The sequence below is a fragment of the Barbus barbus genome (assembly GCF_936440315.1).
Source record: "Barbus barbus genome assembly, chromosome: 8".
Lineage (NCBI taxonomy): Eukaryota > Metazoa > Chordata > Actinopteri > Cypriniformes > Cyprinidae > Barbus > Barbus barbus.
In genome coordinates this window covers 35,652,501-35,707,500 of record NC_136736.1, presented here as the reverse complement: position 1 = coordinate 35,707,500, position 55,000 = coordinate 35,652,501, and the positions used below count along the sequence as shown (strand labels likewise).

Genomic DNA, 55,000 nt, shown 5'->3' with positions numbered 1-55,000 from the left:
GTAACTATTTAAATTACTTTATTAATGTAACTGATTACAATTGATTACTTTTATACATTTCTAATGTTTTCAACTGTTAATCATTGTCAAACATGTAAAGCAGGCAGGGCTAATCTTACAGAACTCAACACTGATCACTTTCAAAATCCTTCATCACTTGAATTTAGGTTATAATAATTTCATTTTAAAGCACAGCCACCACAAAATCAGAATTACTTTAGGATCATTCTGAGGTTGAATACAGATTTAAAACCATAACAATAAATAGTTTTTTTTACAATCATTTTATCACCAATTTCAGAACCTTGATGTGATTTTTCAAAACTCTAGACACAAAACTCCAAACAGTTATTATTTGTAACACAGGCTGTCTAATGTTCGAAACTTTGCATATTGCGTTCATATCTTTAAAGAAGCCTTGCATTTGCAGAACCATTGGTTAAAAAAACTCATTTATTATGAAATATCATAGGAACATTACTTTGGATCACCCACACACAAGATACTCATAGTTTCGCCATGTAGTTGTTAGTACAATCTAGAGGTGTGCGATATGACGATTTCTGATCGTGGACGATAAAAATGTCTCCACGATCTGCTTTTGAAGAAATATGGTAGTATCGTGCTGCAGCACACATTATATCAAATACAGTTCTGGTCTCTGTCTCTATATACTGTACAACACCACATACAGCAGTAGAGTTACTCTGACAGGACACTGCACTTATTCGCGATCGCAAAAGTACATTATTTGCACACAAGCCTTGCTGGTTAAATGTTTAATTCCCGCGCTGGTCTGACGTGCGCTTGTTCTGAGCGCATACACCTGAAGCACGCGCACTAAAACGCCTGTCTAACAGCGATTCATTACTCAACTAACTTATCTTTTGCGCTAATACTGTCAAAACACACAAGGTTTATATACAGACTCAGTTGGTTATCTCTAAAATGAAAGTAAATAGTTAAGAGAGAAACAGATGCGTGCCTGTATATTAGATGGGAGCAGCTCTTAAAGGGACAGGACACTAAACATGCTGTCGACTGTCATTAAAGGGATAGTTCACCCTAAAATTTAATTTCTGTCATTATTTACTCACTCACATGTTGTCCCAAACCTCTATTAATTTCTTGTGCTGAACCCAAAAGAAGATATTTTGAAGAAGGTGGGAAACCAAACAGTTGCTGGTCTACATTGACTTTGATAGGAAAGAACAATCCTATGGAAGTCACTGAGGACCAGCAACTGATTGGTTTCCCACCTTCTTCAAAATAGCATTTATGTTCAGCAGAAGAAAGAAACCCATTCAGGATTAAAACAACTTTTGAGTAAATGATGGTATAAAAATAAAACATTATGACAGAATTGACAGACAGATGACTATTTAGTTTTTGGGGGAACTATTCATTTAATGTTAACAAAACAACAAAACACAGAGAAAAATCCCTCACTATTCTTGACTGAAAAACTTTAATACAGTTGCTTTAGGAATCAGTCTATCTAGTGTTTTATTTGTATATTTGTTCATTCAATTTCATTGAATGCTCTGCTAAATACTCCTATTGTACCTGAAAATAAAGCACCGTTTGTTTTATTTGTATATTATGTGTATTTGTAATGTGTATCTTTGTTCTTATTTTTTAATAAGAAAGATAAAATAATGACAAAGATTTTTTATCTTCGCCCACTTTGGCCTAAATATCTGCCGTGCATCTTTGTCTTTCTAGTTTGGCTGTAATGCTCAGACAACTGGTAAAACCAAAATAGTAAAACTAATATGACAAAGAATCGTTATAAAATCGTGAATCGTGATATTTCTAAAAAAAAAATTGTGATATGATATTTTTCCCATATCGCCCACCCCTAGTACAATCATTAAATATAGTTGTTCAAAACACACGATGCAGCTTTCATTATGGCTCTACACATTCATGCATTACTGTAATAGACTAGAGAGAAAAGTACAGACACTGGAATCATTAAACATTGGAAAATTATTGATTAAATAATCAACTCACAACAGATTTAAAAAAAAAACTTTAAATAAGAACAAATTAGAGTAAAAACTACAGTAGGCATACAGTAAAATGTCAACTGGAGTGTTCCTCACTGCACTTCTGTGTTTTTATCAACCCTGTCTTGTGGGCTTTCATGTTTTCATCAGCTCTATCACCCTCTAAAAAGACATTTACAGTAGGAAAAACAAATACTGATAACTATTATATAGAATTTGTTTTCTCCCAACAACAGGCATCTTGAAACTGATCACACCTGAACATACTCAGTCCTCTGTTGCTTCACTTTCATTTAATATTGTATCATTTCCATAAAAACTATGCTTCAAGAGTAATTCAACAGTTACGCAGCACTTTGAGCAGTTGTATCAATTGATCATTGTAATGAAATTAATAGACACTCAATTCATATGTAATGAGTGAGCTGTATTTTGAAATAGTAATACTTTGATGTTAAGTTGTGTCATTTTGAACCGGTGATTTTAGTTGATCTTTGGCTCATGTGTATTGTTGTCACGACGCTGCGAGGGTGCCGTGGAAATGACAGAGTCTGGGTCCAAGTGCAGGTAAGGATCTCCTTTTAATCAACAAAAAGGCCAAAACAGCAAAAAACAAAACAATATAGGAACGGGATACACCAAAAGGCAACTATCATTACCTGTATCCCCTGAGTAGAATAAACACTAACATAATTACACTTAATTCATCCAGACAGAGCAGCGGGAGTGTGGTGTATAGTCATGATAATGGGGCACAGCTGGGAGTGTGAAGTGTTTACAGGTGTGTGTAATGTGACAGGTGTATGTGGTTACGGGAGATGAGTCCGGGAGGACGGGAGATGGCGGACTCATGACAATTGTATCCAAGCATTTGGAAAAAGTGTTGTGTTTTGAAAAATGTGCATTTTGATCTTCAGTTCTGAATTATGTGTCTAGAGTTTTGAAAAATGACACGAAGGTTCTGTTATTAGTGCAAAAATGATTGTAAAAAAACTATAATAGCTATGATACTGTTTTTTGAAATCAAATCTTTGTATAGCTATGACAGGAAACACTGGCATCTAACAATGGCTTGGAAAAAAGAGTTAATCTCTTAAAAAAATAAAGCATATACTGTACATAAACCCAAATAGGAAATAAAACAGTTATCGAATAAACGTGTCCTAAACTCCTGAAACATTGGTGTCTCATATTTTAGAGCAGTCACTGCAATTTATTCAAGAAATCAATTAAATCTGTATGTGGGTGTGTGTAAAGAAAAAGAAAAAAAAAATCAGGGGCTGTATGTATAAAGCCACTCAGAGTAAAATTTTAGTCCTAAGTATGTCAAAATTCTAAGAGTGACATAATTTGACTCTTATTCCTAGACTTAAGAATAAGAGTGATTCATAAAGTTTCCTAAGTGTTAAGACCAGGTCTCATCTCCTAAATGATTTAAGAGAGCTGGAGAGGTCTCCTAGCCTAGTTAGGAATAACAAGATTGCAGCAAAGAGGAGGAGACACACACTTTCCAGCTAAAATATGACATATTGGACTCATATGATAATATGGAGTTGATAAAACAATGCAAACGTTATTGTCAAAAACAAAAAGTATTTTCTTTGGTTTTTTTTGGTAACTGACAAAGAAAGAAATTTAATAACATCTTCCACACAACAAGTCAATGCTCTAACTGCAGAAATGAAAGCAGTAATTGCATTTTTTTGGTTGGAAAATTAGAAAAATGCAGCAATACACCAGTGATGAGACTGTAAGCAGGGTCTTACATATTGTGGCACTTGCTAGGCTTTTGTATAAAAGTCTCTAAAGGGGTGAGGAAGTCACTAAATCTAGTGACAAAATCGCTAAATTGGCAACATTGGCACATTGACTACAACATAAGTTATTAACATTTCATTGGTCCTCTTTTGTTTTGCATGTGTTCACAATTTCTTTGTATGACAGCATGGCCAAAAATCATGGCCGCACAATTTGGCATGTTTCATTGCATTATCATCACACATAAAACAACTGACTCTAAGCAACTATGCAATATGCTTACAAAATCTTGCACATTTTCTTTTTTTTTAATTCAGGGTCAAATTTCCTTCAAAAAGGGCGGACATCACATTGGCCACTACTATATGGCAGTTTATTGACTTTCCAACTGACCACCAAACCATATTGCAAAAACAAGCCACTTTTATGAGGATTGTGGGCTTTCCTGGAGTTGTTGGAGCCATTGATGAAACTCATGTTCACATCATTGCTCCAACTGTAAACGAGGAGACGTACCAATACAAAACGAAGCATCAATAATAATTTATGATAATTTGCACAATGCAAAGCATAAAAAAAAATACATTTAAATATTCAAATATTTCAGTGTCTTAATTAAATGATTTTATTGTAGTGACATTAAATGATTGGTGTTGCGCTGCTGTGACTTCACATGAGCAGGTTCACTATTGGCTGATTCAGAGGTCGAGGTCAGCCATTCTGTGTTGACACCATTGTAGTCCTTAGTTCACTACGCTTAAGTATCACCTCAGTCAACACTTAAGAATCAGTCTTATACTTCACTGAAAGTTGCTTTCAGCTTCTTTATAAAAGTCTCCTAGTCTTAGAAAAGTCATACTTTTTACTAAGAATTTTTTGACACTTAAGTCAAAGCTTAAGTCTTGGACACAACTATCTTCACGTGTTTTCTGGACATTTAAGAGCATCAGTAGAAGACATGAAGAAACTAACTCGAGAACAAAGGTGGCAGTGAACAGCTCAAAACCACACCATAGAGTTAACTAAACAAACCCACAGAGTGCTGATGACAAGAACATCTCATTCATGGCACAGATGATGGCTTTCATATCAAACATTCAAGTGGATCTGATCCAGTGTAAACACATACAAGAACTGACATGAGACGGGCAGAAACATACGTATGAGCGTCTAGATTCATTCTGTAGTTCAGATGAGGTCAATGTTCATCAGCAGGTAAAACTCATTTCTTACAGTTTCCAAGAAATAATTCAGCCTGTTTGACTGAAGTAAAATCCTACTTTATGAACTCTTGGAAAACTTTCATCCATAAATCAGATCTCTTGAGTGTTATGGCACATGAAACTAATAGTTATTTTAATAAAGTAATATACAGTAGGGTATTACAGTCTGTCAGATCTAATGTCATCACCTCATTTGAGACGCTAACACAGATCATTTTTCATTTAAAGACACTCATTTTTGTATTATTTTGAATTTATAATAAAAACATGACCAGTTATATATGATTCTATAGTCATAATTTGGTGCAGGATATTTATTTCAGGAACAACTTTTCTTCCATCAAAGTGCTCACCGTTCATCGCTCTGTATTTAAAGAGGATAAAGCAAAAGCTTGTGAACACTATGAAGGACCGTCATGAGAAACACTTGTATTTGAGATGGAAACACAAACACTGTGACGCCACAGACTTCCACATTCGGCTCGCAAACAATCAGAGGAAGAAACAGTTCACACACGATCTGCTGGGGTGCAAATGAAAACACACATGATGAGAAAGTGCAAAATAATGTGGGAAAAACAACATTCCAGGCCTGTTTCCCTCACACACTGAATTAGAACTGAATAGTTGATGAGGAAGGCATCGAGTGACTTTGAGTGGCTCTGATTCACACGCTCAGAACTCAGCTACGCTCTCTTTGCAAATTTAAAGTGAGTAAGTTATCTTAATCTGGGCTTTATAAAGACTTTAGAGTTCAGCGTAACGTGAGAAGCACAAACAGCTGGAAAACCCGGCAGAACAGGAACAGGAAAAGTCACATGACAGGAAGCGGCATCCAGATCCTGCCGCTTTAAATGCCCTCTGTCATGGTCACTTCCTCATCTGTGCAGCGGTCAGACACAAAAACTCCTGCCAAACCACAAACACACTGACAACAAACGAGTTTAAACATGCAGACAATCTCCTAAATGATCATATTGTGTGTGTGTGTGTGTGTGAGAGAGTGTGTGTGTTTGTATGTCTGTGTAGTGTGTGTGTAACTTCACGGACACATGAACTGAGTGACCAGTTCATCACATTACAATCTCTCCTCACAAAACAAGAAATATCTGCACAATCAATCAATCAATCAATCAATCAATCGATTGATCAATCAATCAGTGGATCATCAGTGTGAGTCAGCGCTGCTGGAATCTCTGAGGAAGGGAGCAGTATTTCTCTGACTCATCTCAGCCTCCCATCCCGCCTACACCCAACATTCCCTTTGATGGGAACACGGGAACGCTGTGTGCTTCCAAACAAACCCAGAGCAGGGAAACGCTGTGGATTCACTGCAGAAGCTGAGTGTGCATCTGACCTCAAATAATTCCTCAGAGAATCATGAATAGCAGGATGTGAATGTGTTTTATTTGCAGTGACGTCAGAGATGAAGGAATCTGTGCAGGATCTCTCTGTAAACTCACTTGTGTCTATATTTAATTCAGTGACAGTCGACAGCCTGATCTGCTCAGAAATGAACATTAAACATGATTATTAAAGTAAAATAGTGATTACAAGCATTAATTCCACATTTTCACAAACAGAGCCCTTAAAATGATAAATCACTCACATTACGCATCCGTCTAGCTTCATTGTGCTCATGCAAACATCTCTGTTTTTTTCTGCAGATGTCAATGATCAGGTTTTGATCTGTTTTAATGACGTTTGGCTGAAGTATTCTGGTTCTGATCCTGTATAAAGTAAGAATGTAGTGTAAAAGAGAGTCAGGTCACTGAAGATCATCAGCATTATTATCAGGGATCATGAGAAAGCTGAACGTCAGAAACACTGTCTGTTCAAACCACAAGTAGGTCCGCTTAATAAAAAGAACTTTTCATTTTACAACCCATACAGTCTTCAGAGTAATACTGGACTCCAGACTTATTGCTGAACAGTGTGCTTCATGTTGGCTGCTCGATCCGTGAGTGTTTGTGCTTCAGATCTCTGATGAATCATCGACGCCGCACCCAGCACCAGCTCACACTCGCTTCTCTTTCAGCTAAACTCAGTCACGTTTCTCAGGTGCTGCATCTGTGTTCATGTCAAGCGTCTGACAATCCACTTCAAACAACATGAGCGGTTTGTCAAAGAGTGCTGACTATACGTTCACCTGAAACAGAAACACGGAGCTTCATCCAGCAGCAATAAGACTAACTATGTTGTGCGTTTTGATCTAATTATGTGAGATTTGATTTCATGTCCTCGTGACCAGTGAGGAAAACAGTCCCTTAATGCTGTCGAGGATCTAAACACCACAGCAATAAGAGAAAACACATTCTGACTTTTCCTGAGGAACATGTGATTAGTGTTTGTAACAGCACAACAACGGTGCTAAAGCCTTCTTTAAACACTGGTATCCTACCACCCCCAATACATCTTGAGAACAGATTTGAAGCATTAATGAATGTGGGTGAGGAATCCGCAAATGTGCCTAAACACGGATCGAATCAGCCAACAGCTAACATCGCTACTAACAGGCGCTCAAGGTCGAGCAGACAGCGGCTTTCAGCTCAGAGCGCAGCCGAGCCCAGGACTCTGATAGTGGGTGACGCTATTATCAGAAACATCAGTTGCAGGACTACAACTACATGCTGCTTTCCTCAAGCAACTGTCTCTGATGTGAACAAGGAACTTCAGAACATTCTGATGAAGCACAAGACTGCAAATCGAGTCATCATCCATGTGGGGAAGAATGATATTCGGAAGGAGCAGTCAGAACTCCTTAAGAAGGATTTCAGTGAACTCTTTGAAAAGCTTCAAAGTCTTGAAGTTCAGTCGTTCATCAGTGGACCACTCCCAGCAAGGGGAACTAACATGTTTTCACGGTTGCTTGGGCTAAATACATGGCTACAAAGAACCTGCAGTATAAAAGGAGTCAACTTCATTGACAACTTCAATCTTTTCTGGGGCCACAGACAACTGCTTAAACTGGATGGCCTCCACCTAAACAGACTCGGTGCAAGAGTGCTAAAAGACAATATCTATTTCTCCCTCTGTCATCCTTCAGTGGTGTGTGCCAATCTACTCGGCCTGAATGGCACACACACACCTGGACAGTATATGAGTGACCACAGGACTTCATGTCAGCTTCTGAGTCAACATGATAACACCACACAGCCACAACAAGCACTGCTCATGGACATCCCAGCTGAGCCCTGCCCACAGAGCTCATCACATGCAGACTGTGACGTACTACAACAGCTCCAAGACTCAGCACCCAAGGACGACTTTCTGGAAAACAGCCAGGGAAGACAGGATAACATCTCACAGCATCCGGAAACACCAGAGCCAAAGCCCATCTCACCAGACACATTATCCCTCTCTCCAGCATCTCCACTTCTAAGCTTCTCACAGAAAATGGAGGAACTGGTGTATGCTGGGACCAAACTCTCCCACTCTTTCGCTGCAAGCCCCCAGATATCAACTAAAAAACGGCGGGCCCCACAACCACCAAAGACTGCAGGTCCAGCTCACCCTACTCCTCCTGCGAGAGCTCTCCGGCCGCTGCCACAACGTCAGGGCCCAAACCCCTCTCCATCTGGTGTAGGTGAACCAAAAACAACTGATAACAGCTCTCAGTGATATGTGTCGGGTCCCCGCTATATTAGCAGCAACATTCACAAATGTTTACAGAACAAGCGGGAACCCAGTGTGCCTGTAGCCTCCTCTATTTCTGTTTTATTAAGCGATAGAAAGTCTAAGGCCTTCTCAAGCCGTACGGCTGACCCATCTAACCTGCGGCCTATAATGCATCAATCCAAGACTGCTGTAGAGACAAAATGTAATTCCATCAAGTTAGCATTTTTAAACATTCGCTCACTTAAAAATAAATAATTTCTGATCAACGATTTAATAACCACAAACAACCTGGATTTTATGTTTCTAAATGAAACATGGTTAGAAGACGGCTGCAGTGCAACAGTCCTCACTGAAACAGCCCCTCCTAACTTTAATTTTATAAGTGTCTGCAGGACTGTTAGGAGAGGTGGAGGTGTAGCTGCTCTGTTTAAAGATGTTTATCAGTGCAAGCAAATGTCATTTAGTCAGTATTCATCTTTTGAACACCTAGGTATTGTGCTGAAAGGTGCTCCACGCACCCTGTTTATCATTATTTACAGGCCTCCAAAATATTCTCCAGCCTTTGTTGATGAGTTCACTGAACTGTTATCAATGATTTCCTCAGAGTTTGACTGTTTTGCTATTGCAGGGGATTTTAATATTCACATAGATAATGCAGAAATCAAAAGAAATTATAACTGTTTTAAACACTTTTGACCTGAGTCAGCATGTGCACGGACCCACACACAATCGTGGACACACTCTAGATTTACTCATCAGCAGAGGTCTAAACATCTCATCCATTGTAATCAAGGATGTAGCACTATCTGATCACTTCTGTATTTTCTTTGATATATTGATCTCGGTCACCACTGAATCTAGATCTGTCTCTATCAGAAAGAGATGCATTAACGAGAACACTAGTGCGCTATTTATGAAGGCAATGTCATTAACACCAAGCATTTCTGCAGACTCTGTTGATCTTCTCCTGGAGTCATTTAACTCAAAAATTAAGATTGTTATTGATGATATTGCTCCGATAAAGGTCAGCAAGAAGACGGGGAAACAGAAATCAATTTGGAGAAAATCAACAGCAGTTCAGAGCATGAAAAGACAATGCAGAAAAGCTGAGCGGATGTGGCGGAAGACGAAACTCGAAAACCACTATAGCATCTATAAAGACAGCCTTCATGCTTTCAATGTGGAACTAGCCACAGCTAGACAGACTTTCTTTTCAAACCTTATAAACAGTAACTTAAACAACACTTGCACTCTTTTTGCGACTGTTGAGAGACTGACAAACCCCCCAAGTCAGATTCCCAGTGAAATGCTCTCCGACAGCAAATGCAATGAGTTTGCTTCCTTCTTTTCTGAGAAGATCAATAATATCAGAAAGGAGATTGGCACATCCTCAAGTTATGCAGAGGTCACACAGATTCGACCGCAATTTCAAAAAGAAGTGACTATGTGTGTTTTTAAAAAAATTGATAACAAAATTTTGGAAGAAATAGTACAGCACCTTAAATCTTCAACCTGCTATCTTGACACACTTCCCACATCCTTTTTCAAAAATGTGCTTAACTGTTTAGAAGCTGATCTCTTAGAAGTGGTGAACGCCTCACTTCTTTCTGGGACTTTTCCAAACTCCCTTAAAACTGCAGTTGTTAAGCCCCTTCTGAAAAAGCGCAATCTTGATCACACCATGTTGAGCAACTATAGACCCATATCAAATCTTCCTTTCATAGGTAAGATTATTGAAAAGGTAGTTTCTAATCAGCTGAACAACTACTTAAAGTCAAATGGATACCTGGACAATTTTCAATCTGGTTTCCGAGCACATCACAGCACAGAGACAGCACTCATTAAGATAATAAATGATATTCACCTCAATTCTGATTCTGGCAAAATATCAGTGCTGGTACTACTAGATCTTAGTGCTGCGTTTGACACTGTCGATCATAACATACTTTTAGAGAGACTGGAAAACTGGGTCGGGCTTTCTGGGATGGCACTCAAATGGTTCAGGTCATATTTAGAAGGGAGAGGTTATTATGTGAGTATAGGAGAGCATAAGTCTAAGTGGACGGCCATGACATGTGGAGTCCCACAAGGCTCAATTCTTGCACCGCTCTTTTTTAGCCTGTATATGCTCCCACTAAGTCAGATAATGATGAAGAACCAAATTGCCTATCACAGCTATGCTGATGATACCCAGATTTACCTAGCCTTATCTCCAAATGACTACAGCCCCATTGACTCCCTCTGCCAATGCACTGATGAAATTAACAGTTGGATGTAACAGAACTTTCTTCAGTTAAATAAGGAGAAAACTCAAGTGCAAGTCATTGCATTTGGAAACAAAGATGAAGTTCTCAAGGTGAATGCATACCTTGACTCTAGGGGTCAAACAACTAAAAATCAAGTCAGAAATCTTGGGGTGATTCTGGAGACAGACCTTAGTTTCAGTAGTCATGTCAAAGCAGTAACTAAATCAGCATACTATCATCTCAAAAACATTGCAAGAATTAGATGTTTTGTTTCCAGTCAAGACTTGGAGAAACTTGTTCATGCCTTTATCACCAGCAGGGTGGATTACTGTAATGGTCTCCTCACCGGCCTTCCCAAGAAGACCATTAGACAACTGCAGCTCATCCAGAACACTGCTGCCAGGATTCTGACTAGAACCAGAAAATCTGAGCATATCACACCAGTCCTCAGGTCCTTACACTGGCTTCCAGTTACATTTAGGATTGATTTTAAAGTACTTTTACTTGTTTATAAATCACTCAATGGCCTAGGACCTAAATATATTGGTGATATGCTCACTGAATATAAACCGAACAGACCACTCAGATCATTAGGATCGAGTCAGTTAGAAATACCAAGGGTTCACACAAAACAAGGGGAGTCTGCTTTTAGCTATTATGCGGCCTGCAGTTGGAACCAGCTTCCAGAAGAGATCAGATGTGCTAAAACATTAGCCACATTTAAATCAAGACTCAAAACTCATCTGTTTAACTGTGCATTTGAATGAGCACTTGTCCGAACTGACTGCAATGAATTTTATGTATAATCATTTTCTTTAAATTCATTTTAAATCAATTTCTATATCATTTTAAAATTCCTTGTTTTTATTATTTTTATTTCCATGTTTTTATTGATTTTCTATTTCACTTTCTTTTATGTAAAGCACTTTGAATTACCACTGTGTATGAAATGTGCTATATAAATAAACTTGCCTTGCCTTCTTGATGTATTCATCAAGTTGCTTTGGAGAAAAGTGATTGACAAACGTACCATGAATCAAGCTCTGGTCTGTAGATGTGTTCAGTGTGTGTCTGTGGGGTTTCGAGCGGTCTCTGATCCAGCAGAATCAATGCAGCAGCACATTCTCCTCAACAACACACATGATCTGAGGAACACCACACACACACACACACACACACACACTCTCTCTCACTCACACACACACACACACAGACAGTGCTAGAGGATTCAGCACAATACTAGCAGCTTCAGAACTAGTGATTAGTAGTTAACACCTCTAATTTATCATAATATGATCGATGTAACAGAAACTATGGACTCTCTCTTTTCTAGCACTTTAGATGCGGTTGCTCCTTTAAGCTTTAAGCTAAAACTAGAGGTATTTCGTATTGCTTGGAGGGAAAGTACCCTATCCTACAGAAAAGCATTAAAAACTGCTAGATAGGCTTACTTTTCGTCTTGTGACGAGTCGGCTGCCTCCCCCCTTCATCATCACCACCCCGTCCCGTATTCGCCGCCCTTCACCAGGCTCCCGACGGGAGTGGGTGTGTGAGAGAGGAGGGGCGCTGAAACAGCCAGGGCTGGCGGCGTGTGATGAGGCGCACCTGATGTGAATAGAGCCTCATCACCGCCGCCATTTAAATGCCGAGCGCGCCTCTCCTCGGGAGACCGGTCTCTTCCCCGTGCATGCACGCTGGTGTCCTCGCGGGTCCAGGAAGGGAGCGTCGAGAAAGGAGACTGCCGCACCCGTTACGGCTGACGGGCCAGGATGCCGGGCCGTTTAATCCCCCAGAAGCTCCGGGGGCCAAGGAGTAGGACGAAGCCGCTGGAAGAAGCCGCCGCCACTCGCTCCCGGACCCGAGAGGGGAGCGCGTGCAGCCACCGGACTCCGCCCCTTCCCTGGACCCTTCCTTCCCGAACACTGCCCTCCTTCATGCAGTGAGAGTGTGTTGATGCCATTTAAATAAAGATTACTCCTTTTGTTTATTTCTTCATCGAGCGCCTTATTTACTACAACCACCAGACGCATAACAGAAGAACGGACCCACACAGAATATGGACTGTGCCTACCTGCCTCCCGAAGAAAGACTCCTCCAGATCGCACAAGAGGGCCGCTCCATAGAAGAGTATTTGGAAGATTTCCTCCAGCTCGCCCACCGCGTGCAATGGAACGATGTCCTGGAACGATGAGTTAATAATATTGAGAAGCGGTTCTTCTGCTACAGGTAACAACCCTTTCAGTAGTTTAGTGGGTGCAGGATCTAATAAACATGTTGTTGGTTTAGATGCACTGATAAGTTTAATTAGCTCTTCCTGTCCTATAGTTGTAAAGCACTGCAGTTTTTCTTTGGGTGCGATGAATGAAGCTGAAATACTAGACGCAGTAGAATCTACATTTGTTATTGTATTTCTGATGTTATCTATTTTATCAGTAAAGAAATTCATAAAGTCATTACTATTAAACTGTGAGGGAATATTTAGATCGGGCGGTGTCTGTTTAGCCACTGTGCTAAATAAGAACCTTGGACTGTTTTGGTTATTATCTATGAGTTTGCGGATATGCTCTGCCCTGGCAGCTTTTAGAGCCTGTCTATAGCTGGACATACTGTTTTTCCACGCAATTCTAAAAACTTCTAAGTTAGTTTTTCTCCATTTGCACTCAAGATTTTTTCACAGACAAAACTAGAACAATCAGTAACCAGTTCTCAACTCCACAGGACCTCCAATCAATCACATCCACTGCTCTAACTCCCATCTTCTCCTTCTGTCCCCTCACCGAGGCAGAAGTATCCAAACTTCTCCTCTCCAGTCATCCTACAACATATCCTCTCGACCCGATCCCCTCACACCTTCTCCAAACAATCTCTCCGGCACTCGCACACATTATCAACACATCTCTCCTCACAGGCATCTTCCCCACAGCATTCAAGCAGGCTCGGGTAACCCCACTGATCAAAAAACCTACATTAAACACTTTTCTTTTAGAAAACTACAGACCTGTCTCTCTCCTTCCATTCTTAGGGAAAACACTCGAACGAGTTGTCTTCAACCAGCTCTCACAGTTTCTTTCACAGAACAATAAACTGGATGCTAAACAGTCAGGTTTCAGGAGTGGCCATTCAACAGAGACTGCGCTACTCTCAGTTTCCAAATCCTCAGTCCTCATTCTGCTGGATCTTTCTGCTGCTTTTGACACTGTCAATCATCAGATTCTCCTGTCTACCCTCTCATCACTGGGCATTACTGGGATTTCACTTCGCTGGTTTGAATCCTATCTCACCGGTAGATCTTTTAGGGTGGCCTGGGGAGGTATCCAAACCACATCAATTGGTCACTGGAGTTCCTCAGGGATCGGTTCTTGGACCCCTCCTCTTCTACACATACACTACAGCGCTGGGTCCCATCATACATGCACATGGCTTCTCCAATCAGTGCTACGCTGATGACACACAGCTCTATCTCTCTTTTCAACTAGATGACCCAACGGTAGCTGCACGGATCTCAGGCTGCCTGGCGGACATCTCGGCACGGATAAAAGAACATCACCTACAGCTCAACCTGGCAAAGACGGAACTTCTTGTCTTCCCTGCCACTCCGACTCTACAGCACGACTTCACGATTCAGTTAGGCTCATCAATGATTACCCCATCAACTTCGGTCAGAAATCTTGGTGTAATCTTTGATGACCAGCTGACCTTCAAAGAGCACATTGCAAAGACTGCTCGATCCTGCAGGTTTGCACTACACAACATCAGAAAGATCAGGCCCTTTCTGACAAAGCATGCTGCACAACTTCTTGTCCAGGCCCTGGTTGTTTCTAGACTGGACTACTGCAATGCTCTTCTGGCTGGTCTGCCATCAAACACAATCAAACCTCTACAAATGATTCAGAATGCAGCGGCACGACTGATCTTCAACAAGCCCAAAGGAGCGCATGTTACACCTCTCTTCATCTCCTTGCACTGGCTACCAGTGGCAGCTCGCATCCAGTTCAAGACACTGATGCTTGCGTACAGAACTACCACGGGCTCAGAACCCTCCTACTTCCACTCACTATTACGAACCTACATCCCCTCCAGAAGTCTGGACGAAGATATCTGCTTCTTCACATATTTTGAATGCAGTGCTTCATTTTTGCAAGACATGTGAGGCATTTTGCATTTTGTGTGCAATTCTTGGATTTGTGTGTAAAGTTTTGAAAAAAGAGGCAAAGTTTTGAAAATGTGTGTAAAGCAGCTGAAAAAACTGTACCACCTCTAATTCATCATAACATAATAAACCGTGCATCGAAATACAGCTGAAAAACATTAGCAACAATAATCCTTGCATGGTTGTTCTATGGAGAGGGACACAAAAATATTATTTTGTTCTGGATATTAATCTTGAATTTGAAATAAAGACATAAATCAGAATTGTGGATGCGACACTGTTGGATGAACCAGAAAAACACTGGAGCAACAATCTGTTCTTCTCCCGAGCAACAAACGCTGTTTCATGCAAAGAAACAGATTTTCATATCAAACTCCTGAGTTGTACATCAAAGTCCAGATTCATCCACATTCCCTGAAATAAAACCTCAGGTGTGATTTTAATAAACTTGCTTTACTGCTTTCATCAAGAACTTCAAAAGCACTGTGAGTCTCCACTATTTTAACAATCGCTGTACAGCAGGGCATCAAATCACATACACACACTAAAGTCACAAATCTCTGACGTGCCAAACTGCTTTAGAAAATCCCAAACCCTGAACAAGCCTCTCAAGTCATCAGAGACTTACTCATCGACCTTGGAAATAATGGGAAATGCCCCATGAGGAGTTTAACTCAACCAAACCTGTTTGAGTTGTTTCTAACCATATACTGTATAAGCAAACAAGTTCTCAATCAATAAGCATGATGCTTTCGGGAAATGCAGCCCTGGACTGTTACGACTGTTAATTACAAAAATCAAATACAGATGAAAAATCTAATGTTGGATGAGAAATGTGAAAGAGTAGATGGGCATGTTCTGCTGAGGATGATGATGATGGACTGGCAGGAGACGCTGTAGAGCTGCTGTTGGCAGAAACACAAATCCCTGTGGAATTTGCTAGGAGAACATCTGAATGAGTGACACTCTTTGCTTTGACTTGGACAGGCTTGTTGTTCAGTGTTCAGTCCAGCGTATGCTCAGTTTGGACCGGCTCACGAATGACTCACGTGGGAATCGCGTGGGGTTTTTGGGGTTCTGTAACTACATCACCTGCTCTAAACTCGTCAGCTGATGCACGGTTCCCTTACTAATGACCTCATGTTTATATGGTCAAAAGCCAGATTTTTTTTTTTCTTACTAAATTAACAGCTCTTTTATTTGAGACACACAAGGAGAGGAATTTTGTTTATGTACGGTAGTTTATCATTCTGTGGGGAAAACTGCTTCATGAGGCGGTTTATATTGAGTTGGCAAACATCAGGTGTCTTAACCATTTTCTCATCGACTCCACACGACTCTTACATCTCGAACACAGATGTTTCACCTCCTCGCTTCAGCTTCACGCCAGAGGAGTGATTTAATGTGACTCCAGCACAATCACAATCGTACCGTGTTTCTACCAATGAGAATCAGTGGAGTTCCCAGATGTTGGCACATTTACTTCTGAATGTTTTTGGAGAAAATCTGCCAAAATGCATGAAAAATTTGGCTTTAAATAAACAGCCGTACTGCTTTGCAAAAGCATATTGCATAATAGGTATAATTCACCCAGATTTACATTTTCTCATCATTTACTTACTCTTATGTTATTTCAAACCAGCATGGCTTGCTTTCTATCTGTAGTACACAAAAGGAGAGTTTTTTTTTTCTTTCTCTCAAACATTTCTTCATGGTCACAGTAAGTATCTTCACATGGGTAAGCTGCATGGGGCCAACATGGAACCTGTGGACAAACCCAAGTCAAGTCACCTTTATTTATATAGCGCTTTTAACAATACAGATTGTGTCAAAGCACTTAACAGTATCAAATTGGAGCATAGAGTGTCAGTAATGTATAATAATAATATTAAACACTCAATTTTCAGTTACAGGCATTTCATTATTGAATTCAGTGATGTCATTGTCTATTTCAGTTTAGTTTAAATAGTATCTGTGAAATCAAATTGATGATAATCGCTAGAACCCACTTAAAACCCATACAGTGGCATGCGAAAGTTTAGGAACCCCCAAAAAGTGAATAATTTTAACAAAATAAGACAGATCATACAAAACACATGTCATTATTTATTTAGTACTGTCCTGAGTAAGATATTTAACATAAAATATGTTTATACATAGTCCACAAGACAAAAACATAGCTGAAATTATTAAATAACCTCTTTCAAAAGTTTCCTGGGAGACAAATTAAGTACAATTTACCTTGATCTTCAAATTCAAAAGGCTCTTAATGCATTGTGTTTCCTTCTGGAGCATCAGTGACTGTTTGAACCTTCTGTAATAGTTAGCATATGAGTTCCTCAGTTGTCCTCAGTGTGAAAAGATGGTTCTCAAAATCATACAGTCTGGAAAGGGTTAAAATATGCAAAAGATGCTGGAAAACTGAAGAATCTGCAGGACTTTTTCTGAAGAACAGAGCTCAGTTTAACTGTTCAGAAAAAACAAGGGATTCATGAACAACCATAACAAAACAAAAAAACAGCCCTAGATCATCAAGGTAACCACCCACAGTATTAAGAACCATAATAAAGTTATTTTAATAATTTCAGCTATTTCTTTTTATCTTGTGGACTATACGTAAACATCTTTTATGTAAAATATCTTACTCAGGACAGTACTAAATAAAAATAACATGCATTTTGTATGCTCTTGTATGAATTATTCACATTTTCACAGATTCTGCAAGGGGTTCCCAAACGTTCGCATGCCACTGTGTTTCAGCCCATGTAGTAACCTTGTAGTACCCACATAACACCTAAAGCTGGGGCCAAGATGGGTCTTGTGCATGCAGCCCAGTTGGGGCTCACCTGGTGGCAAGTGCAATCCCACACGAAATCCATGTGAGCAATTGGCATGGGGCCATTATGGACCCCGTGGACAATCCCATTTTGGGCCCATCTTTTCAGCCCATGTCTCAAATGCATATGGTCCCCACATAGAAATGTTGGCTGGGTTCTGTAAGTGAAAATGTGGTTAGTCTCCCAAATTAAAGCTGATAAACTCCAAACCAAGCATTAAAAGATGACAGATGTTGTTCTGCAGTGACCCGGGGCCAGTGTCTCTACGAATTCCAGAAGAATGTTGTGGACGGGACTCAGCAGACATGTCTTGAGAGTCTTGAGAGAGACAGACGACTCTTTCATCTGACAACGGACTCGCCCACCACTGCGCTGTGGTTAATGTCAGCGTCCTCCAGCAGTGGAGCATGTGATCGAAGGGAACACTGGTGCACTGCACACTACAGCATTAGAGACACAGTCTGGAGTATGCAATGATTAACAGTAGTATGCTACAAGACCTCGCTGCATTGCACGTTTAGCTCAGCGAGTGCTGTCCAGTTATCATCTGGAAATAAGAGTAGTTATTTTGCATAATGTTACTTATTGTTCACTCATCGCACTAGACATGGAAGATCAAGCCATGTGCATTGCATTATGGGATACAGTCTCCCACACATTGTGCATGTAGATGAAACCAAGAAACAACAAAAAAACAAGCACAATTTTGGTAACTTTATTTTGGTGGTCTCTTTTCAGCATTCTGTTGACAATAAGTAACTTTGCACCTACATATGAACTAACTCTCATTAGAGTATTAGTAGACTGTCTGCTTAATATCTGCAAACTCTTTATGATGTTTGTCTCCCAAAAGACATTGTATTAACTATAAGTAACTTTGCAAGTACATGTCAACTTACTCTAACCCTAACCCTACCAGTCTACTAATACTCTACTAGCACTCTAAAGTGAAACTAAACTTTTTAACAGAATATAACAGCAGTATTGGGTATTAATCCCTAAACTGTGTGAACACTGGAAATAAAGTAGAGCTGTACCAGCCACAGAGAGGGCTATTCTTACTCATTCCAGAAGGATCTGATGCTCACTATACAAACTAACTTAAACAGGCATAAAACTGCAACACTGAGCTACTAGACCGAGGCTTTTCACGCGCTCTGAAGAGGCTTTTATACAAATATAAATGCACATATTTTTATGTTAATATAAATAACACGTTTTTTCAAAGGTTTATGTGGATTGACATTTATTTAAAAGCATATACTCAAGCATCGTCAAAGAAAGACCGACTGAAGAAATGAATCATTAATATTGCAAACGCTTTATAGGCGAATTATTCTAATAAAGCAGAACACAAACACGATCAGAAGCGTTTATCTCAGATCACGCGATGAGAAGAATCGCAGCGCGGCGCGCCCACGCACGCTTCTGACGGAGCGGAGAACACTGGCGATGAGATGAAGCGAGCTCAGATGAGAAGAGAAAGCTCTGTTCTTCTGGAGCCGCTGCTCGTCTAGATCCATGTCTTCAAACACTGATCTGCTCTGAGATTTCCTGGAGTTTAATACCGGACTCACCTGCGCGCGCGAACAGGTGAGAATACCTTCACCTTTCTCTGGACGACACGCGCTGAGCGTCATTACTTGCTTTAGAGCAAAATAACATCTGCAAACTCATAACGAACAGCGATTCATATATGATCTGAGATCTTAAACTGTTCTGATTCTGCATCGCAGGGATAAAATCACATCTGTTGTGTAACCATGGTGATTGGACTTCTGTAATACAGCTGAACTGTTTGTGAAGTCAGTAAACTCTGTTTTCACTGCTGTCATGGAAGCGGGGTATTTTCTCACAGTCATCCTTCAGAAATATTTCCATGCATTGTGTCCCTGGTGAATCAGAGGAATCCCGAATCCCTGACCTCTGGAACTCACTGGCTGTGGAAGCAGAGCAATGTTGAAGAAAGCCTTTACATTAATCATCTGTTAGACAGATCACATACGAGTCTTGGACCTTTGGCACAGAATATTTGATTTTGCAGCTGCAGCTGTTGACTTCTGTCACAGAGATCTGACACGGATTAATTGTGCAGAATTTCATGTATGCATAGAATACATCTAATAAATGTGCTGCGGTGACAAAGCCTGGAATTAAACGCTGGTTATATCTGCAGAGATTTGTCTCATTATTTGTAAAGCACATTTAAAAACAACCAAAGTTGTACTGTACTGAATAATAAAATGAATAAACGAGACAATAACAAAACAACAACTGAACCAATGATCAAAGGGCATTGAAAGCTGGAGAGAATAGATGTCTTTAGAGCAGAAATAGAGGGCGCTGATCTGAAGAGGTATTCCTGACTCAGTTTTAAGCAGTCTGTCAAACGTTAAGACGTTTCTGCTTCTGTCCAGGTTCTCTGATGGCTCTGCTCGCCCTACTGCTGCTGCTGGGCTCGGCGTCGGCCTCGGCCCCGGGGCCCCAGTGGCCCCTGCAGCGTGTGCCTGTGGTTTGGCCCCAGAGTACGGAGGAGCGGCCAGCACCTCACTTCCTGCGGCCCGCTCAGCTGGAGCTCAACTCGTCCTGCGGCCCCGAGTGCCACAAGCAGGCCCCTGCTCCCAGCTACTGGGCCCTGCGCCAGTTCCTGTCCTACGAAACGCTGCACTCCAGCGGACAGCTGACCGAGACGGCGGTGGGCATCTACGGATTCAACGCCAACACCTTCTACACGCCCCCCACAGGCCGCTCCAGACACAGACGCCAGATCTTCGGTCCGGACGGCCGCTTCAGTATCGTCGGCCAGGACTTCCTCATGAACTACCCCTTCTCCACCGCCGTCAAGCTGTCCACCGGATGCTCGGGGACGCTGGTGGGGGACCGGCACGTCCTTACGGCGGCGCACTGCGTTCACGATGGAAAGAACTACGTCAAAGGAGCCCAGAGGCTGAGAGTGGGCTTCCTGAAGCCGCGGCAGAAAGAGACGTCCGGTGGAAACGGCACTGGACCGGGCAAGATGAAGTTCCAGTGGATCCGAGTCAAGCGCACTCACGTGCCCAAGGGCTGGATCACTGTAATTATATTTTATGATTTATACTTTCTTTTATTTTATTATTTTTTGTCCTTCTTTATTTTATTTGTTTTTATTAGGGCTGTCAGTTGATTAACATTTTTAATCTAATTAATTACATGGTTTCGATTAATCTAATTAATCACAAATTACATTACTTAAAACTGCCAGCAGGTGGCGGTAAATGCCTTTAGGAGTCATTCATTCATTCGATTCATTCAAACGGCTGATTCATTCAGGAATTAAGTAAACGGCTCACTTTAGGAATGGCTCTTTGAATCATTGATTCGTTCAAAATGCGGATTCATTCAGAAACTAAACACCGCTGTGTTGCTCACAAAAACAATTCTGCTGTGGCTTTAGGTAATATTTTTGTTGTCAAAACTGAGCAGAAACCGACAATATTGCGTTTAAAATATTGTTGTATAAAATCACATTTGCACTCGTTATATTCGGGACAAACAGCACTCGTGTGATATCGCTTATGCTATAAATATGAAACAAAAACTCATACAGGAACACTTTTTGCCCCAGTATCTTGCATTTTAGGGCATAACTGCATTTATGGAGTTGTTGCCCTGCATCATATTTGTCAAGTCAACTGTATGAACTGTAAGATGACGTACAGGTCTGGGGGCGGGGCTAGTGTGTTAACTGCATTATTTTAATCGTGATATTTTTTCATAACTAATTAATTAAGTTAATGCGTTAAACTGACAGCCCTAGTTTTTATTTGCTGATGTTTGTAGCGCTTTGGGTTTTAGAAAAGTGCATTATAGACGGTTCCAACGGCAACAACATAAACAACCGTTACTGCTCATGCGCACTTTTGTGGCTCACACTTAACTTCCAGTAGACTTCCGCAAAGAATCACTAACAATAGCAAAATCCCTCTAGAGTGGATTATTTCTGATAATAACAAGCAAAATATGTTTGCTGCGTAAATCAGACGAGCTTATTGAAAATGCATCATTCTCTGCCAGCAGGAGGCGCTGTTGGAGCGGCAGAGATAGAGGTTTTCCCGGTAAAGGCTGTACACAAAGCAGAGCTCTGCTCACAAACGCTGCTTTATCAGCCATTACAGGCAAGATGAAGTGAAAATGACATCAACATTTTTCTGGAGACAGTCAGTTTCCTTCAGATACAGTGATATAAAAACACCTGCGCCGCGTTTTGATTTTCAAGCGTGCAGTGCTCATGTTTATTCAACAAATCAAAGCCTTTTATAAAATCTATTTGAGGCGGTCAGATTTGATATTGTGGCGAGCCGACACAAATAAATCACTTTATGGGAAAAATTGCATCACAAAGCAAAACAACCGGAGCCAAACGTCATTCTCCTCATCATCCTAACTTTAACTGTGTTTGTAGTCGGCGCTACTAGCAGACCAATAAACAAACACAGACCGGAAGTTAACTGAGGGCCAGGTGTGCGCGCCCAATGAAACCGTCTATAATGTGACCATGGACCACAAAACCAGTGGTCATAAGGGTCAATGTCTTAAAATATAGATTTATACATCATCTGAATAAATAATCTTTCCATTGATGTATGGTTTGTTATGATCGGACAATATTTGTCTGAGATACAACTATTAGAAAATCTGGAATCTGAGGGAGCAAAAAAATCTAAATATTGAGAAAATCACCTTTAAAGTTGTTCAAATGAAGTTCTTAGCAATGCATATTACTAATCAAAAATGAAGTTTTAATATATTTACGGTAGGAAATGTACAAAATATCTTCATGGAACATGATCTTTACTTAATATCCTAATGATTTTTGGCATAAAAAAAAAAATGTATACAATGTATTGCTGGCTATTGCTACAAATATACCTGTGCTACTTATGACTGCTTTTGTGCTCCAGGGACACATTTGTATTATAATTATTATTATTATTATTATCAAGGGCTCGGCCAACGACATCGGCATGGATTACGACTATGCCCTGCTGGAGCTGAAGAAGGCCCACAAGCGGAGGCACATGAAGCTGGGCATCAGCCCCGCGGCCAAGCAGCTCCCTGGGAAGCGGGTGCAGTTCTCTGGGTTTGATAACGACCGGCCGGGTCAGCTGGTGTACCGCTTCTGCAAGGCCGGGGACGAAACCTACGACCTCCTGTACCAGCACTGCGACGCAAAGCCAGGGGCCAGCGGCTCCGGGGTCTACGCCCGCATGTGGAACCGCAGACACCGGCGCTGGGAGCGCAAGGTCATTGGGATCTTCTCTGGACACCAGTGGGTGGACCACAGTGGGACGCCTCAGGAGTTCAACGTGGCGGTGCGCATCACTCCGCTCAAATTCGCCCAGATCTGCTACTGGATCAAGGGAAACTACGTGGACTGCAGAGAAGGCTGAGTAGCAGCGGAGCGCTTTGCTTTCTCTCCGTTAGCACAGAAGATGCTGTCTTATTTCATGCAGGAAAGTTGCACAGTCCAGAATATGCATCAATAACTCCTAAATTCTTTGTTTTTTAACACTTGTTTAGCCTTGTGCAAAAGAGCAAATGTGTAGAGTCAAATCAGTGCCACATATACTTGCAAAAGACGTTTTGCAAACAAAAATGACAGAATTGAGAAAAAATAAACGAAAAAAAATTGCAAACAAAAATAATTTGAAAAGAAAACGAAGTATTGAAATAAAAAAACATTTTGCAAACAAAAATAAAGAATTGTAAAATATAAATGAAACTGAAGCAATGATTTCGCAACATTTTTTCCATGGCCATAGCTACTCATTTATTTGCAATGCTGCTTTTATTTAGTTTCAGTCGTGTGAGTTTGCTATCACTTTTTCCACCTCCATGTCAAAACAATGCCAGAAAATGAAACGTGCAGAAACATGAAGTGCAAAGGGAAAGAAACTGTATTCTTTATTTTGGTTTGCAAAGCTTCTTTTTTCTTTTGCAATTCTTTATTTTTGTTTGCAAAAAAGCACTTAAATTTTTCCTCAAGACTTTAATTTGCCTTTGCAAAACTTTCTTTTGCAATACTTCAATTATTTTGCAAGTATATGAGGCATTAATCTGACTCCATACAAACATAGTAAGGTTCTCTACTGACAGCCATTCTATCGTAGCATATATCGTTATAATATAGATGTTTTAGGAGTGCCTGATTTGTATTTTCCGTCTGCTGCCTTTGCTTTCACGGCTCAGGACAGTCGCCGGTGAAGGACTGGAGACAAAGGCACAGACATCAGCTTGTTCTGTTCGTAGCACTGATGCGGTTTCTGTTTTCTCTAATGTTCTGAAATGTGAGCTGCTTAAGTGGAAACTGAGAACTACTGTATGAGATCCTGCTTGTACAGACGTGTGCTTCCCTCTAGTGGTCAGAGACTGTTCTGAAGAGGTCCACACACAAACACACTGTACATCAAACACATGAGTGGATATCAGCTCCTGATCGGCACTTTGACCTTTATTCATTCAATGGCACTAATCATTTGAAGAATTTTAATGCCCTCTGTTATGCACAACACATTAAAAGCTTTAGCAAAAAATAAAAGCACCAGTCATGAATGAGAATTAACCACAGGAACAGCTCAAATTAAACATATTCATGTGTGTGATCCGCAACTGATTGTTTTTATAAAGGCACTCTTGTCGAGAACATGGCCAGCTCATATTTCACCCGAACATCGTAAGAAAATAAGCTATTTTTAAAGGCACTTTGAAATTAAGCACCTCTTAAATTCCCAAGACTGCAATATGAAAAACAAATATACCGTCATAATATAAAGAAAACCTAACTGGTTTAATTATCTTGGTTTTATTTTCCTCTTGGGGTGAAATACGACCCAGACATTTCCTGGCCATATTCGTGAAGACGATCACCCACCAACAGATCTGAGAAGAACGGGCTGTTTTTGTCTTTTATTCTGGATGCCATCGGTTCTGTAAAATACTGCAAGCTTGACAGTCCACAGGCTCCGCCCAGAGCACACTAGCCACGCCCCCCTGGGATTTGGCACAGAAAAGGAAAGGAGGATGCTGACATGGCTCAAGCTTTAAAATAGATCCTGTCGGTGCTGTTTTACTACAAAGTGTGATTGAAACAAAGTGGACACGTGAGATACCATGAACAAATAATACTCGTAAAACACAGTAAAAGTGGAAATGATCAAACAGCACTGAATGAACCGGACCGTCCAGTCCTTCGTCGTGATTGGTCAGCTTTAGCTCTTCCGGTTCTTTTTCTTTCAATCTTTGGTTCAATATGGACGTCACGCGAGATGCGGGCTACAAAAGGATACGACAGCGCGTCATAGACGTAACATCGTGTGTAACCGTATACAAAATAAAATATTTTCTTAAATAGATACAAAGGTTGCATGAAAGTAGATCGTATCAAAAGCAGAAGTCCACGTCTCACTGAGACTTGAAGCCCAGGCCGCCGGTGAGCGGGTGCGAGTACGCCTTCCCCAGCACGATGCGGTCCCGAAGCAGCTTGAACAGAACGTAATAGTTGCAGAAGAGGATGAGGCCGAGAGAGAGCGTGTGGTTCCAGCGCTCGGAGCGCAGCAGAGAGTACAGCTGATACAGCACCACGCTCGACTCGATCCCGATCAGCAGGTTCAGGATCCGCAGCGGCTTGTGGAACAGGAACTGCTCGGGAGAAGACAACATCATCATCATCAGCTCTGAAGAGCAGCTGCCAGAGCAACCCAGGTTTACAAAAGAACTACACTTCCATAATGTACTTCAAGTGCTCTATTTGCGAGCACTAATTTTGTACTTAGTGTGTGACCCTGGAGCACAAAACCAATCAAAAGGGTAAATTTTTTGACATTGAGATGGATAAATAATCTTTCCATTGATGTATGGTTTGTTATGATAGGACAATATTTGGCTGAGATACAACTATTAGAAAATCTGGAATCTGAGGGAGCAACAAAATCTAAATATTGAGAAAATCTCCTTTAAAGTTGTTCAAATGAAGTTCTTAGCAATGCATATTACTAATCAGAAATGAAGTTTTGATATATTTACGGTAGGACATTTACTAAATATCTTCATGGAACGTGATCTTAATATCCTAATGATTTTTGTCATAAAAGAGAAATGTATAATTTTGATCCATACAATGTATTGTTGTCTATTGCTACAGATATACCTGTGTTACTGATGACTGCTTTTGTGCTGCAGGGACACTGATACTCAAAACGAATCTTTAGTACTTAAGACAAGACACTGCAGGTGAACAGGGTTATAACAACAACAACAAAAAAGCAGTTGTCACCTTACTTACCCAGTTGATTGACTACATTGATAATTACAAAAAAAAAATTGTATTACAAGATTTCTAAAAGGTTAGGTTTAAATATGCAAATGAGGCATTGTTTCATTAAATATGCGCTAATTTTCATACATTTCTAGTACAAAAATCTGAACACTGGATGAAGTCAGTTTCAAAATTCTTGCTTATTTTTTGACAGAATCAGGAAATTTTGGGTCTCATTTTTATCACTCCATAATTCAGAAAATACTTAAATCAAGCAAATTATATATGAACAAAACCCTTTGTAAAAACCTCCAGGACATAGACTATAGGACTAAAGATGTAGTGTGGTGTGTGTGAGTGCTGCTGAAGTGGAGATTTAGGACTCCGTGTAGGAGAAAAAACTCATTTTGAGAAAACGTCCTTTAAAAATATGTATTGTAATTTAAATGTATTGACAAATAGATAAAGTGCTATAAAAGAAACACTTAACAGTGTCTTTAGGATGTTTTCTTTCCACTAGTCTGAAAAACACTGAAAAATCTCAAACATGACAGGAGCATGAAAAAACAGTGTTTCCCATTAAAATAATCTTAAAATCATCTAAGTGTACTCAACTGTGCTATTTTGGGACACCATGAATATGAACTAAAATGCGCTTTTAATATACTATCTCTGTATTTAAAATATGCATTTAGTGACCACTTGTAGTTAGGGCTGGGTATCGAGTTCAATACTTTTTAGGCACCGACCGAATTGCCTCGATACCACCGAGTATCGAAAAACGTCTTGTCGTTCGGTACCAAATTTGGATACCTAAGGGGTTAATCTCATCACCGTCAGTGAGCCAATAATCCTGCAGCACCAGGTGTGTTTGACTAGAAGTGAGGCGGTGCTGATTGATCAGTGTTTGACCTCCACGAGAGCGTTTCGAAAGCGCACGGAGCAGTCCGCTCTCTATATCACGCGGTTTGTTTATTACACACAGACTGAAGCTCGCGTGACGCTCGCGGTGATTTCAGCGTCTGCCGCCTCACTACATGAGGACATAAACACATGAACATCTCCAGAACTGCTCTGAGACTCACTTCATGAGCATTTTACCGTTTGATTCGAGTAAAACTAGCGTCATATCATATACACACAGAACTGTAAAGGTATTACAGACAAACTAAAAACTATTACCCGTCAAAATAAAAGTTCGGTTTAACTTGGAAGACACTGCGGCAGAAATATATTAATATTGTTCAGCAGACAGTACATACTGCTAATACTAGGCTACTATTAAAATTATTAAAACTTTTTTTTTTTTTTGTAATGATCACACAACAGTTATTCCATGTTTTAATTTTAATAGTAACCCCCTTTTGTTTGCCAAAATAAATAAACTTTGATTTTCAATAATTTAAAGAGAAATTAAATTAATGTTTTATGTCTTCATTTGAAAACCAGATACAGAACACAGAATTTCTGAAGAAAATAAAACATTTCATAAGGCTATTTTAAGAATAAATTTAAATAAACTAAGTTGTTTTTATGCATTCAAATAATTAGACATACTACACCAGAATTTAATAACAATAAAACATATGGTGAAAGAAAATAAAACACCCAGTTATGAAAGTGGATGAAGATTTAAAATTTCTTGAAGTCTTTAACAACCTAGAAATGATGATTCTGTCTGAGCTTTGTGTTTTAAAATGAACACGCACTAATGTAAACGTAGCCTAACAGATGTGTAAACTGAAAACTATTTGAACTTTATTAAAATTATTTATTTATTGTGTTGATATATTTTGTTCCTTTGTGCAGTGGCTCAGGAGATGAGGCTTTGAGTCTGCATAAATATCAACAAGCTAAAAAAAATAGTTTTTTGAGAATGTAATCTTATTAAAACTGATTTCATAAAACTGGTATCGAAAAAAGTATCGTTCAGGAACCGGTATCGAACTCAAGGTATCGGTATCAATATCGAAAATTTTTGAACGATACCCAGCCCTAATGACACCCCATGTAACGGTCAGAACAGCAGATCCCATCATCGCATTGTTTGTTGTGGAGGCGCCAGAATAAATGAGAAGCACAAGCGGTTGAGAAAGATTCTGCATTTGGAAAGGATCCGTTTTATTAAAGAAAAGAAAGAGCATGTCTGAGTATCTGGGAGTCATGTGATGGGATGATCTGTATAAGAATCAACATGACCGGTGAAATGTGTAGAATCGGCTGCGGAGCAGGGTTTGTGTGTAACTGGTTTGGGGGAAAAATCATGAAAACCATTTTTATCTTCAAAAGCGTCAGATTCGCAGCAATTCACTGTTCACTGACTGATAGTCAGTGATCAAAAATTAGTTTAAATGATATGAGTATTTGCTGAATGCTGACGGTAAACGAAAAGATATAATAATGTTTGCCTTTCTAATACTAATAATATATAAATGAAGAGGGAGATTGTGAGTGCTGTCAGTCTCCGCTCCGTCAAAATAAAAGTCCCGCCTCAAAAACATCAGCCAAAAAGAAAAACTTATCAGCTGATACCGATATTTCAAAAACGCCAAATATCTTCTGATATATCGGCCTTTACGATATATTGGTTGACCATTAATTCTGAAGTAAATTATTCGTTTACTATTGCATTCATGTCATCATAGTTAAAAATATGACCGATACTCACATAAAACCTGGCATGAGAGACGTCAGAGGGCAAGGCCACGTTATACGGCCCGACGGCTTTATAGAGACAGCGGTTGTGACGCACCAGGACCCCCTGCGGCCAGATAGTGCTGTCTGACCAGCTAAACACAAGAGAAGAACAGCTCCAGAAACACTCAACACTGATCAGAATCTGCAAACACACTTGACTTTGGAACCACATCTAAATGACCACATAGAATGAGAGCTGAATCACTAGGGATGAAACGGTATTATCAGTATCATCTGGATATTATCGTGGTCACATGACGATATGAAACGATAGGTCTTCCAGGCAAATAGTGTAGTTTTTAAAATAAATGTAAACTTCTTATTCTAACATAAGTTGTGTTTTAAAGTTGTGTTTTGGGTCATTATGGTTTCAAACGAACTCAAACTGAAAGCACAATATAATCTCTTCATCAAGTGTGTTTTAAAGCGTAGCTGCACTTGTTTCAGACGATCAGCTGGTGATCCGGTGTTTTCTGCGTCTCAGAACGGCTCCGTTCACACTGAATGAATGCAGTCAACTCCTTTATTACACGTTCTGTGAGTTTAGCACACGTTTGGGAACAACAGCCACCAGTTCTGCTTTATTTCAGCGTTTCACTAGATTTGTAGCGAGACGTGTTTTTGTGCCCGTTTTCACTGAAGCTGGAGTTTTCCTTCAAAATACAATATACTGCCGTTTCCATCAAAATAAAAGCTTAAAGTGCAGCATGAATTACTGACAGCTAGCGGTTTAAATGCAGTCCAAATTCAAAATATCTCTTCCAAATGTAGAAATTAGAAAAGTAGTATTGTAATTTCCCTACTGTAGTGTAAAGCAAACATAATATACCTATGAAATATTAATTTTCATTTATTTTACAGTGCAATTGTTTTACAATATATGGCTACTACTGTCATTGTTGTTATTATCATTATATTCTAATTTGTTTGGCTTCATAAAAAACCAATGTGAATAATGTACAGGGTGGGCCATTTATATGGATACACCGTAATAACATGGGAATGGTTGGTGATATTAAAGTCCTGTTTGTGGCACATTAGTATATGTGAGGGGGCAAACTCCTCAAGATGGGTGGTGACCATGGTGGCCATTTAGAAGTCGGCCATCTTGGATACAACTTTTGTTTTTTCAATAGGAAGAGGGCCATGTGACACATCAAACTTATTGGTAATGTCACAAGAAAAACAATGGTGTGCTTGGTTTCAACGTAACTTTATTCATTCATGAGTTATTTACAAGTTTCTGACCACTTATAAAATGTGTTCAATGTGCTGCCCATTGTGTTGGATTGTCAATGCAACCCTCTTCTCCCACTCTTCACACACTGATAGCAACACCGCAGGAGAAATGCCAGCACAGGCATCCAGTATCCGTACTTTCAGGTGCTGCACATCTCGTATCTTCACACCATAGACAATTGCCTTCAGATGACCCCAAAGATAAAAGTCTAAGGGGGTCAGATCGGGAGACCTTGGGGGCCATTCAAATGGCCCACGACGACCAATCCACTTTCCAGGAAACTGTTCATCTAGGAATGCTCGGACCTGGCACCCGTAATGTGGTGGTGCACCATCTTGCTGGAAAAACTCAGGGAACGTGCCAGCTTCAGTGCATAAAGAGGGAAACACATCATCATGTAGCAATTTCAAATATCCAGTGGCCTTGAGGTTTCCATTGATGGTGCACCACCACATTATGGGTGCCAGGTCCGAGCAAATAAAGTTACGTTGAAACCAAGCACACCATTGTTTTTCTTGTGACATTACCAATAAGTTTGATGTGTCACATGGCCCTCTTCCAATTGAAAAAACAAAAGTTGTATCCAAGATGGCCGACTTCTAAATGGCCACCACCCATCTTGAGGAGTTTGCCCCCTCACATATACGAATGTGCCACAAACAGGACTTTAATATCACCAACCATTCCCATGTTATTACGGTGTATCCATATAAATGGCCCACCCTGTAGACTGAGACAGCATGTCACAAATAAAAAGAGGGTCGAGTCCCCTTTAAAGTTCAGGAAGAAGTCAATTCACTGACTTTTTTCTGACTTAAGTTTTCTTAGTTAAGCACATGGGTTGCAGCTCTTAATTTTGAACTCTCAAAGTGCATTAGATAGAATAATTTAACTTTAAAATGTACAAAATTGTCATTTTTTTCCCAATTCTTCATTTGTCTTTTTAAATATCGCAATAACATGGTACGGTGAGATTTTGCTATGGTTACATCCCCAGTCACTCAGAAGCAGGATCACTCACATGTGCTGCGGCGTGTTGCTGTAGGATCCGGGCTCCAGACGCTGCCAGCGGCCCAGATGCGCAGCCGAGCGATGCAGCAGGTCGCAGTAACTGGGAGGCAGCAGCTGACTCATCAGCATCACAAACGCATTGATCCACACCATGATCAGATGCTCGCACGACCAGCGCATGTCGTAGTACTGCGTGCTCTGGAAACATGAAGAGCGTGAAAACACAGGATCCAATCTGACTGCTGTTACGCTCCTCAGGTGTATGTCACTATCTCCGAGCGTTTAATGCGTTCACAGTCTCACTAGTCTCTGCCTCACTCACAGAGTATTATTAATATTTTTTCAAAGCCAAGTATAATTAAACATGCAGGATTCTATGCACTTGCATTTGCGCTTCACATACAATTTGCATAATTCATATTTTAAAATATAAAAAATTGGAATATAGAAATATGAAATGATAGAAAAAATAGAATGTTTAAATATGAAACGACAATTGCCAATTGTCTCAATAAGTGAGTCGCTGAGTCTTTTATTCAATCGATTCTTTCAAAGGGACCAATTTATTCTGTTTTTATGAATGGATCAGTTCCAAATGCAAATTCATTCAGTAAGGAAACACCGCTTGCTGCAGAGATGCACAACATGGCTTTTTCTTTAGCAAAATAGAGCAAAAAATACAATATTGTCTTTACAATTTAAGCCACTTAATATTAACTTCTTGTTTATTAAATTGTTGCGCTGACACAAAGTCTGCCACACAGCATGCTAACCAAACCATTCATATAATCGCTCTAAATGTGTGTGTATTTACTGCTTCACAGTGATGGGCCTCAGTAAAAAAAACTGGTAGATCGTTATTATACTGATAAGTTATACAGTAAATTACAGATACCTGAAGCAGCTGCTGTAACTTATTTAAAATCGCTGGTTGGTGGGGGTGTTGAAATTTATCATTGCATCGTCACGTGGACGATTCTGCATCGATGCAGTAATAGACCATAATTGATTAAAGCCTTCTGACATAATTTGCATACGTGCTTGTCACGTGAGTATTGAAAATGCACCCACTATTTTCAAATCTGAGTATTTTCAAATCTGAGATCTGGGTACATTTTGGAAGCTTAGTTCAGGAAAAATCGATTCTGAGCTTGGCATTTTCCAGCATATGGCATGTGTGTGCGCTAGAGACAATCGAGTCTGGCCGTCTGAAGACGCTCACCTTGACAAACCACAGCGGCAGGAAGGCCACGTAGTAAGCGCTGAAGAGCGAGTTGAAGAGTACTTCTTTGATGCGGCGGTTGAAGTCAGTCTTGAGCTCCTCCACCTCGCTGCGGATGAGCTCGGGCGACGACGGGCAGCTGTGTGTGGGGATGTGTTTAGAGCTGGAGAACTGATCGAGCAGGTTCTCTCGCAGCAGCGTCAGGAAGTCTTTGGATTGCGGCAGAGGCCCGTCGGAGCCGTCCTGCTCGGAGAAACCGCAGTCGGAGGGAGTGGACTGAGCTCGACCCTCCTGATGGAAGCAGCAGAGCGGCACGTAAACACCGAACCTGAATCAGACACACAGAGACTGGAGATTAAACCCAACACACATTACAGAGATACAGCAGCAGCGACAGAACCGTCTCTGACTCACGGTGCAGACCTGCCAACCTTGGAAAAAATCTTGAGTACCTGCGATTTAAAAAAACAAAACAGTATACTTTAATTAAAATTACAAAAACCTTTGTAGAAAAACATGGATTATCATATGTCTACTTCAAATTTCTTTTGAGAGAAGTATTATTTTTACGGATTGGCCATTATTTACTGCTATAAACTCAGGTAATGTGAGTTTCATTCATGCTGGACGCCAGAGGGCGCCTTTGTGCTGAAAATCCACATATGCGTCACAGAAGTAATAGAATTAGTGGCGCTCCAGGAAATCCCTAATATGAACAAAGGCATCCGGTGATCGCTGTATCTGAATAAAAAGATAGAAACGCTTTGAATCATGAAACATCAAGACAATAAACACTCGCCTGCGACAACGTACACATTTTATCTGTGTTCTTAAAACTACCTCAGGTATTTTCATAATAATTAAGTATATTTATTCCATTGCTAATCAACAGTTTTTATTACAGCAGAGAATATATTTCTACGTTATTCTGTGATAAGAATCCAGATCAGACCACAAAAGGGAGTTATTTCTAACATTTGATTGATGTTGTGGAATAAAAAGATACTGCTTTCTTTTTTTTGACAGCAGGTTTAGAAATGCTTCTCATTACAAGGGAAGATGTTTGCCGTGTGTTGCTTTTTCAAATGCTCTCTTTAGGCGGTGAGGTGTTTCCTCATCTCAGCACGCAGACTCACAGATACACACAAACACAGCCGGTTTGGAGAGAAATAAAATGCACAGAAATTTTTTAAACGCAAAACCAAAAAAGCACTCCAATTGGTTGAACTGTTCGTCTTGTGCTGTTGCTTGAGTGCTGCGCGTGGATAGAGGCGTCACCAGGTTTTTGCGTAGTTTAGAGTGACAAATCGTACCAGCGTACTTTGAGGTCAAAATGCGTAACCTCCATGCAGTCTGATGATGATTTTCCCAGCCATGTGTGACTAGTAGATAAGGATTTTAATTATTATTATTAATGATAGTGGTTGCACTCACAAAGATCACTGACTGACAGGCAGATTGGTGTACAGTTGCATGTGAGAGTTTGGGAACCCCTTGCAGAATCTGTGAAAATGTGAATAATTTGAACAAAATAAGAGAGATCATACAAAATGCATGTTTTTTTTTTTATTTAGTGCTGTCCCGAGTAAGATTTTACATAAAAGATGTTTACATAGTTCACAAGACCAAAAAAATAGCTGAAATTATTAAAATAACCCCATTCAAAAGTTTTGCGCATTGTGGTTCTAATACTGTGTGTGGTTACCTGGATGATCCACGACTGTTTTTTTGTTTTGTGATGGTTGTTCATGAGTCCCTTGTTTGTTCTGAACAGTTCAACTGAGCTCTGTTCTTCAGAGAAATCCTCCAGGTCCTGCAGATTCACATTCACTGATGCTCCAGAAGGAAACGCGATGCATTAAGAGCCCATTGAAAACTTTTGAACAGGATGAATTTTCAAAATTATTATTTTGTTGAAATACTTTTTTTCCCATTTAGTACTGGCCTTTGGAAGCTACAGAAGATACTTGCATGTTTCCCGGAAGACAAATTAAGTACAATTTACCCTGACCTTCAAATTCAAAAAGTTTTCACTCTTAATGCATCTTGAATATCAGTGAATGTTTGAACCTTTTTTAATAGTTGTGTTTGAGTCCCTCAATCATCCTCCGTGTGAAAAGATGGATCTCATAATCATACAGTCACTGCTGGAAAGGGTTCACATATGCAAGATGCTGGAAAACTGAAGAGTATGCAGGACATGGAGGATTTTTCTGAAGAACAGAGCTCAGTTGAACTCAGAGCTCAGTTGTTATTTTAATAATTTCAGCTATTTTTTGGTCTTGTGAACTATGTAAACATCTTTTATGTAAAATCTTACTCGGGACAGTACTAAATGCATTTTGTATGATCCCTCTTTTGTTCAAATTATTCACATTTTCTGCAAGGGGTTCCCAAACTTTCGCATGCCACTGTACACCAAAGTGGTCTGAAAGATTTTGTCAGTGGCAAACTGATCGTTGTGAGTGCAACCGCTAGACAGCTTAAGCCTAACTTCATTAGGATGCTGAATGGCAAAACTGTGAAGACTGGACTGAACACGATTGCAGGAAACTTGGCAACTTGAAATGTAGTGAAAATAACTGAGCAAATCTGCTCAAAATGGCAGAAATGGACCCACAGAATCACAGAAATTTATGGAGCCCACCAGGACGACTGCAGGCCAGAGTTATTCCAATGATTTTTGTCACTTTACAAAAGAGAAACTCAACAGTCAGCTGAACACAAAGAGCCGCTTCAGCCTGATGGCATCCAGAGCATGATAATAACTGGGACTTTTATTGACTGGAATTCCCCTGTAAGACTGTCGGGAGACTCACGGATATCCCAGGAAGAGCAGGTTCAGCACGGAGTAATTCTTGAAGAGGTTGACGAGGGTCCAGCACAGAACCCATCCACACAGCGTCAGCAAGATCAACCGCACCGCGATCAGAGCCACGTACCACACCAGAGACGATTGACTCGCCAGAGAGGCCTGAAACACACACACACACACACCAACCACAGAGCCTTTATTAGGAGGAAACAGAGAAACGCTCGTCCTGAGGTACTTTCAGCTCACAGCAAGTGATGATCATCATGTAAATGACACTGGCATGATGTGACAAACAGACCACAGAAACCCTTATTCAAACTTCCTCCTGCACACACATCACACACATCACACTCTCACACACACACACACACATGTTGGTTTTTGTGGTTTATGGGGACTCTCCATAGGCGTAATGGTTTTTATACTGAACAAACTGTGTGTGCTATTGCCCTACACCAACCCTACACCTAAACTTAGCCCTCACAGGAGCCTTTGTGCATTTTTAGATTTTCAAAAAAACACCATTTAGTATGTTTTTTAAGCCTTTTGAATTACGGAGACATAGGCAGTGTCCTCATAAACCACCTTCATATTGTAATACCTCTGTCATACCCATGTCATTATACACATTTGTGTCCTCATAAACCACATAAACACGCACACACACACACACACACACACTCTCTCACACACTCACACACAACCAACGTTCCCTCTGAGCTACAAATGGTGTGAAAGCTGTTAGATGTGTTATAACCAGTTCTGGGGAAAGTTACTTTTAAAAGTAATGCATTACAATATCGCATCATCCACTAAAAAAAGTAACTAATTACGTTACTTAGTTACATTTTATGGAAATAAATGTTACATTACTTTTGAGTTACTTTTTAAATCTGGGCAGGGCTTGCTTGTTTGTTTTTAATATAAAAAAAGTTATTTTACAAAATGTAAAGCCCTTTCACAACAAAAGTGAAGTGAATCCGGCTCAGACTGAAGGAAATGTAGATTCAGGTCTGTACAGTAGAGGGCGCCGCTCAAACTAATCACATGAAGAATATTCCAAATGTGTTATTTTTGCTTATTAGTATGGTTGAATTAGATCATTGAAGGTCAGCATCAAAGACATTAGTTAATAAAATGTATTTAACATTTAATTATTACAGGTTTGTATAATATTCTGAGTTTGTATTTGACTTTTTATTGATTGTGAGGAACACTGAATGTGTTTTAGTGCAGGTGAGATGAGTAAATACATGTTGATATTTAGTCTAGAACTACAGTAAGATCATGTTGATATTTAGTCTAGAACTACAGTAAGATCATGTTGATATTTAGTCTAGAACTACAGTAAGATCATGTAGATATTTAGTCTAGAACTACAGTAAGATCATGATGATATTTAGTCTAGAACTACAGTAAGATCATGTAGATATTTAGTCTAGATCTACAGTAAGATCATGTAGATATTTAGTCTAGAACTACAGTAAGATCATGATGATATTTAGTCTAGATCTACAGTAAGATCATGTAGATATTTAGTCTAGAACTACAGTAAGATCATGATGATATTTAGTCTAGATCTACAGTAAGATCATGTAGATATTTAGTCTAGAACTACAGTAAGATCATGTAGATATTTAGTCTAGATCTACAGTTAGATCATGATGATATTTAGTCTAGAACTACAGTAAGATCATGTTGATATTTAGTCTAGATCTACAGTAAGATCATGTAGATATTTAGTCTAGAACTACAGTAAGATCATGTTGATATTTAGTCTAGAACTACAGTAAGATCATGTTGATATTTAGTCTAGAGCTACAGTAAGATCATGTAGATATTTAGTCTAGATCTACAGTAAGATCATGTAGATATTTAGTCTAGATCTACAGTAAGATCATGTTGATATTTAGTCTAGAACTACAGTAAGATCATGTTGATATTTAGTCTAGAACTACAGTAAGATCATGTAGATATTTAGTCTAGAACTACAGTAAGATCATGTAGATATTTAGTCTAGAACTACAGTAAGATCATGTAGATATTTAGTCTAGAACTACAGTAAGATCATGTAGATATTTAGTCTAGATCTACAGTAAGATCATGTTGATATTTAGTCTAGAACTACAGTAAGATCATGTTGATATTTAGTCTAGAACTACAGTAAGATCATGTAGATATTTAGTCTAGAACTACAGTAAGATCATGTAGATATTTAGTCTAGAACTACAGTAAGATCATGTAGATATTTAGTCTAGATCTACAGTAAGATCATGTAGATATTTAGTCTAGAACTACAGTAAGATCATGTTGATATTTAGTCTAGATCTACAGTAAGATCATGTAGATATTTAGTCTAGAACTACAGTAAGATCATGTAGATATTTAGTCTAGAACTACAGTAAGATCATGTAGATATTTAGTCTAGAACTACAGTAAGATCATGTTGATATTTAGTCTAGAGCTACAGTAAGATCATGTAGATATTTAGTCTAGAACTACAGTAAGATCATGTAGATATTTAGTCTAGAGCTACAGTAAGATCATGTTGATATTTAGTCTAGAACTACAGTAAGATCATGTAGATATTTAGTCTAGAACTACAGTAAGATCATGTAGATATTTAGTCTAGAACTACAGTAAGATCATGTAGATATTTAGTCTAGAACTACAGTAAGATCATGTAGATATTTAGTCTAGATCTACAGTAAGATCATGTAGATATTTAGTCTAGAACTACAGTAAGATCATGTTGATATTTAGTCTAGATCTACAGTAAGATCATGTAGATATTTAGTCTAGAACTACAGTAAGATCATGTAGATATTTAGTCTAGAACTACAGTAAGATCATGTAGATATTTAGTCTAGAACTACAGTAAGATCATGTTGATATTTAGTCTAGAACTACAGTAAGATCATGTAGATATTTAGTCTAGAACTACAGTAAGATCATGTAGATATTTAGTCTAGAGCTACAGTAAGATCATGTTGATATTTAGTCTAGAACTACAGTAAGATCATGTAGATATTTAGTCTAGAACTACAGTAAGATCATGTTCACACACAACACTCTGCACTTACTCCTGATTTCTCTCAACACCAGAGCTGTCACTCAATACATCAGAAACACAGGAACTGGAGTATAACTCAGATATTTCCTTCTAAATGAACACGTAATGCGTTACTTTATTAGCTACTTTAAAAAAGTAATCTGATTACGTAACTCGCGTTACTTGTAACACTCATGGAACGCTGCTCTACCAATCAGATTCAAGAAGCATACTAACTGCTGTATGATCAAACACTAATATATACAGAGTCATACTTTGGATGTTTGCCAACAGAAAGGGAACGCTGCTCAACAACCAATCATTTGAAAAGCTTAAGAATGGTTAAGAACAGTATCAGATGCACCTCTGAGATGATGGTCCACACCAGTCTTCTGGCCAGCATCACGGTGATGAAGACCGCCAGGTGATAGTCCATCAGGTGGAAGTTCTTCACACAGAAAAAGGCCGTGTCACGTTATGATCAATACTGATTCATATAGAGAAAACAGTTTTGATTGTCAGATTTGAAATGACAGCACTTCTTCAAATTCTCTTCATTTACTCACTCATGTCGTTTAAACCCGCATGACTTTCTATCTTCAGTGGAACACTAAAGGAGATGTTTAGCGTGATGTTCGTGCAGCACTGATTCATAGAGAGAAAGCAGGCTGTGATCAAGATCCAGTGAAGCATCTTTAGCCATTTGTGTCGGTTTAGTCATTATTCACTGAAACTCAATTTAGTCTAACACAGTAAAATGATGCCAAATACCACTGAATCTCAAATGTGTCCCTGCAGCACAAAAGCAGTCATGAGTAACACAGGTATATCTGTAGCAATAGCCAACAATACATTGTATGGATCAAAATTATACATTTCTCTTTTATGACAAAAATCATTAGGATATTAAGAGCAGTGTGAACATCCTGACAAACGTCTCCTTTTGTGTTCCGCTGAAGGAGGTACATCAATAATAATATATTAATAGTAATATTGCGAGTGTGATTTGATTGTACCATTGAGGTGGAGGCTGAGGGGTGGCTGCATGAAGACCACCACACCGTCCTGTAAATGTTGATGTACTGAACGAAGAGCGCCACCAGCAGGTAGAGGAAGAGCAGCGCCTCGAACAGCAGGTTACTGTCCAGAGGAAGATCAGGAATACGGGAATGACGGACAGGTTCAGGAGTGATGAGGGCCGTGAGCGGCGGAGACAGACCCACCACCCCGCTGTTCCTGCGAGAGACACACATTATTCTTTTATTTGGATCCACAAGACAAGCAACAAAACTGGAATCCAAATACCTTGGGAAGTCAGTTTGCAAGATGACAGGTACACATGGCTAACATTCATTTACAAGTCCTTATGTTTATAATATTTAACACTCAAAGACAGACAAAACATCCTCGTTTCCATATTTGCATACTCCCTATAGCGGCTGAAACTGAACAGAATTTTGTGAGTCTTTTTGCTTTCTTTTTTTTTTTTTTTTTAATCCACCCAACTTTAATCACATTCTTGTGCACATGACCTAAACTTCCAAATACTGGAGTAATTTAACTTACACTGATAGTCAAGATGATAGATCGCTTCAACCAATGGCTGATATTTCAGCAGTTTGGAAAGATAACTATCAGGTAGATATCAGGAGCGTTTGGGATGTTTTTGAAACAGTCACTGTCAAATGTCACAAACGTTTCATCAGGAAGCAGATTTCATTCTGATATTCAAAGCAGCAATCACACCAGCTCATGTCAGCTCTTCCACAGCCCGCGAGGGGACAAAAGCAGAAGTTTATGTATTTGTAGCAATAGCCAACAATACATTGTATGGGTCAAAATTATACATTTTTCTTTTATGACAAAAATCATAAGTATATTAAGTAAAGATCATGTTCCATGAAGATATTTAGTAAATTTCCTACTGTAAATATATCAAAACTTCATTTTTGATTAGTAATATGCATTGCTAAGAACTTCATTTGAACAACTTTAAAGGAGATTTTCAATATTTTGATTTTTTTCACCCTCAGATTCCAGATTTTCAGATACATATGAATGAAGTGTTCAAACACAAAATAATCTAAGTGCCTTTTGAAATTTTCTTCTAACATGAGCATTTTTATCAGACTCCTGTGTGTAGGTTCTCTAATAGGTTCTTTTCATTGCCATTAAACTGAAATAACTGAACATAAACAGTAGCCTGAGAAAAATGCTTATTTTAGAAGAAATGTTAAGATGGCACTTAGAGGCTTCTGCACCTGAACTCTTCATATATAAGGCATTCACAATAAAACAAAAACATCTCCAGCAGCATTACGAGCAAGGCAGATGTGAACAGACAGAACGCAGGTCAGACGGTGTAAGTATGAGTCAAAGAGCACAACTAACTAAAAACTTGGTGTGCAAACAGAGTAACGTTTCAATAATGTTTTTACACTGAAACTGATTTGCTAAACTAGTGCAGGCTTCTTTTTATTAAGTCACATGATGAGGAAAACATCAGCCCCGTTTCACACTAAAGTCTTCCGGTGATGATACACGGGCAACTTTTTTGAGTAATATTGCTTGGCCACTTTCCCATTGAGAATGGGTAATTAATTTATATCTGGATAAGTTAGATCGGTCGTGGGCCCGGTGTCTTCCGTTGATGGCAACATTGCTCAAAAAGATTCCTCATGCATCCTAAGCCTTCATCTATCTAACTCACACCAGACTCGAACCGCATCGATGTGTATGAAATGAGAGAGGAGTTTGGGAATACAGTGTGAGTGACCACTGCTCAGGTGAGCTCACCTGCACCGGAGCCCCGCCCCATTGCTGAGGCCGCCGCCCACCAGTGTCTGCAGCGAGGGCAGTGCGGAGCGGCTCAGCTGCTGTCTACTGGGACCCCTGCGGCCCCCGGGCATCTCCGTCTGCGGATCCCTGCGAGCACGTCCTCACGTCTCGGACACTGCGGGAGAAACACACGGACAGTCCGTCAGTCTGCTGACCGCTAGCCCAGCGTTATTAACCAGGGAACAAATGTGTCCCTGCAGCACAGAAGCAGTCATGAGTAACACAGGTATATTTGTAGCAATAGCCAACAATACATTGTATGGATCACAATTATACATTTCTCTTTTATGCCAAAAATCATTAGGATATTAAGATCATGTTCCATGAAGATATTTTGTAAATTTCCTACCGTAAATATATCAAAACTTAATTTTTGATTAGCAATATGCATTGCTAAGAACTTCATTTGAACAACTTTAAAGGAGATTTTCTCAATATTTAGATTTTTTTGCTCCCTCAGATTCCAGATTTTCTAATAGTTGTATCTCAGACAAATATTGTCCTATCATAACAAACCATACATCAATGGAAAGATCATTTATTCAGCTTCAGATGATGTATACATCTCAATTTCACAAAATTGACCCTTATGACTGGTTTTGTGCTCCAGGGTCACAAATGAAGAAGCAAACTCTTAAACGTGATGTGAAATCACATGGCAAAGCAGAAAAATGCTGTAAAGCCATTCAAGGGAATCAATGCAATCAGCTCTCATCCTAACAGAGCCAGGTCAGAGGTCAGAGGTCAGAGCTGGTACTCCTCTGATAAACGAGTTTCATCATCATCATCTAACAGAAAGCAGCAGTTGAAACTGTTGAACTAAAAGAGGAACTTCGAGAGTAATGAAGCTGAACTGCGAGAAGAAAACATCTTTACTAACACTAACAGCTGCTGCTGATGGGAATCATCTCATGATGCTCAGAAACACTAAGAGATTAGATTAAACTAGCAGTTAACCAACCACTACAACTAGATTAACACGTCAACTACTAAACTAACAGCACTAACTATCGGCTGAACTTCAGACTAACACATCAACTAACAAACACAAACAGGAAATAAACTGAGTAATTGGTTTGTCGCTGGTAACTGAACTAACCCTAACTAACCCAACTCAACTATACTAGTACTACAGAGCTGATGTTCATTAGTGTAACCAGCGACTGAAGGCATGATTAACACTGAAATGAATAATTAAAGTAACACTTACCGCACATCAATCATGAGCGCAGACATCAGTCACCGAGACTCTGTAACAACTTCATGTGTGTCTCTCTGTAACAATGTTTCTGAAGAGATTCGCTCGCTGCTCGATACTATTAACAGCGTTAACCTGCAAAACACAAAGTTGCTGAAGTTCCTCGCGTTGCTGTTACAGACCGACGTGGCAAACGACGCTGCGTCACATGACGCCATCAGAGACGCGACGCGAGTGATGCGCAAGCGCTGTGTGTGTGTGTGCGTGTGCGTGAAACCAAAACTTCTTGGTAAATTGTGGATTACTGTCTTACTTTCGGCTGAACAGCATCATCGTTCTGTTTGCAATATATATATATATATATACAGACACGTTTAAGTTTGTATTACGAATATAATCTTTATCGTACTTTGTGGAATATGGGAACACATGTTGCGACACACATTGCACTTTAACTTCCTGTTTTCATTGTTAAACACCGAAGCTCTGGTGACTGATTTCAGCTACACTCATATGAATCAAACATGCATCATGTCTCTCACAGTCCTTCTCCCTGAGCTCAGAGAAAGCATGAGTGGATCCTGTGATCAGCTGATATAGGCTGAGAAGATCAAGCACTGAAGAACATGTACACACCTCAGGATTTATTCATGCACATGGAAACTGTCTGCACGAGATGCATAAACATTCATAAACAAACCCATCAGTACAGTTCACATGCAGCAACAGTGATTCACAAAGTTTATATAAATGTGAGGCTGAAGAATGATTGATTTTCTGTAAAAGACACTATTTACAGAAAGACTAAAGAACAGCTCGACCGGAGAGTGATCAATAAAACTAAACACACATTAGACATCTGCATCACAAGTTATTCCTTGTGTTTATAGCCAAAGACTGAAAGCACATGTTCACAGCCAGCACAAGTCAAAAACTAATAACTTATTACTGATCTGATAATTAGCATTTCAAGGGTCATATTTAATGCAAACAAGCATCTCATTCACATTTCTTGTGTTATATTGCATTATATCCCTATGCTAAATATATTGACACAAAAGAAGTTATATGTACAGTATACAGATAAATCCTGAAACCCAAGAAACCTAAAAAAAATTATATAATTAAAATACAGCTTCCTCTAATGTTATTACTAGATGATGATATTCATATTCACATTAATATAAACTGCTCTGCACAAAATATATATATAAAAAAAGAAATCAGTGATCATTGTTCAGTGTGACATCCTTCAAACATGTTCCATAAAATAAATGTGCTTTGTTCTGTGCAGATGAACACAGAAACGTCCGTCTGGATCAGATGACTATACTGGTGCCGCTGCGAGAGCTTTTATCCTGCAGGACAGAAGAGAGACAGTTAAACAACAACACACACACACGTCTGCTGTTGATGTTGTGTGTGTGTGTGTGTGTGTGTGTAAGTGTGTGTGTGTGTGTGTGTGTGTGTGTGAGTGTGTAAGTGTGTGTGTGTGTGTGTGTGTGTGTGTGTGCATGTTTATGTGGTTTATGTGGACACAAATTTGTATAATGACATGGGTATGACAGAGGTATTACAATATGAAGGTGGTTTATGAGGACGTGTGTGTGTGTGAGAGAGTGTGTGTGTGTGTGTGTGTGTGCGAGTGAGAGTGTGTGTGTGTGTGTGTGTGTGTGCGCGAGTGAGTGTGTGTGTGTGCATGTTTATGTGGTTTATGAGGACACAAATTTGTGTCCAATTGACACCAGAATGTCCCACATGTTAACAGTGTGATCAGATGAGATTAGCAGCATTACAAAGGAAAACAGTGTTAGTGAAGGCATGGACACATCACATGCTCAAACATCTCAACAACAGAAGCTCAGACTCTCACAGAGAAGCGCTCAGGCCGCTTGGTCGGCTTCTTCCCCGGCTCGTACTCGCTATAGCTGGGCAGATAATTGTTCCAGCCTCCTCCTCGAGCGCCACCTCGTCTGCTGTCCTCGTCAGCGGCTGAGCTCCAGGAGCTGCGGTGGGGCAAAGGGGAATAATTGTCTCGTCTAGATGGGCCCCGGCGCTCGTCAGCCAGCAGGTCCTCTCTGGAGCGTGAGCGGGGCCGGTATGCTCCAGGCCGGCTCTGAGTGTCCAGCATGTCCTCCTGACTGTAGCTGCGCTGGACGGCTGGGCGAGGATAGCGCTGGTACGAGCCACTGGAGTGGGCTCCTCGAGAGCCAGGCGGGGCCCTGCGGGAGACGGGGCCGTCGTCCAGGCCGGAGAGCATGCTGGGGGGCCCGGCGGAGAAGGGAACACGCTGGGGCATGTGCTGGGGAGGAGGAGGAAGATGCTGCAGAGGGATGGAGGGCTGCGGCTGGAGCAGAGGGCTGGAGACGTCCATGCCCCGCACCTGATGCTCCAGATAGTCCAGCACCTGATTCGTCCCGTGAGCGCTGCCGTTACTGGGAACACCGTGAGGAGGCATCGCTGCCATGTGTGGAGGAGGCATCGGCGTCATCCCACCTTTACCTGACACGGAGCCTGAGAACACAGAGACACATCAGTACAGTGCTGGACAAAACCATCAGAACACGAGTATCTCCAGCAGCTAAAAATGGTTTGAAGTCAGTTTGTATCTTTTGCTGTAGTGTGTCAGTAGGAAACATTCATTTAGCCATTAATTGTAATAATCCAGTGAGATTTTTGAGATCATCCAGTCTGTCTGGAATGACATGAAGAAACAGAACAAACTGAGACTAAATCCAGAAGAACTGTGTCTCTGCTTCAAGAAACCTCCTGCAAAGCTGCAGAACTGTTAAAAGCTTTAGGCACTTGTGCAAAGCACTTGTCAGTGCACTTGAGCAGAGTTTCTCAGGAGCTTTGCAGGTAGCTTTCTTGAAGCGTCTTGGAGACACAAGAAACACTTTCGAGTGTTTAATCCAGTAAAAGCCCTTTTAGTGTAATTGTCCAAATGTCCAGCTTCAGCTGCTGCTTCAGAGTCAAATCTTGACTGATTTTGATCAAGTAAAGGTCAGAATAACTGCAGTCATATCTCCAGATGAACTCTTACTGGACTGAAGCAGCTCAGCTTTACTTGATTCTCCATCAATCATTTTCTAGATAAATCAGTGCGTCTCAAATCTGATCATCAGGATCTTTTGAGGAGCGTTTGTTTCCAGAAGCTTTACTTTCTCTGTTCCTCAGCGGAGGAATGATCTTCATCTCACATCTTCTGAGGAGCGTTTATTTCTTCATCTCGCAATCAGCATTGCATTATATGTTTGGATCATTTCAGTCTCATCTTACGGAGACATTATTGCAGATATTTTATGTCAGTATCTGCTCTACTGTTATAAAGATCTCATTGGTTTACATTGCAAGCAGCAGAATTACATCAGAAATATCAGCATCTGCAGGAAATGACATATTTTTGCTCAGTTTAAGTCTTTAAATCTAAATTTATGTCTCTACTTTATATATATTGCATTATGCACTCATAGTTCCATAAATTACTTTAGTGTGGAGGTGTGGGTCATACATATAAAACTAATATAAATACAATATATGTTACAAAAGAAAGCTATAAGGATTGTTAGACGGGCTGATTATTACTAACCAACAAACTAATTGTTTATTAAATTACATGCTTTAAAATTTGCAGATTTATTTGATTTATATACAACACAGATAATGTACCAAGTTTATAATAATTTCCTTCCAAATTGTATCCAGAGGCTGTTCAAAATAAGAGGAAGTCAGTATAATCTAAGATGAATGCATGCGTTTAGTGAGGGCAAGAACTAATGCAAAAAATAGGTGTATGTGTCTCAAAGGGGTAAATCTATGGAATAAGGGTAATAAGGAATTAAAATTATGTATTTCATTTAGCAAATTTAAGAAAATGTATAAAAACAAGGTGATAATTATATGACTCAATCATTTGTGAATGTATGAGTTAAAATATTGAAGTAATAGTTGGAATGTGTATTTCTATAATTATGTTTGGAATTATTTTGGGAAACGTATTATGTAACTTTTGTTTATCTTGTATTATCAAATTTAGTGAAAAGTGTCATTCATCAGTTAATTATGTATAAAGCATAGGCATAATAAGCATTAAGCAAGGCTTTGGCCTACACCTTTTTCAGTAATTATGTTGTATTTCATGACTATATGAGCCATGAAAACCTGATGATCAAATACACACATATGCTAACTTTTAAAAGCATTTTGTCTAAAGGTTCAATAAACTTTTTCATTAAAAAAAATAAAACATTTCCTACTATTTTGTCAGGCTTTACAGGGTTAAAGTCTAGAAACAGCATGGATTCCCTTCCTCGTGTGTTCTGACCTGCGTACAGCATGGGGTTCATCTGGTACGAGGAGCTGTGGTTGCTCATCGGGGCGTAGATCGGCTGACCGTTCATCCACGGAGTCATGGCCTTCTGAGCCTCCTTCATCAGCCGGTGCTGCATCACCACTGAACACACAACACAGCATTACAGAGTGCTTTATCTCTGTGTTACATGAGTGAGTGAGTGAGTGTGTGTGTGTGTGTGTGTGTGTGTGTGTGTGTGTGTGTGTGTGTGTGAGTGTGTGTAGTGTGACTGAGTGTGTGTGAGTGTGTGTGTGTTTGTGTGTGAGAGTGTGTGTGTGTGTAGTGTGTGACTGAGTGAGTGTGTGTGTGTGTGTGTGTGTGTGTGTGAGTGTGAGTGTGTGTGTGTGTGTGTGTGTGTGTGTGTGAGAGAGTGTGTGTGTGTGTGTGTGTGTGTGAGTGTGTGTGTGTGTGTGTGTGTGTGTAGTGTGTGTGTGAGTGTGTGTAGTGTGTGTGTGTGTGTGTGTGTGTGTGTGTGTGTTCTAACGTTTTGCGGGGCAGCAGCAGGTCTCAGGGCAGCAGGGGCAGCGCACGTAACAGCAGCACTTCTGCGGACAGCACTGACAGCAGCAGATACACAAGAGAAGGATGAGCATCAGCACACCGAGGATGATGAGGAGAACCGTCAGCCAATCTAACAGAACAAACCACACACACATTCAGACGCGCTCCGCTCATCTGCACAAATCAGTCCAGGGTCTTCACTCAAGTCTGTTCTACACTGCAAAAAAAAAAAACTTACTTAGTATTTTTGTCTTGTTTGGAATCAAAATATAAAAAAATTCTCAAATCAAGTTGCATTTACTAGATAAGCAAAATGATGTAAGATATTCAGTCTTGTTTCCTTGGGGACAGTGAATTTTGCTTAAAACAAGTAGAAATATCTGCCAGTGGGGTGAGAATAATAATCTTGTTTTAAGAGTAATTTACCTCACTGGCAGATCATTTTCCTTGTTTTTAGCAAAATGCACTTAATATAGTTTTTTCCCCCAGTAAACAAGACTAAATATCTTACGCCATTTTGCTTATCTAGTAAATGCAACTTGATTTAAGAATTTGATTGTTTTGACTAGAAACAAGATAAAAGTAAGATAAGGCTTTTTTGCAGTGTAGTCATCTGCTGCTTTATATGATGTTGTGTTTGTCGTTGCTCCATTATTGCTTCTAATCCGGTGTGTTCCTGCAGCCGGTGAACAGACAAACATTCAGCACAAAGCTGACGTTTGCTTTGCTTCCTTTAAGTTTTGTGATTTGACAGATTATGTGTGGTGATTTATAGGCTGTAACTGAGTCGGAGTTTGCTTCTGTTTACAATGAAATCTTTTCATGTCTGTTCTATTTAAAACATTTCAGTCATTCCGTGTCAACTCAACCCGTTCCCGGCTCAAATTTTTGATTGTGCTAATATTTTTCCTGAAGAAAGATAGACATGTTTAGTCTTGAAAGCCAAAATATTAAATATCATGGAGGATTATTTACGGACTAATCCACTATTTTGTAGAGGGGGGTCAAAATGTCAATTTTCACCTGAGATTCGGAGCCAAATTACAGGAGGGTAAAAATAACTTCAGAAAGATGGCAGCATCATGTTACTTTGACAGAGATTGGTAGGTCTGTTAGTAAAATCTGTTGACTTTAGCAATCTTTGTTGCATTATGTGCCAATGGTGACCATTCAAAAATGGGGAAAGAGCACTTTTCAAGGTTTTACTCCAAAGTTTGCAGGCATGTAACTCAAAACGTATGAGTAAATTTACTGAGTAAATATTGACACGGAATGACCCAATTAGAAGTAGACTGTTTGTACATTCATGATCTTTGGCGTCTTGTTGAGGTGAAAGGGTTTTTCTTCTGTTGTGTTTAATGGACACACTCTTGTGTTAGTAATCAGGTCATTCACTTACGGTACACGATGAGCTTCATCTCTTGGTCTGAATCTCCGGCTGTGTCTCCAGGTGCTTCCACAGAGCAGAAATACATCCCGTTATCCCACCACATCACCTCCTGAATGACCAGATCAGCCTCTGACGGCACACACACACAAATCAGCCCGTCATCACCGCAGGAATATCAATGAATAATCCATATAAACAATCATTCATGGAAAAGACATTTGCTTGACAGCTTCCTTAGAGCGATATAATTCACATACTACATTTAACACTCTATTATAATTATGCAAGTGTTTCACAAATTTTAGCTAAGAATAAGTGTCAGCAATTCCTGTTTTAAGAGATGCTCTGTGGCACGAAACAATCTTCCCACTGGCGCTACAAATGCTTTCAGATTGGGAACTAGTTGTTGGAACACATAACCACATAAGGCTTGTTTGCAGGAGGAGTGAAATTTGGCACAATCTTAATTTTCAACAATATTCGCTATTTACAATATTCTATTATTTTATATTCAGTGTTGGGGTAACGCATTAAAAGTAACGTGAGTTACGTAATAATACTTCTCCTGCATTCTACTGTACAGATGTGAATTTACTCTTCCTTCAGCCTGAGGTTTATTCATTACACTTTTTGATGTGAAAGGGCTTTTATATTTGCTTTAATTAGCACTTCTTGTATTAAAAACAATCAAGTCCTGCTCATATTTAAAAAGTAACACAAAAGTAACATAATGCATTACTTTCCATAAAAAGTAGCTAAGTAACGTAATTAGTTACTTTTTTAGGGAGTAATGCAATATTGTAATGCAGTACTTATAAAAGTAACTTTCCCCAACACTGTTTATATCGATTATTCAATTATCACAATAATGTCTCTAAATAAAAAGTGAAAAAGCTGCTAAAATGGCTAGTCAGCGGGCACATTTTATTCATATTGATTTACTGAAACTGAATTGAGTCTGATTTCAGTTGAACTGAACTGAATTGAGCTGATGCTAGTTCACTATCACTCAGGTTTGACTCTAGATCTAGTTTATTGTAGTTCACTATCACTCAGGTTTGACTCTAGATCTAGTTTACTGTAGTTCACTATCACTCAGGTTTGACTCTAGATCTAGTTTACTGTAGTTCACTATCACTCAGGTTTGACTCTAGATCTAGTTTACTGTAGTTCACTATCACTCAGGTTTGACTCTAGATCTAGTTTACTGTAGTTCACTATCACTCAGGTTTGACTCTAGATCTAGTTTACTGTAGTTCACTATCACTCAGGTTTGACTCTAGATCTAGTTTACTGTAGTTCACTATCACTCAGGTTTGACTCTAGATCTAGTTTACTGTAGTTCACTATCACTCAGGTTTGACTCTAGATCTAGTTTACTGTAGTTCACTATCACTCAGGTTTGACTCTAGATCTAGTTTACTGTAGTTCACTATCACTCAGGTTTGACTCTAGATCTAGTTTACTGTAGTTCACTATCACTCAGGTTTGACTCTAGATCTAGTTTACTGTAGTTCACTATCACTCAGGTTTGACTCTAGATCTAGTTTACTGTAGTTCACTATCACTCAGGTTTGATTCTAGATCTAGTTTACTGTAGTTCACTATCACTCAGGTTTGATTCTAGATCTAGTTTACTGTAGTTCACTATCACTCAGGTTTGACTCTAGATCTAGTTTACTGTAGTTCACTATCACCCAGGTTTGACTCTAGATCTAGTTTACTGTAGTTCACTATCACCCAGGTTTGATTCTAGATCTAGTTTACTGTAGTTCACTATCACTCAGGTTTGGCTCTAGATCTAGTTTACTGTAGTTCACTATCACTCAGGTTTGACTCTAGATCTAGTTTACTGTAGTTCACTATCACTCAGGTTTGACTCTAGATCTAGTTTACTGTAGTTCACTATCGCTCAGGTTTGACTCTAGATCTAGTTTACTGTAGTTCACTATCGCTCAAGTTTGATTCTCACTATTGCTCAGGTAGGCATACACTCGTATCTGTCTGTGAAGGTCAGATGCACAACTATTAGTCCGGCAGCATTCCTCAGACAATAAAGCAGTACAAAAGTACAGTCTTATTAGTCACAGTAACGAAGCATGTCAAGCATCAACTCACTGTTCTGAATGTAGATTTTGCGATCTCTGTACTCGTTGCCCAGCATTGCCTCGTTGGAGCCCAGTTTCTGAGCCACGGTTCGGATGGTGCGTTGCGAGTCCACGCAGTCATTGGCAGGGTCTCGACCCAACTGAAGGGCAGACTGGTACGCTGCAGCACAACAAACACACATATTAGCACTGGATGGGTTGTGTTGATGTGATGACAACAACTAACTAAAGTTCTGGTGTTAAACATGTAATTGTGGCAGAGTAGTAGTTCAATCCATAACACATTTTCCTAATTCTACTCTGACAGCAGATCTGGATGGTGAATCTGCACACACAAGTGCATTTCTGTTTTGTCCCCACCACTTTATAAATCCAGTCATCGAATACAAAGGAAGCATCTCCAGTTTTTGCTCTGATGCGTCACCATCACAGCGCATCCCGTACAGACACAGAAATGTCTACGAAACACTTCCACACATCTCACACAGACAGAACAGAAGATGATGTGATGCTAAAGCCCAACCTGTGGAGTAGTAGTCCAGAACAGGGTCTTTACAGAAGGATTTGTATCTCCAAGTGACCACCACATTCTGCAGCTGAGCAGAGGTGGAGAAATCACAGCGCAAGATGACCGATGCGAAGAGAGTCGTGCGCTTCTCTGTCTCAGAGAGGGTGACCTGGATAGACACAATCCCTGAAAGAGCGGAAGCGAAAGTGTGTTAGTGTGTGTTTGAGAGAGACACAGAGAGTTAGTTAACACAGAAACACACAGGCTGCCAAACCTGTAGAACTGGTCATGAGACAAAGAGCAGGATATTCTTATCTAGTTCCAGACAAATTAAGTATCAGTGTCTAACAGGTTTATAAAGACACATGTTCAACAAAATATTTGTGGAAACGTCATTTCTTTGAATCGCTTGGTTTTTATATGAACTTTCAATCATGATCATTGCATTTGTATTTGATCCATTTTATTTTTTTCTTATTTCTCTAGATTCCATATTATTTTTATTCCTGAGTGCTATTTTGTTTTATACATGCTTAATCTCATCAGTGTTCCAATGTTTGTACATTTTTAAAAAATAGCATTCTTTGTGTCAACAGTTGGTCACGTGACCGATACGGACGCGCACAGCTGACACTTGCACCTGTTTCCACTAATAAACCTTCACAAAGTCATTATATTATTGGCTTTCTCGCAGTGAAACAGACAGACGCGTGTGTGTATGAGATGATCCGTGTGAAGAGCAGACTCACCTGAGGCCAGGAGACTCAGAAGCAGCGCAGACACGATCATCCGCCTCATGATGATCTGATAAACCCCAGAAACCAGCGCGAGAGTGAATCTGATGAAGCAGCTCGGTCAAAACTGCATTTTATCCGAGAAGATTTCACGTTTAGTTGCGTCTCTCTCAGAGTCCGGTTTGTGTTTTCTCTGCCGTCCTCTTCCTCCTACTCGTCATCATCATCATCATTACTCCACCCACAAACAGGTACATCATATAGCGCGCATGCGCACAGGTAACACCAGCAGCCCGCGAAACTTCATTAAAACAATGATAAACATGTGTCCAGTTTGTTAGGATGTCCATATGTAAACACACTTCTACTATAAAGGTTTCCTCATTGTGTTTCTTACAGACAAGTCGAATCACTCACACAGAATGTCACTTTTTAATATGTAATATGCTATTTGATGTATAATTCCTCTCAGGCAGCGGCTCTTAAAAATGGATGAGAAAATGAACCTCCTGTAAAAATCAGTTTTTGTGAAAATCATTTGTGTAAGTGTTCTCCAGCGACTCCAGTCTCCGATGACGAGGAGGGTAATGTTTTACAGTAGTTTGGGAATGTAATGAGCTCATATGTGACCCGACACTGCTCTAGAAGAGGTTCTCTGACTCTGGATCATGGTTTTCACTCGACAGGCTTTGAAAGGAATAACTGCAGTTTGTGCCACTGCCAGCTCAATCCTTAGAAACAGAGAGAAACCTCGCGAGGAATGAGATCTGAAGGACACATTCACAGAGAACTCATTCACTCGCCGCCAGAATACAGAAAAGACAAGAATTCAACCTCAATTTATTTGAATGAATAGTATGTTAATATTAACATTAAACGCTGATAGTTTGAGGCAGATTAGTATTCTGTTCAGTGTGAAGATCCTGGTGTCTCCAGCAGATGGTGTGAGAACATCACTGATCTCTGAGACACCATCCTGACTGAGTCTCAGTGCTGTGGGTGTACAGAACCTGATTTACCCTGTTTAAATCATGGCAGTCGAGACTCACACACACGCACGCACACTCACGCACGCACACACTCACTCTACACACTCTCTCTCACTCACACTCTCTCACACACACACGAAATACGAGGAGCAATAACCTTCAGTCTATCAGAGCAGGTGTGATGTTTACTAAAACATGAGGCTGGAATTACAGTACATGAATTAGTCATGTAAAAAAACAAAATAAATACAATTTTGTCCATTGAAGATGTTTTGAAAAGATGCATTTTAAATGTTTTGTTGGCTGCACAATCTACAGCAAGAGCTAAATAGGAGGAAACCTCAGAGGTCACTCGGGGATATCGTGTGAAAACGATTCTTAAATAATGTTTTCTTCTAGCAGCAGAGTGAAAGTGTAGTCATTATCATGAGCTTTATATAAAAATGACACAAGTCTACAGAATGTCCTCATGTTAGAGTGCATGCGTGTGTGTGTGTGTGTGTGTGAGAGAGAGAGAGAGAGAGAGAGAGAGTCATTCTTGAACAGAGCCCAGAGCAGCCACCGGACCACCATCACAACACAAGAGCTATGCAGCGGCAGTTCAACAACCACAAAACCCTGCAGCTGCGGAACTCAACCAGAGAAGACGTCTGCTCCAGACTCATGATATAACTCACACATATTTACATATACACACACACACACTTTACAGACAAACCTATTCATGAAGTCTTTTAAAATCAGTTGTTGGAATATACAGGGTCCTAACTCTTCTACTTTCAGTAACAAGTCTGCAGACCGAGACTTACTCAGCAGTGTAACAGATATGGACATTTGTATCTTTCATCAAACGAGGTGTCGCAGTAATGAGGCTTTACATTGTCCAACAGGATACAAAGAAATTATTGTTCTTTCATTTAAAAATTCTAAAACTAAATATGGCCGTGACTCAGGTGGAATACTTATTTGGCACAAAGACAATTTGAAGCACTTGATAAAAATTGTTAAAATTGAAAATGCATCTATTTGTCTTGAAGTGAAATCAGTCATATCACAGCATAATCTTGACCTCTGCTCTCTATATTCCAGCTCATGACTCTCTCTATTACAAACAGCAAAGCTTTCTAAAGGTACAGACTCACATCTTACACTTTCAGTCAAGAGGACATATCCTCATATGAGAAGACTTTAATGCCACGACCGGAAGAGAAATTATGTAAATATTGTAGATAATAATCACATATCCAACGACACCACGTTTCATTCTTCATTAATTATCACACTAAGAAACAGCGATGATAGTTTAGTCAAGACCAATGGAAAACAAGTGTTAAAACCTTGTAAAGGTCTAGGGCTACTCATCGTTACTGGCAGAACCAGAGGAGATTCACCTATTGCTCCAGATTAGGAACCAGTGTAGTTCATTACTCAATTACAGATATTGATCCAAACTTTATTAATGCTTTCACAGTTAGACCTCAACTTCCCATTTCTGACCACTGCCAAGCAGTCCTTTCCCTGAAACAGTCATGTGACCGGGTCACACTCCTCCCCTCAAACATGAAAAACTGTTCCTTTAAAACCAAAACTCAGTTGGAACCAATCTCATGCTGAACAATTCAAAGAAAACATGAGCAGCTCTATTATAATAAAAACACTGGACGACTTTATGTCCACAGGTTTCACTCCAGATACTAATGGAATAAACTCCGCAGCATCTCATCTTAATTATATATTTCAAACTTTGGCCATTATATCTAACATTAAACAACCAAACAAACATAGAATAAAAAAAATAAAAATAAAAAAAGAATAAGTGGTTTGATAATGAATGCAGCGGTCTCAGAAAAGACCTTCGACTTTCTAACAAAAAGCATAAAGAACCGGCCAATCAGACGCTACGCCTCGCCTACTCCAGCTGTTTGAAAAATTATAACAAGCTCATTTGCAACAAAAGAGATCAATATTATGAAGCTAAAATTGATGAAATCGATGAATAATAGACCAAAACTATTTCTGGAATCTCTTTAAAGAATTTGAAAGCCCCAAATCAAACACATTACTCCAGTGCGGCACAACCTGAAGATCTTCCTTTAACACTCTTTACCAAAAACCTGAACCAGACCTCAACCAGCCCCAAACACAAACAACGAGAAAACTAGAAGATTTACAGAAAACAAGAAAAAATTACCAAAACCCATTGGACACG

At 39.8% G+C, this 55,000-nt stretch overlaps 3 protein-coding genes across 5 annotated transcripts; 1 reads left to right on the top strand and 2 right to left on the bottom strand.

The window, feature by feature from the left end:
• Positions 1-19,273: 19,273 nt before the first annotated feature.
• LOC306874054 (serine protease 23-like) lies at positions 19,274-24,672 on the top strand. Of its 2 annotated transcripts, XR_013784562.1 has the most exons (4): positions 19,274-19,437; positions 20,262-20,917; positions 22,827-23,514; positions 23,850-24,410. XR_013784562.1 is itself a non-coding variant. In XM_079423776.1 (3 exons), exons 2-3 carry the CDS (start codon positions 20,270-20,272, stop codon positions 23,271-23,273), a joined length of 1,095 nt encoding a protein of 364 aa, XP_079279902.1. In that variant the 5' UTR covers positions 19,274-19,437; positions 20,262-20,269; the 3' UTR covers positions 23,274-24,672. The 2 variants fall into 2 exon arrangements, 1 of the variants encoding a protein (XP_079279902.1); XM_079423776.1 differs by having other exon boundaries at positions 22,827-24,672.
• Positions 24,304-42,446, bottom strand: LOC306874053 (transmembrane protein 39A-like). 2 transcript variants are annotated; one of them, XM_079423775.1, is made up of 9 exons: positions 42,223-42,446; positions 40,971-41,127; positions 39,191-39,404; positions 38,539-38,622; positions 35,127-35,281; positions 32,308-32,635; positions 31,096-31,283; positions 28,806-28,926; positions 24,304-25,521 (listed from the first exon to the last, which is right to left on the bottom strand). In XM_079423775.1, the coding sequence occupies exons 2-9, from the start codon at positions 41,081-41,083 to the stop codon at positions 25,285-25,287; spliced, it is 1,440 nt and encodes a 479-aa protein (XP_079279901.1). In that variant the 5' UTR covers positions 41,084-41,127; positions 42,223-42,446; the 3' UTR covers positions 24,304-25,284. The 2 variants fall into 2 exon arrangements, with proteins under 2 accessions (XP_079279901.1, XP_079279900.1); XM_079423774.1 differs by having other exon boundaries at positions 39,191-39,410; positions 42,223-42,437.
• A 146-nt stretch (positions 42,447-42,592) lies between these two features.
• On the bottom strand, positions 42,593-52,030 carry LOC306874123 (immunoglobulin-like domain-containing receptor 1). The gene is made up of 8 exons (XM_079423907.1): positions 51,818-52,030; positions 51,084-51,254; positions 50,571-50,720; positions 48,462-48,581; positions 47,046-47,192; positions 46,535-46,663; positions 44,084-44,724; positions 42,593-43,568 (listed from the first exon to the last, which is right to left on the bottom strand). The coding sequence occupies exons 1-8, from the start codon at positions 51,864-51,866 to the stop codon at positions 43,530-43,532; spliced, it is 1,446 nt and encodes a 481-aa protein (XP_079280033.1). The 5' UTR covers positions 51,867-52,030; the 3' UTR covers positions 42,593-43,529.
• Positions 52,031-55,000: the final 2,970 nt, after the last annotated feature.

What these genes read in the sequence shown, in the direction of transcription:
- LOC306874054 (XM_079423776.1), top strand. Translation starts at nt 20,270, where the DNA reads ATGGCTCTGCTCGCCCTACTGCTGCTGCTGGGCTCGGCGTCGGCCTCG. An exon ending in TGCCCAAGGGCTGGATCACT is followed by an intron (nt 20,918 to 22,826) that starts GTAATTATATTT and finishes ATTATTATCAAG; the next exon opens with GGCTCGGCCAACGACATCGG.
- LOC306874053 (XM_079423774.1), bottom strand. Translation starts at nt 41,083, where the DNA reads ATGCCCGGGGGCCGCAGGGGTCCCAGTAGACAGCAGCTGAGCCGCTCC. An exon ending in GGGGCGGGGCTCCGGTGCAG is followed by an intron (nt 39,411 to 40,970) that starts GTGAGCTCACCT and finishes TGTCTCTCGCAG; the next exon opens with GAACAGCGGGGTGGTGGGTC. An exon ending in TCTCTCATGCCAGGTTTTAT is followed by an intron (nt 25,522 to 28,805) that starts GTGAGTATCGGT and finishes TCTCCCGAGCAG; the next exon opens with TTCCTGTTCCACAAGCCGCT.
- LOC306874123 (XM_079423907.1), bottom strand. Translation starts at nt 51,866, where the DNA reads ATGAGGCGGATGATCGTGTCTGCGCTGCTTCTGAGTCTCCTGGCCTCA. An exon ending in TCTGAGTCTCCTGGCCTCAG is followed by an intron (nt 51,255 to 51,817) that starts GTGAGTCTGCTC and finishes CCGCTCTTTCAG; the next exon opens with GGATTGTGTCTATCCAGGTC. An exon ending in AGCGGCCTGAGCGCTTCTCT is followed by an intron (nt 43,569 to 44,083) that starts GTGAGAGTCTGA and finishes TCTGTCCTGCAG; the next exon opens with GATAAAAGCTCTCGCAGCGG.